The sequence below is a fragment of the Bufo bufo genome, chromosome 6 (assembly GCF_905171765.1).
Source record: "Bufo bufo chromosome 6, aBufBuf1.1, whole genome shotgun sequence".
NCBI lineage: Eukaryota > Metazoa > Chordata > Amphibia > Anura > Bufonidae > Bufo > Bufo bufo.
Window position 1 is genome coordinate 118045422 of NC_053394.1, and position 72089 is coordinate 118117510.

A 72089-nucleotide genomic window follows, 5' to 3' on the forward strand; every position below is an offset into this window, starting at 1 on the left:
CAAAAATGCAGTTTCTGAGGCAAAACCAAGAAATAGAGAAGGACTGTGGAATGTAGTCCAATCATCCTGGGCTGGAATACCTGTTCACAGGGGCCAGAAGTTGGTTGACTCCATGCAACACAGATGTACAGCAGTTCTCAGAAACAGCGGTTATACAACTAAATATTAGTTAAGTGATTCAAAGGAAGCAAAATCTTCAAACATTTTTCAGTTTATATAGTGAACTAGCAGAAGGACCCGGCTTCGCTCGGGTATATTTAATCTATTTTATTTAATGTTTGTGTGTGTCGTTAAAAGATATCAACACTATCCACTATAACAGTGACCTCCACAGCCCCCCACCCCTTAACACTGACCCCCCCCCCACACAGTGCCCCGTCCCTTAAAATTGGACCTCCACAGCAGCCCACCCCCAACTTGACCTTTACAGCAGCCTTCCCCTTTAACAGAGACTTTCACAGCATACCACCCCCTTGACAGTGGCCTCCACAGGGGCCCGCCCCCTTAACAGTGGCCTTTACTGGATCGGGGGCGTGTCCTTTTGAACAGCTCACTCTAAGACAGCAGCACTGTACTGTCTGAGTGTGAGCTGCAGGGAGAAAGTCACCCTCCCTCCCACCTCTGCAGCTGAAAGAAGTAAATTTTTACCTTCATTTTTTTCAGCCTAACCAGATCAGGGGCGTGGCTTAGCGCAACCTAGAAGTTGATTTTTAACTTCATTTTTTTCAATCTCAGTCGGCTGAGGAGTGGGAGGGGGTGTGGCCTAACCGGATCAGGGGCATGTCCTTTTGAACAGCTCCTCTGGGCACCTTACTGGCTCATTTGCATACCAAATAAACTGGATTTTCAGAGGATCACAGATTTCCTTAAAGCTCTCCTACAGCAGTGAAAATAAATGGCTGGGTTGTTATGGAAACCTGGAGTAAAACTGTGTATGTGGAGGCTGGAAGACCTGTGAGCTTCTATTGGCTGATAAGGGTCATGTGACCAAGCTTCTATTGGCTAATGCATTTTTTTGGGAATATCTCAGGAACGGTACGTCCTAGGTCTAAAACCTTCCCGGACACCTGATGTACCTGTGTGCCAAATTCCGTGATTGTAAATGCGACGGTGCGGATTCCTTTAGCGGACATACACACACACACATTAGAAAGATGTTTGAGTTTGTAAAGAAGAATACAAACACTGCTATTTTGTAATATTCACTTTTCTAGAATTTGTTTACAGGAACAACACACATTTGATATATTTTTCTTCCTGTTTTGATTTGGAATAGAATGTGTAGTGTTCCCAATGCATTTGTGTGTATGGAAATAGAAGCTATTAGAAGGATTTTGAGCTTTATTCACTTTTTAAACACACTGCTATTATTTTGAACACAACTGTACATATAAGTGGAGCAAGTCAATTTTGTCTGCACGCCACGGTTTCAGTATCATTTATTATACAGCGGTTGGATACATAAAGCTCAGCTTTCACTTCTACATTCCCACCACAGACTTGCTCATGCATGTGATGATGTGACTGGCGCACAGCCCTGGGACTTTCCATGCAGGCTCTTTGTGACGAAGAATGCCTGTGTGCAATGTACACCTCAGATCTGTGCAGTCACCGCCTGCCCCCTCCCCCCACTTATTCAGAAGATGCTACCTCTTTAAGGCTTCAAAAAAAAAAAATTGCCAGTGAGTCATGAATAGGGGAAGTGCCTCCAGTGATTGTACACCGTCCCTTCCTGCCTATCACATGAGAGATTTCTGTTCTCCACCATGTACAGACACAGCCTGCTCCTCGCCATCCTCTCCTGGGTTCATGGGGGGCTTTACTTTCAGGAGGGTCAGCACTGCTACAAACCAGTAACCAGGGGCAACTTCGGAGTGAGGTAGGTCCTGCTGCCAGGTCAGTGACAATGGTATTTGTCCACTAGATGGTTGGATAGAAAGACTTCTCTGAAAAGTTACAGCTGCTGCAGAACTACAAATCCCAGCCTCAGACTTCGCCAACCACAAATGAAGGACCTCCACTGTCCGACTGATCGCAAAGTTTCCTATGGGAGAATATAGGCTGCAACTAAAACCCATGGATTCTCCAGTTCTGATCCCCTTTGTCTGGACTTTTAGCCTCGCTTGACTTTCTCAGTCCCACCATCAGGCTACATAGGGTTGCCACCCGGGCAGTTGTCACTCGCTGCTGACTGGAAGCTCAGGACCAGGACGTCATCACGGTGGAGCGCAGATCCTGTCCTGAGCTTCCAGTCACAGCGGCGCCATCAATGGATGAGGTGAGAAAGGGACATTATTAATTTTGGGGGGCACTAATTGGGGCATTAATATTACTGAGGGGAACTAATGGACGCATTACTATTATTGGGGGCACTATTAATTCTGGGGGGCGCTAATGGGGGCATTACTATTACTGAGGGGCACTTATAGGGGCATTATTAAATCTGGGGGATACTAATGGACGCATTATTAACTCAGTGGGTTCACTAATTGCAACATTAATATTACTGGGGGGCACTAATGGAGGCATTACTGTTACTGTGGGCACTAATGGGGGCATTATTAATTCTGGGGGGGCTATACTTACCACCCTACATTCATTTCTATGGGAGCACCGAAAATAGTCAAGGAGCGCACTTAGCTAGAAGTCCCAATGAAATGAATGGGGAGTACAGGAATAGCCGAGCCAGCGCTCGGCTATTTTCGGCGCTCCCGTAGGAATAAATGGAGGGCGGTCACGCATGCGCGGTGCGCCCTCCTGTACTTTGTGGCCTCCGTTTTAAAGGGGTTGTCTCATGACAGACAATGGGGGCATATCCTAGGCCGCAATATGCCCGGCCGTGGTCGTATTGCGGCCCGCAAACAGCGGGTCCAGAATATGCAGGCACCGGCCGTGTGCTCTCCACATCACGGATGCGGACCCATTCACTTGAATAGGTCCCCAATCCGGAGCTGCGGTGCGGAATGGAGGCACGGGACCCCACGGAAGCAATACAAAGTACTTCCGTGGTGTCTCTGTCCGTGCCTCCGCATCGCAAAAAAAAAATAGAACATGTTCTATTTTTTTACGGTGCGGAAGGATCATGGAGCGATTCAAGTTGAATGGGTCCCGATCCTTCCTGGCCGTCTCACAGATGTTGCCTGTGCATTGGAGACCGCAAATTGCTAATTCTTCCATGCAGAAATTGACCTGTTGTGTGGATTTAATCTGCAGCATGTCACTTTGTCACTTGTTTGTGCGATTCCACACTTTCTGTGGTTTTCCCCATAGATGGGGTTGATGACATAAACAACAAATCCGCAGTAAAAAAATATCATAAATAGTGCACCGTAACCTCTCCTGACTTGTTTACTTGCATTTACCATGTAATAACAATTCTGGAACATCTATTCTTCTGACTTTATGATATGCCATTCCTTTCTTATTCCTGCTAGAAGTTATGAATGTATGTCTAGCAGTTTGCCATGAAGGTCCAGATGGGTGTTACCAGTTGAAGGGTGTCTCCCTGAACAGTCTGACACTGGCAGCACTGATTGGATAGTGTCAGACTGTGGGATTAATAAAGGAATGGCACAACACACAGTCATAAGAATAGATGTTCCAGAACAGGAGAAGTAACAGGTCCTCTATAAGATCTACTGGATGGTACAGTTGTGCCCAGTCAGGTCATGTGACAACTCTCGTTGCTGCAGACTGATTTACAGAAGGGAAGGAGAAGCTATTTCCAGCCTTTTGAGGGCCTCAAGGTCAATGCTGTTACCTTATGGTGAGGACATGGCCCCTGGGCAGGTTCACCCCCCCAAACAAATAGCGAATGGAAGCACCTCACTCCACTTTATTTTCCAGAAAGGGTTAAGGTGGCCAGACACAGTCAGTTTGATTGGTTTTTAAGCAGATTCCATGGAAATCGGTGGGATCTGTAGACCTGGCGGTATGAGGAGTGCTGATGTGTACAGAAATAAATTAAGCTCAACCATCTATAGCTGTTTCCGTCACAAATCTCAAGATTAGATTGTGAAATAAATCAGGGCGTCTCCTTGAGCAATCCCTGTGCGGAGTCAGAGGCTCTTGTAATAAGAGGTTCTTTAAAGCGCTTCAAGCTCCAGAGACTTGGATATCAAAAATTCCCAAAACAAACCTGAGTAGTCACTTCCTGATGCAGATACCAATTATAGGTGCCGGTTAATATGATTCATTATGATAGGACGGAGAAGGCTGCAGAACTTCCATACTACAAACCTCAGCTGCTGCAGAACCTCATACTACAAACCTCAGCTGCTGCAGAACCTCCTAATAAACACCTCAGCTGCTGCAGAATCTCCTAATAAACACCTCAGCTGCTGCAGAACTTCCATAATACACACCTCAGCTGCTGCTGAACCTCATAATACACACCTCAGCTGCTGCAGAACCTCATAATACACACCTCAGCTGCTGCCGAACTTCCATAATACACACCTCAGCTGCTGCAGAACCTCATACTACAAACCTCAGCTGCTGCAGAACCCCCTAATAAATGCCTCATCTGCTGCAGAACCTCATAATACACACCTCAGCTGCTGCTGAACCTCATAAAACACACCTCAGCTGTGGCAGAACCTCATATTACAAACCTCAGCTGCTGCAGAACCTCCTAATAAACACCTCAGCTGCTGCAAAACCTCCTAATAAACACCTCAGCTGCTGCAGAACTTCATACTACGCACCTCAGCTGCTGCAGAACCTCCTAATAAACACCTCAGCTGCTGCAGAACCTCATAATACACACCTCAGCTGCTGCTGAACTTCATAAAACACACCTCAGCTGTGGCAGAACCTCATATTACAAACCTCAGCTGCTGCAGAGCCTCCTAATACACACCTCAGCTGCTGCAGAACCTCCTAATAAACACCTCAGCAGCTGCAGAATCTCATAATACACACCACATCTGCTGCAGAACCTCGTAATATACACCTCAGCTGCTTCAGACACTCCTAATAAACACCTCATCTGCTGCAGAACCTCATAATAAACACCTCAGCTGCTGCAGAACCTCATAATACACACCTCAGCTGCTGCAGAACCTCACAATACACACCTTAGCTGCTGCAGAATCTCATAATACACACCTCATCTGCTGCAGAATCCTATGATACACATTTTACCAGCTGCAGAACCCCATAATACACACCTCAACTGCTGCAGAACCTCCTAATACACACCTCATCTGCTGCAGAATCCTATGATACACATTTTACCAGCTGCAGAACCCCATAATACACACCTCAGCTGCTGCAGAACCTCCTAATAAACACCTTATCTGCTGCAAAACCTCATAATACACACCTCTGCTGCTTCAGAACCTCTTAATAAACACCTCATCTGCTGCAAAACCTCATAATACACACCTCAGCTGCTTCAGAACCCCTTAATAAACACCTCATCTGCTGCAAAACCTCATAATACACACCTCAGCTGCTGCAGAACCTCATAAAACACACCTCAGCTGCTGCAGAACCTCATAAAACACACCTCAGCTGCTGCAGAACCTCCTAATACACACCTCAGCTGCTGCAGAATCGCATAATACACACCTGGTGATGTACAGTCATATAATTTACAGCAAGGTGTCCATGATTCCTTGTATAATACAGTGGGCTACAGGTAAAGATTCATATCTATTGACTATTCTAATTATCTCACCTTTCCACAGGACCTACGCACGTCCTCATGAATACATCCCAATAACAAGTCTGCCAAAGGTCTGGGACTGGCGTAATATAAATGGGACCAACTATGTCAGCTCTACACGAAACCAGCACATCCCACAGTACTGTGGATCATGCTGGGCTCACGGGAGCACCAGCGCCATGGCAGGTGAGTCCAACTGTGCCCAGTGCCTCCTGCCAGAAGAACGGGGTTACAAATTCACACTGCATGGGTTGTCCAGGCTCTAGTAAATAAAGTTTGGCTTGTATGAATGGAGGTCTTTCCAGTACTTTGGGTCCTGTATGTACTGTGCTACACACACCTGTCAACATTGGTGACCAGTTTTCCCTCGCACAGGACGGTAGTATAACATTGAGCTGCTCAGCACTGTAACATTAGGAGCAACATAGGATTTTAGCAACAGCGCTTTTCACATGAACACATCAGTCTCCTCAATTTAGTTTAAAATATACTGTCTTACTGCCATATGTCTTGCCATTCTCTTGAAGCCCAGAACCACCCCACTGCAAATTATTCACTCCTTTCATCTCTGACGTCATTGTTCTGGTGCGCCGTAATATTGCGCATGCGCCCTGGATCCGCTCGTCAGCGCCCTTGCAGTGTCCTGGCAGCAGCCTCAGCGAACGAAGCGCGCATGCGCCAGCTGCCAGCGTGCCTCCACTCCTGCACCTCGGTCCTCCACCTGTCAGGGATCTCGCGCCACTCCGCTCTTCCTTTCCGGGTCGAGCGAAGTGCGCAGACAGCTGGCGCATGCGCGCTTCGTTTGCTGACGCTGCTGCCAGGACATCCTGCACGGGCGCTGACGAGCGGATCCAGGGCGCATGAGCGAGATTATGGCGCACCAGAACAATGACGTCAGCGATGAAAGTAGTGAATAGTTTGCAGTGGGGCGTCGCTGGGCTCCAACGGCCAGAGGGAGGTAATTTGCATATGAATAAAAGCTTCTTTTTTTTTACAAAAATGACAAGACATGGCAATAAGACTAGTATATTTTAAACTAAATCAAGGAGACTGATGTGTTAGGCCCCTTTCACACGAGCGAGTTTTCCGCGCGGGTGCAATGCGTGACGTGAACTGAATCCGGACCCATTCATTTCTATGGGGCTGTGCACACGAGCGGTGATTTTCACGCATCACTTGTGCGTTGCGTGAAAATCGCAGCATGCTCCTCTTTGTGCGTTTATCACGCAACGCAGGCCCCATAGAAGTTAATGGTGTTGCGTGAAAATCGCAAGCATCCGCAAACAAGTGCGGATGCGGTGCGATTTTCACGCACGGTTGCTAGGAGACGATCGGGATGGAGACCCGATCATTATTATTTTCCCTTATAACATGGTTATAAGGGAAAATAATAGCATTCTTAATACAGAATGCATAGTACAATAGGGCTGGAGGGGTTAAAAAAAATAATATAACTCACGTTAATCCACTTGATCACGCAGCCGGCATCCCTTCTGTCTTCATCTTTGCTGTGCACAGGAAAAAAAACTTTGATGACGTCACTGCGTTCATCCCATGGTCCGTCACATGATACATCACCATGGTAAAAGATCATGTGATGAGTGTAGTGACATCATCAAAGGTCCTATTCCTCAAAAAAGAAGACAGAAGAGAAGCCGGCTGCGCGATCAAGTGGATTAAGATGAGTTAAATTATTTTGTATTTTTTTTTAACCCCTCCAGCCCTATTTTACTAAGCATTCTGTATTCAGAATGCTATTCTTTTCCCTTATAACCATGTTATAAGGGGAAATAATAAAATCTACACAACACCTAACCCAAACCCGAACTTCTGTTAAGAAGTCCGGGTTTGGGTCTGGGTACCAAACATGCCGATTTTTCTCACGCGCGTGCAAAACGCATTACAATGTTTTGCACCCGCGCAGAAAAAACGCAAACATGGAACGCAATCGCAGTGAAAACTGACTTGTTTTAGTGTCATAATCGCACCATTTCCCCTGAATGCATCCGGCCCCAATCCGCAACGCCCGTGTGAAAGGGGCCTTAATGTGAAATCCTGATGACAGAATCCCTTTAATATATTTTATGGATGTTAAAGGGCATTAGTCAGCAGATTAGTACCCATGAAACTGGTTGACCTGTTGACAGCTGAAGAATTTTGTGTTGGTCCCATGTTCATATGCGCCCGCATTGCTGAGAAAAATAATGTTTTACTATATGCAAATGAGCCTCTAAGAGCAACAGGGGCGTTACCATTACACCTAGAGGCTTTGCCCTCTCTGCAACCGCTGCACCCTCTCCACTTTGAGGCTGGGATCAGACCTGAGCGTATTTGATATGCGCGTTTAACGTGCGTTTTTGTCCATAGTCAACGCGCGTATTACGCGCGTTTGTGTGATTGACAGCAGTGTCCTATGGCCGCAAACGCGCGACAAAACGCCCCAAAGAAGCTCAAGAACTTTTTTGAGCGTAGGGCGTTTTTCAGCGCGTTCAAACGCGCTGTAAAACGCTCAAGTGAGAACCAGGGCCATAGGGAAGCATTGGTTTTCATGTGTTGAGCGTTTTACAGCGCGTTTGAACGCGCTGTAAAACGCTCAAGTGTGAACCCAGCCTGAGAGACTTCAGGAGGTCAGGACCAGGTGTGATCACATTTACACTGTCGGGCCCTGTCAATCAAAGTGCAGCAGTTGCAAAGAGAGCATACGCTCTAGGTGTAATGGTAACGCCCCTGTTGCTCTTAGAGGCTCATTTGCATATATTAAAACATAACTTTACTCAGCAATGCGGTCACATATGAACATGGGGCCAACACGGATGCCCTCAGCTGCCAAGCGCACATGTAACAGGTTTCATAGGTACAAATCTGCTGACAGAGGCCCTTTAAACTCCTGCAGAAAACCCCTTTCCTGTTCCACAAATGTGATCATCACAGTAAAAAGAAATCATATTGACTACATATGTGCTAATCCACCTGCATCCATAGGTAGATATTGCTCGGAACTGCTGCGCTCTCCCCCATGCTTTACACTGCAATTCTGCTTGCTCAGGTAGTAAATAAACATAAGTTTATCAGGAGGTCAGAACATGAATAGTTTATTTGCATTACATCAAAGATAGAATGATGAGTGCATAAATCATGTAATCATCTTAATGAGATGTAAGATGATTACCGCCATAGAAACGCCATCATTTTCCACACTTTAGAATTGAAAACGATATGGTTTCCTTACAGATCGGATTAATATTAAGAGGAAAGGCGTGTGGCCATCAGCATACCTGTCTGTGCAGAACGTGATTGACTGTGGAGAGTCAGGAACCTGCAATGGTGGTGATCACGGAGGAGTGTGGGACTACGCTCACCAACATGGAATCCCGGATGAAACCTGCAACAACTACCAGGCCAAGGACCAGGGTAGGAGCCTCTCACTAGTATCAGATAGGTCACCCTTTGTTCATGGCAGGTAACTTTATAGGCCATTGTCATCCCTCATTTTTATCACATATAATTCATTTGTCTTTTTGTTATTTTCTTTCTTTATATTCAGGGATATACACAGGGGTTTGTCACACATATGAGTGAACCTCTGGCTGCCTATATTTAAAGGGGTTCTTCAGGATAATGCCTCCTTCACACGAACGTGTACGCCCCGCGGTCGTGCTGCGGGCCGCAATGCACGAACACCGTCCGTGGGGCAGCCGCAGCAGATCGCGGACCCTTTCACATTAATGGGTCCGCGATCCGTCCTTTCCGCAAAAAGATAGGACATATTTTATCTTTTTGCGGAACGGAAGTACGGGACGAGACCCCACGGAAGCACTCCGTAGTGCTCCCGTAGGGTTCCGTTCCGTGCTTCCGCATCTCCGGATTTGCGGACCCATTCAAGGGCGGACCCATTGCGGTCCGCAATACGGCAACCGGGCGCACGCGTTTGTGTACAGGAGGCCTAAGGGAACCATGGTGCCCTACAAGTGCTGTGTGCCCTTTACTGCAGCTTTCAAGTAAATGGGAAAAGCAGCAGCTCCTTCCTTGTGCTTGACAATAGGCTTCCGAAAGTCAGATCCCCCCCCCCCCACACACACACACACACCTTCCGCAAATGATCAAACATTTAAGGCCTATTCTTTGTTAAGGTTATTAAAGTTAGTATCTTGGACAGTCCCTACAACAGAGATGTCAAACTCGTGGCCCTCCAACTATTGCAAAACTACAACTTCCATCATGTCCAGACAGTCTACTGCTATCAGGACATGCTGGGACTTGTAGTTTTGCAACAGCTGGAGGGACACAAGTTTGATATCCCTGTCCCTCCATAACATTGATAGCCATTACCAGTTGTCAATGTACTCCCATAAAGGTGTTAATTCAGTGCCCCTAAAACCCCCCAGCTATAGTGCTCCCCTAAAATGAATAATGAATGTAGAAATTACACAAAATTGTTACTATTTTATCTTATAGTGGAATTAAAACAGTGAGAAATATATAAAGAATTGTATATGTGTTCCAGAAGATCAGACGCCCCCACCTCCCTACAAATCTGTGTCAGGCTGCAGCAGCCCCCCATTAGCTGAGCACCATCCCCTCACCCGTCTGTGAGCAGCAGTTATGGCCCCTAGAACTCCCAACCTTGCGCACTCCTGCGACCTTGTATCGCAAGACAGAATTCTGGTACAAAATACAGCTTCATGAAAGCTCTGCTCGATTATTTCTAAACATACAGCAAAGGATAAAAATGATACAGAAAGGCAAAGGAATAAAAGGAATGCATAATAATGTGCACAAAGCAATCGGTCAAAGTTGCCTGAGGGTGTGGATCTCATTTGCAATGTTATTCCTTATGGTTTAGAGTGCAACAACTTCAACCAATGCGGTACCTGCTCCACATTCAACAAATGCTTCTACCTCTCCAATTACACCCTGTGGAAAGTCGGTGACTACGGCGCGGTCAGCGGGAGGGAGAAGATGATGGCTGAGATCTACAAGAATGGACCCATAAGGTGAGAAAAGAAACGGCTCATTTCATTACAGCAATGGAGGCAATAGACTAGGGACTAACTGAGGCAGTATCACTGAAAGATGGCTACTTCTGCTGTTAGAAAAGAGGTACCCTAAGGACTCATGCATACAAACGTGCACCGGCTGGGCCCGTGCCGCGGACAATGCAGGGGCACTGACCGTGTGCCCACCGTCTGTGGTTGCAGACCCATTCACTTGGGGTAGACGTCAGCATCCGACTGCACTGCTTTTTTGCACGGACAGAAAACCCACGGAAGTACTCTGTAGTGCTTCCGATCTGTGCCTCCGTTCCGCAACGCACCGTATCATCGGGACTGCAGACCCATTCAAGTGATATGGTGCGCACGTGGCCCGTGCCCATATATTGCGGCCCCGCTGCTACCTCCCAATGCGACTATTTTAACTAAATTGGCGCATGGCCCAACACAATGCAGATGAACAGAACTGCGCCACCCTGTCGCATGCAGATCTATTAAATTCCACGGCCCTGCAAAAAAATCGAACATGTCCTATTCTTGTCTCTTTTATGAACAAGGATAGAACTGTTCTATTAGGGGCCGGCCATTCAGTTCCCTAAAATGTGGAATGCACATGGCCGGTATCCGTGTTTTGCGGATACACAATTTGCGGGGTTCTGTGCCTCCGTTCCGCACCGACCTTCCAGATTGCGGACCCATTCAAGCTGTTTGTGGGCCTCAATATGGGCACTGCCAGGCAACGGCCGTGTGCATGAGCCCTTAAGCTGTGAACCTCGGCCTCCAGGTAGATAAGGGATCTACAGTAAAGTGGTTACATCTGCTCCGTGGGTGGATGATATGGTGTAGGATATGCAAATGATCGAGGAGGAACATCAGAGAACGATGAGCCATAGCGATGAGCAAATTTCTTGAAATTACAGCTTTGGAGAACCCCTTTAAAGTGACAGCCACATGTATGGCTGTGGGTAAACGCACGGTTGTGGGGGGTAACAAACAGCCTATAGAAATAAACTGCACTGTAGGATTTTGTTTTAAAAAAATGGCCCGAAAAATCTTTGTTATTTGGTGGAAATGTCCACCGTTGAGTATACCCACAACGCCTGGGGTCTGGTGATCCTCCTTCATTTTCCTTTGTTCAGATCTGAAAACTGGCTTATGCCATTTTGGATTTCACACAAATTTTTGGAAAATTTAGGTCAAATTAGATTAGTTTAGAACTGATTTGCTCAGCTTTAATGAGGATCAAGTCTTCCTTTCTACACACAGATTACTACCCACCATTTGTGGGAATGAGGTGGACAGCTGGAGGAAATAACTTGGGCCATGGAAACCAGTCTGAGGACGCCTTCACTCGAGCACATTGGGGGAGATTTATCAAAACTGGTGCAAGACTGACTTTGAGGCCCATAGCAACCAATCAGATTCCACCTTTCATTTTCTCAGAGATCCTTTGAAGAATGAAAGAATCAATCTGATTGGCTTTTGATAAATCTCCCTTATTATGTCAGAATTTTTTCAATGAAACTCTGTTCGATTGTGACCAAACACATGAATGGATGCAAAACGGCCACTAAAAGAGGATACATGGCCAGAAAATGGATGCACCACACTCATGCACAATGGCCATGAAAAACTGAGAGCGTGTCTGTTTTTAAAGGGGGTTACCCAGTAATATATAATGAGGACCTATCCTACAGGTCATCATTATCAGAACGGCGGGGGTCCGAGTCGTGCTGTGACCCCATTTAGTGGCTGCGCTGGTAGACAGAGATATTTAGCGATGTGACAAGTGTTGTGGCCAAGATTACAGTCGTAGGCGTCATGCACATGATCGTGTCCATTCTGCGGTAGGCAAACCGCAGATCCAGTCTGTGGTCAGAGAGAGCTGCAGCAGAAAGGGCACGCCCCGTGAGCTGCCAGGCTGAAGAGAATGTAGCAATAAATGTGGAGATCTCTAGATCCATGGGAGGTACAGGGCTGGTTCTAGATTTGTTAGAAAGATATTGTCATGTGCTCTATGATGTCTGATTTTCATTTTTCACATCAATCATGGCATAACCCTTTAACCGTCAGTACACGTGGTTAGTAAACCCCAAAATTAACCCTTTTATTGTTGTGTTCTTCAGCTGTGGAATAATGGCTACAGAAAAGCTTGATGCCTATACTGGGGGTCTGTATGCAGAGTACCAGCCAAATCCGATGGTGAATCACATTGTCTCAGTGGCTGGATGGGGCGTGGATGAAAATGGAGTGGAGTACTGGGTGGTTCGCAACTCCTGGGGAGAACCTTGGGTAAGCAATTGGTCCGGATCAACGCTTGTTGTAGAACGCATAGATAGTAGTTGTGACTACTAGGCTCTGTTCACACGTGGCAGATGTGTTGTAGAAACTTCTCTAACTGAAAATCTATTCCGCCCATATGCATGGTGTTGTTACTGCAGTATGTGCACGGGTTTCTGCAATACCCAATCAGATGAATGGGATAGGCCAATTTCAAATACTGCCGATGATTTCTGCAACCAGTGCAACTTACAGTACAGCGCACAAGGATGAATTCTGAAAACCCCATCTACCTGCAGCAAAAAAACTCAGCACTGAAATCACAGCATATTGTAGACTTCCTATCCATAGTTTGCTTATCCTTGTGTGAAATTCTGTCCGATTTAGGCCTCATGCACACAACCGTTGTTTGGGTCCGCATCTGAGCCGCCGTTTTTGCTGCTCGGATGCGGACCCATTCACTTCAATAGGGCTGCAAAAGATGCAGACAGCACTCCGTGTGCTGTCCGCCTCCGTTGCTCCGTTCCGTGGGCCCGCAAAAAAAATATAGCATGTCCTATTCTTGTCTGTTTTGTGGACAAGAATAGGCATTTCTACAATGGGTCGCCCGTTCAGTTCCGCAAATTGCGGAACGCACACTGGCGGCTTACGTTTTTTGCGGATCCGCGGTTTGTGGACCGCAAAAAAAACGGCGCGGTCGTGTGCATAAGGCTTTAGGCTATATGCACAGAACAATGAAAAACAGCAATATGATGGACGTTTTTACAACCAATTAAAGTCTATGGGGCTATTCACATGGCCGTCAAAAAATAGGACAGACGTACCCCATTGAAATCAATGGGATAGTTTTTAACGTCTGTTTAGATAGGATGCACCCGTCTAACAGTGGTTAAAAACGGGTGCACTGTTAAAAAAAGGGCCTTTCAGTGGTTAAAATAATAATAAAATAAAAAAAATCATCCACTTGTAAAGGCTGGAGCACTTGCTCCTCACTTGAGGCAGCAGGACCTGCTCTCCTTCCCAGCAGCGTGATGTCACATGATCACGCTGGTGCGGGTCCTACTGCCTCTAGTGAGGAGCAAGTGCTCCAGTGCCTGCAAGTGAATGAGGTACTAAGCACTAAGGCCCCTTGCAGACGAGCGTGTCCGGATTAGGTCTGGATGCGTTGCGAATGCGTTCAGTGAAAAATGCGCGATTTCGCAGTCAAAGTCATTCAATTTTGCCTGCGATCACGTTCAGTTTTTCCCACCCCGGTGAAATGCGTTTTGCACGCGCGTGATAAAAAACTGAATGTTTACAAACAACATCTCTTAGCAACCATCCGTGAAAAACTTGCTTGTGCATGTGATGTGATTTTCACGCAGCCCTGTTCACATCTAAGGGGCCAGCGTTGTGTGAAAATCGCAGAATATAGAACATGCTGCGATTTTCACGCAACGCACAAGTGATGCATGAAAACCAACGCACATGTACACAGCCCCATTGAAATGAATGGGTCCGGATTCCATGCGCGGAATACTCGCTCGTGTGAAAGGGGCCTAACAAGGACATTCAATATACTGAGGGACAATATATATATTGGGGGCTACTAAAGGGGGCATTTGATGTTCAGGCAGCATTAGGTTTACTGAGGTCACTGCAGGGGTTGGGTTTGTTAAAAAACAAAACAAAAACAAAACACAACATCCGTTTTGAATGGATGCAAAACGGCCACTGAAAGAGGATACATGGCCAGAAAATGGATGCACACACTCATGCACAATGGCCATGAAAAACTGACAGCATGTCAGTTTTTTTTAAAGGGGTTACCCGGTAATATATAATGAGGACCTATCCTACAGGTCATCATTATCAGAACGGCGGGGGTCCAAGTCTCTGCACCCCCGCCGATCAGCTATTTCAGGGAGCCGCCTCGTTCCCCTGGGGCTCTGGGGAGAGCAGCCGCCTCCAGACATCTCTCCGAAACACAGCGCTGTACATTGTATAGTGGCTATGCTTGGTATTGCAGCTCAGCTGCAATCACTTCAATGGAGCTGAGCTGCAACTAGGCCATGTGACTGATGTACGGTGACGTCACATGGCCTAGGAAGGGGCCGCGGCGGAACCCCCGCCAATCTGATATTTATTACCGGATAACCCCTTTTATGGCTTTCTTTTTCCACTGTCTTGTGCATGTAGCCTTACACCAAGGATTATAGCCCTTGCAATGCATAGGGTGGAGTTTACAGCAAAATTTGCATTTAACATGTCTCCATTTGTTTGTAGGGTGAAATGGGATGGCTGCGAATAGTGACAAGCACGTACAAAGGAGGTCAGGGAGCGGACTATAACCTGGCCATTGAAGAGGACTGTGTTTATGGAGATGTAATAGTCCCATGATGATGCAGTGGTCTGACAGCACAGACGCTGCATTTCCCCCCCTTGCCAACAATGACAATCTCAGGCCAGAAGCTGCATACAGCCCCAGAGAATCCCAGCACCATCTAGGTTCTGTTGCTTTGACAGTGACTGGAGCGCAATGCCAACAAGACGTCTTTCCTTCTCTTAATATCTAGGACTATGAAAAAACTCCATTGTATAGATTAGGATTTTTATCTTGCTCTATTTTAAGAATACCCTGTATCATGTGCAATCTGACCACCCGTCATACAAAAAAACAGGCGAGAGGCACCGCGATCCTCAACAACGCCGAAGCCCAAGTGGTACTGGTTATTACCATTATACCTACTGATGGGAATTTGCAGCAACAGACAGATGAAGATACTGACAGCGCTGTCTATGTATTATGCATCCATGATTTAAAGGGAACCTGGCTGAACTTTATGCTGCTTTTTGTTCTCTTAACCCCTTCAAGACCAAGCTAGCATTTACCTTCAGGACCAGGCCATTTTTAGCAAATCTGACCAGTGTCACTTTATGTGGTGATAACTTTAAAAACGCTTTGACTTATCCAGGCCATTCTGAGACTGATTTCTCGTCACATATTGTACTTCATGACAGTGGTAAAATGGAGTCAAAAAATTTCACTTGTATTTCTAAAAAATAAATAAATACCAAATTTACCAAAAATGTTGAAAAATTAGCAAATTTACATTTTTTTTATTTCTCTACTTTTATAATAGACAGTAATACCTCCAAAAATAGTTATTACTTTACATTCCCCATATGTCTACTTCATGTTTGGATCATTTTGTGAATGACATTTTATTTTTTGGGGACGTTAGAAGGCTTAGAAGTTTAGAAGCAAATCTTGACATTTTTCAGAAAATTTCCAAAACCCACTTTTTAAGGACCAGTTCAGGTCTGAAGTCACTTTGTGAGGCTTACATAATAGAAACCATCAAAAATGACCTCATTTTAAAAACTACACCCCTCAAGGTATTTAAAATTGATTTTACAAACTTTGTTAACCCTTTAGGTGTTCCACAAGAATTAAAAGGAAAATGGAGATGACATTTCTGAATTTCACTTTTTTGGCAGATTTTCCATTTTAATAAATTTTTTCCAGTATCAAAGCAAAGGTTTACAGCCAAACAAAACTCAATATTTATGGCCCTGATTCTGTAGTTCACAGAAACACCCCGTTTGTGATCGTAAACTGTTGTACGGGCACACGGCAGGGCGCAGAAGCAAAGGAATGCCATATGGTTTTCTGTATTGCACTGAATTGAACTGTCAGCGTCTCACACAGTTGCCTAGGAAACCAGGCGCTCAGGCTGGATCTCCTGGGCTTCCGTAGGCTAGGTCCTATGTGCAAAAGTCTGAACCTCCACAGTACAAGCCTGTAGGCTAGGTCCTATGTGCAAATGTCTGAACCTCCATAGTTACAAGCCTGTAGGCTAGATCTTAGTTGCAAAAGTCTGAACCTCCATAGTTACAAGCCTGTAGGCTAGGTCCTATGTGCAAAAGTCTGAACCTCCATAGTACAAGCCTATAGGCTAGGTCCTATGTGCAAAAGTCTGAACCTCCATAGTACAAGCCTGTAGGCTAGGTCCTATGTGCAAAAGTCTGAACCTCCATAGTACAAGGAGTAGACGTGTACTGCTCTGTACATGCCTCCCATAGGACGAATTCTAGGGAAGCCAAATCTACTTCATCCACATGGTCAGAACCCCTTAAAATAATGTCCCTCAAGAAGAAATTTGACACACGGCAAAGAAAAGCAATGCTGGCTTCTCACACACCGCTCCCCGCTTAAAAAGATGGACAAATCAAATTTGTAAAATAATATTTTATATTTCATAAAAATAATCCCAAAACTTCTTAAAATGTAGGGGGGTGCTATATATACAAATTAGGGGAAAAACAAAACTAAAACAAAACAGAGAGAAGTTGCCCCTCACTCCACGTCCAGGACTGGGTTCTCTCCAGCTGGTTAGTTTATCATGATGAATTTGGATTTGCAGTGAGCTGAAATAGCAAAACAGAGCGACATGAATATTAGAAGTTTTCCACACTTTATGATATATTTACATAAAAAAGGACCCCTAGTTAGTGATGAGCGAAGCAATCTTCAGATGCTTTATCCAAAGTCGCTTCCTTCAAAACTTCGGAATAATACTGCACACAGATCCATCTCCGAACAGTATTGGAATGTATGGGCTCCGATGAGCTGAAGTTAGCTATTCACAAAGTCGGCTTCGGTTCCGACGCAGAGTTCAGTTTCAAGCTTTAAGGATCTTTTCAGCTTTTAAAAATCAATTACCAAAATTATTCAACAAAGTCACGCGCGACTTTGCGAATAATTAACTTTGGCTCATCGGAGCCTATACATTCTAATACTGTACGGAGACGGATTTCCATACAGTATTATTCAGAAGTTTTGAACGAAGCGACTTCGGATGAAGCATCAACATTACCCCTAGTGACAAGGTATACTGCGCCTTCTAGTGCCCACAATTATAACTGCAGGTAACGGGTAAACAGATGACTAGTGCCACCTGCTGGCCAAGATATGTATTTTTGCAGTAGGGGACATTGGCACACTGATATTACAGGTCAGTGAACCGTAGACAATACTGAGGAGGACAATTCTATTCTTAATTCAACCTCCTAGCTTTCTTCTGAATGTTTCCCTTACCTATGAACTCTGTCACAGGATCATGTTCTCCCTCTGTTTTAATGGTGCCAGCTATACTTTCGTTCTCTAGGATGGGAAGGAAAAGCTGCACAAAGTCTGAGGTATATGGAGGCGCAATGACATCCAGGACCTAGGAGGAAAAATTATAATGTATAAAAGGTGGGGAAAGGTTGATCTACTTTACAGGTAATGGAACCGTGGGGACACATGAACGTGACCTACCTCTGTCACAAAGTATCGGATTAGAGAGATATCGGTGTCTAGTTTCTCGAGACATCTGCGGATGTAAGTGACAACCGGCAGCACATACCCTCGACTCAACAGGTGAACCATTCGGTCCAACAGGGTCTTCTTCAGCTCCAGCTAAATTAAGATATGCATATGAAGAAGATGAATTAAACACTATATTATAGACAGAATTCTGCAGGCTTCAGAGCGGAAATCCCTCAATATCCCTTGAAGGCTCAATGTCTGCACGCGGCTTGTTCTGGGAAACGTCTGACTTTACATGTGAAACTGTACGGTAATTCAAAAGCAAATTATTTGATTGTATTTTAAGAGCTCGGCAGAAGCGGTTAGAGGGGTGTCTAGCACCAAACTTGTTGACCGTTTCCAATAGGCTATAGGGAATGACCCAGGCTCATGAATATGGCAGACCTGCCATTTTTTCTTTTAAATTGGACACTAATGGGGTCATTAGATCAAACTGGTGTAAAGTAGAACTGGCTTAGTTGCCCACAGCAACCAATCAGATGCCACCTTTCATTTTCCAAAGGAGCTGTCCAAAATGAAAGGTGCAATCTGATTGGTTGCTGTGGGCATCTAAGCCAGTGCTACTTTACACCAGTTTGATAGATGACCCCATATATTCTCATAGCAGGGCTAACTCGTGAAGATAACCCTTTCCGTGTAACCTATGGATATAGGCCCCCTGCTCAGGGTTCACCTCCTTATGAGCCAAAATGGAGGGCCACCATGTAATACTAGGATTCCCCAGCTGTGGTTCTCTTCTAAATGACACAATACTAAAATCTGCGCCCATCCTGCTGTTTACACTATACCAAAGGAAAGAAATAAGATTAGAGGAAAGAAAGGAGAAAAAAAAAAAAAAAAAAAAAGACAAGAGGAATGTGATCAATCAGTACGATAACTGGATTGCCCGTTTCCTAATCTTGGTCTAACTTTCCCCCCTCACCTGTGTCATCCTAATGACAAAAACATGGGTGTCTGTGGGGACGGACAGTGATCCAGGCAACACAGAATCCAATCCTCTCGTGTGGTGTGGACGAGGAGTATCACACACAGCACAACACTCGCCCATCTGGGTTCTGGGTCCCGCAGGCTCTGCAGGTCCCTCTCCCAGGACCGATATAGGGTGGCAGACCTACTGTTTCCTTTCGGTTTAACATTCACAACCCGACGTTCTCTGTCTCTCTACACATTTGCCTCTCGCAGGAAGACTTCTGTCTGTTCTGGCAGCGGCCTCTTTGCTTCAAGTCAAGGTAACCGCGCCCCCTTCCCTGCCCCTTCGCCTGTGACTGACGCCAGCTGTCGGGCATAAGCGCGGTCAGTCACAGCGAAGGGGCAAGGAAGGGGGCACGGTTACCTTGACTTGAAGCAAAGAGGCCGCTGCCCCCCTTGACTTCAAGCCTGCCTGGAAAATAGCGCGGACGGAGGATAAAAGAACGTTTTTCATTCTTCTGCCTCATTAGAAACTCACTGCCGGCTACTTGAAGGTACTGCTGGCGGTTTGGGATGGCTTTTGCAGCTCACAATTTCTGCCAGATAAAACCTTGTTTTATTTTCTGATTGTAGATTTTATTTTATTTTATTTACTGACATGATTCTGGGGGCGGCCATCTTGACTGAGCTGTTCATAACAGCATCTAAAAAGCATTAAGAAAATTACTTTACATTGGCCACATACAGTCCACAGACACAATGGTCTGGAGGGGACCTCATTGACTTATATGGGCGAGACCTTTGCAGAGGTCATTCTATACAAGGAAAGACAGGTGCACCCTGTCTTATCTGTCATTCTAATCCTGCCTGTAATGGTATCACCTCTGTGTATAGATAAGCAGGTAATTGTGCCCATTATTAGGCATAGTGGCCAGTGGGAAAACTGCAGGATTTTATGGTTTTTGGTTAAATATAGACGTTGACATGGAAAATTAAAAATATCATAAAAATTCTTTACAAATATATGTTAAACATAAAAATGTGATTAAAGGGAGTCTGTCGCCTCCCTATGGCCATATACAGTGCTTACATTGCCCTATAGCACACCTAGACATGAATGTTATGGTACCTTTGTCTTTACACTTGCAGAAGCTGGAAAAACGAACTTTAATTCGTATGCAAATGAGCACTCGCAAGTGCCCAGGGGCGGCGTTCACTGTGTTGGAGCCCAGGCTGCCCTGCCTTTTTTCATTGTTTCCCCGCCCCAGCCTCTGCCTATGCCTGCCCTATTCCCTTGCGTCATCCTTCGGTCCGGTCGAGATCCCGCGCCTGCGCACAGCGGCAATGTGGCGTTTGCCGGCGCATGTGCATTGGTAAAGCGATGCCGTGCCCACAATGGGCATCGCAGTGCGCATGCTCCGTCCCGGCGAGGCAGTGCACAGGAGCGGGATCTCGGCCGGACCGAAGGATGACGCAAGGGAATAGGAGGGCGGGCATAGGCAGAGGCTGGGGAACAATGAAAAAAGGCAGGGCAGCCTGGGCACCAACACAGTGAACGCCGCCCCTGGGCACTTGCGAGTGCTCATTTGCATACGAATCAAAGTTAGTTTTTCCAGCTTCTGCAAGTGTAAAGACAAAGGTACCATAACATTCATGTCTAGGTGTGCTATAGGGCAATGTAAGCACTGTATATGGCCATAGGGAGGTGACAGACTCCCTTTAAAAAAAATAGGTCATTTTCTGGTGGCACATTTCCGTTAATTACCACCTATCTGTAAGATCTGATAACAACGGGCACATTCAGTACAGCGAGTTCTGAGAAGGGGGTAATATTTTTTAGAGCAAAATTGTGGAGACAAGAAGTTGCATTTGATGAGACAAGCACTTTATTCACTGCAGCCACTTACCTGCTCCATGACATCCAGCTGCGAGTGCTCCGTCTCAAACAGCTTAATAAGCAGCTGCAGGACTTGCGGGTGGAGGAGCTGGTGACAAGTGCTGATCTGCCAAGTCAGTGAAAGGACACAGTATTGGAAACACTATTTCTTGCTGTACATTTTGAATGAAAATCATTGTCTTTTCTGTCACATGTGGGTCAGACAGGGGAAGCACCGAGAGTCCTCAAATCATGTCGCCAAGAATAGATAAAACAAATGGGATCAAAAAGGACATTCCTTGGAACAGACACCCTATGTAAGGCCTCTTTCAGATGAACGACTAGAAACTCGTGATTGGGTCTTGTAGGAAAAACAGACCAAGATAGAACATGCAGCAATTTGTTCAGCACAGACTGAAGGTCCGTGCAATAAATCCTTCATGTGAAGATACCCATTTAGTTAAATCTGGGTACGGTCCATTGCAGCAGCGACACGGCCTGCATTAGCATGGCTGCCCAGGCAATCGGGCCCAGGCATCGTCCGCCAGTACACATGGTAATAATTACTGTGCGAGTACTGGCTGTAATGGACGACAGTCACAGCAGCCCGATTCAGGTATCTTAGTCGAATCTGGCTGATGCGTCTGTCATCCGTTACAGTCCGGGCATCATTCCCTGGTCTACGTTTTCCATAGCAGCAAGTGCAATGCGGTCGTCACGCCTGCTGGGCTGATGAGGGAAGGCCGAGCATCATCCTCCTGCTTGTGTGCTCTCCTGCTCAGCATCGCCTGCTCCTAGTGAGAGTGGGACATGCTTAGTGGAAGGAGAAGGGGGGGGGGGGGGGGGGATCCCCCATGTGTCATACACCGCCCTCTCAGTCCTCAAATAGGCCTAATGCAGTGTTAGATTTTTCCTGAGTGTTTCTTTAAGTTGCATTCACCTCCATTCCGATAATACATTTATATAAAAGGAGTAGTATATAATGACACGTCTGTGTACAATATTATAGGAAGCTTATTATTTATCAGTCTAATACTATAGAAAGGACCCGTTTTAATTCACGTCCCTGGTGAATAGCAGGCGGCATATGCTCACTGTCTCCTGCAGACCGGTCAGAAAACACTCTCATGGCTAAAATTGCCTAAATACAATATATTTCTACAAACCTTGCCACACTCACCTCGTCCAGCAGGGCCAGGTGTACAGGAGTATGATCTGTCTGTAACTGGAAATAACGAGGTTCTGATACCGTCCAGTCGACCCACTTCAGAACACCCATTGCCACCACTGGGTACCTGGTGCACAAAAAAAAAAAAAAAAAAAAAAAATCCAGCTTTGTTACCCGATTCCAAGTACCTCTCCGCAGTGACGCCCACCATTCTTAGGGTACTTTCACACTTGCGGCAGAGGATTCCAGCAGGCAGTTCCGTCGCCGGATCCGTCAAAACGTATGCAAACTGATGGCATTTGTCAGACGGATCAGGATCCTGATCCGTCTGACAAATGCATTGAAATGCCGGATCTGTCTCTGCGGTGTGATCCGGAAAAACGGATCCGGCATTTATTTTTTTTTCTATTTTTTTGCGGTCTGAGCATGCGGATCCGTTTTGCCGGAACACTCGGGGCCAGATCCGGCATTAATGCATTTCAATGGGAAAAAATGTCGGATCATTCCGGCAAGTGTTTTGGAATTTTGGACGGAGATAAACCGCAGCATGCCGCGGTATTATCTCCGTCCTGAAAAGGCAAAAAGACTGAACTGAAGACATCCTGAACGGATTGCTCTCCATTCAGAATGCATTAGGATAAAACGGATCAGTTCTTTTCCGGTATTGAGCCCCTAGGATGGAACTCAATGCTGGAAAAGAATAACGCTAGTGTGAAAGTGCCCTTAAGTAGCAATGCCACTGACCACCCTGCATCTTCACCACCTACCTGATACACTGATACAATGTGCCAAGCTCGGCTACAAGCTCAGATGCGCCCTTGTTCTCGTTGCAGCACAGATTATGGACAGTCTCTATCGCTTTAGATGTGGGCTTCAGTTCATCCTTATTAATATTCACTCGCTTATTCTGCGGCAAACAAGACAAGCATTAGAAGGCCACCAATGAAAACTGCCCATCCTCATAAAACATGCGACAGAAAAATGGTTTTTGGACACCGCAACAAATTATTTAAAAAAAAATAAAATAAAAATTATCGTACAAAATACCATATAAATTTGGTATCTCTACAACCATAATGGCCCATGATTTATTGTGCCCTGCTGCCTAAAACAGCTGATCTGTAAGGGGGTCATGTGTCAGCCCCCCACCATTTGGATATTGATATCCTGAGGAGAAGTTATCAATATCTATAGCTTAGACAACCCCTTTAAGTACAAAAGCATGCCATATCCATATGGGGTTACTCTCCAAGGTGGCACATCAATGCCATGATCAGGTTCTCCTCTTAAATAGCACACAGCATACCTTTTTCCACGTCTCCACCACGCTGGCAGCATAAGCCAATATATGAATGTATTTATGTTTGTGGTCTTGGTTTATCTTAGCACCAGGTTTGAAGAGTGACTGCATGAAAAGATCCAGGAAGGCAGGAACACGGATCTAAGAGAGAAGGAAGCATACGTATGGAACACGTACAAGTTACGGGATCAACAAGGCAAGATGCAGGAAAGGATGTTATAAAGCATACATAGAGGTACTAATCTTATGTATTCCAATGTTACACAGTCATCACGTGACCAATCAACGTGTCAAGACTGGCCTAGACTGAGAGTGCTCTGCAAACAGCTGATCGGTGGCGGTCCCGAGAGTCAGATCCCCGCCAATCAGATACTGATGACCTATCCCGAGGATAGGTCATTAGTTGTAAAGTCTCGGGAAAACCCCTTTAACATGCATTGCAATCACTGCGGAGGGCCTAGAGGATTACACATGGAATAATATACATTATGACAATACATATAGAGAAGAAAATTGACAGTCCTGGTCATCAAAAGGTGCACACTGGGAATGACAGCCACCGCCACATACTCACCAACTCTACAGGGGGGGAGTCCATGCTGGTAAACATCTTGTACAGGACAGTAATGTCGGCTGGGTTCAATGCTCCTTTGGATAGCATAGCACCGAGTGCCTGACAAGCCCGAGGGTAAGATGCCGCAGTTCCCAATGCAAGAGTTATCTGACTGGCATCATGGCCTCTGGAGAAAAGAAAAAAGTGGTGTTTTGGGTGCGATTATACATATCTGAATTATAATTTTTTGTGTTCCCAAAAGCTCTGAGCTTCGTGTACTGAGTACCAGGTAAAATAGGACAAAAAAGTACCACCATAAAGGCATATTGTTCAACTCAAAACATAAGCTGCTCCTCCTCCCCTGGCCCAGGCTGAGGCACAGTGACTGCAGCTGCATCCCCCTCCTCCCTGTCTTTTATTTACCTCTCCACACTAGACATATTTTTAGGGTTATTAAGGAATTTCGTGAACATTTACAAGGCATAGGGAAAATACAGGAGGCTAGAATGTGAGGAAGACGACACTTTGTCCTTATAAGATATATTAGGTTTCAAATGTTCACGTTCTGTAATGGATTATTGCTAAATATATATATATACACATACATACATATATACAGTACTTAAAGTGGCACAGTACTTTCAGTAAACTTTTTATATGTCATAAGGACAGATCGGCGGGTTGCGAGTGCCGAGACCCTCCAATTTCTATCATGAGGGGAGAAAAGCCCTTGCTTAGCATGTTCTCTCTCAGGAAGGAAGCGAGGCGGACTAACGGAAAGTCTATGGTCCTGTCTTGCGCAGCAATGAGACATAGCATGCAAAGCGAGCGCTTCTCTCCCCTCGTTCTAGAGATCGTGGGGGTCTCAGCGCTCAGACCCCCACCAATCTAAATGTTTGATAGGTTCCTAACACATATCAAATGTTTACTGAAAGTATAGCGCCCCGCTAATAAAAAAATCTCTTACTTTTCGTGAGCAAATCTTTGCACCTCCTGTGCAATCCTGCGCATGGCAGATCCTCCCTGCTCCTCCTGTGCCAATATAGACATGATTGCTTGTGCAAACAGATAGGTGTGCTCTCCATGGCAAACCATTTTCTACAAGAAGGAGAGACAAGAGTGTAAGCAAGCTTAGTGGAGGCGAACAGGCTGCGGATGACCAGTCCCAGCAAGCCAAGACTGAGAAAAACACATACAGCAAACTCAGGGAGGTTTTTCTCAAGGTTCTCCTCTCCTCCATCAAGGATGGTGGCTAGTGATGTACGAAGCACTCTGGAGAAGACCTCCAGCTGCTGGCAAGCTGTGGAGACACTGGTGATTTCCGCCTGATACCCAGCATCCGAGATGAGCTAGAAGACACAAAGGAATGATGATTTATAGTAATCTGCATCTTATCTGGTCACACCAGGCAGAAGAATGTATTGTTATCAAGTGTCCCTCACCTTCACAGTAAAGTTCAGCATCAGACAGTCTGGATGCGCCTCAGCAAGCTTGTAAAACAGGTCCCTCCATGTGGTGTGGGCAATCATTTGCTCCAGCCATGCGGGAGTCTGCAATCAAAGTTGGGACAAGACACTGAGACTTTTCCATACGCATGTCAATTGGACATTTACCAAGGACTGACAAAAGGACAGCGTGACATAGTCCTGTACTGGGCGAATTCCATTGTATGCCCAGAAAGCTTACACATTTTTTATATATTTTGAGGTTCACCTCTTCACCAAGATCTCTGCCTGCTGTCAGTGAATAGGATCGTTCTTATTCACATCCAGAGGCTGAGAACCAGTACAGACCCAATAGGTCTCACAGCGGAGGGTTTGCTACAAACCCAGTCTAACCTAAATCTATCCCTCCTGTCCTGATCATTTGCTACAATGTATCTGAATGGGCAAAATGTATGAGCCTGGAGTCCAGACTATTTAGATGACAGGCGACTGCCTAGATAAGACTGACTGCAACTGTAGCAAACCCTGACGGTTTTGCTACCAGAGAAATTACCAGTGATGTGCTGCTTGGGAGACATGTCACCGCTGCAGCCAGTCATTGGCTGCAGCAGCACACGTGACCCAAGGCCACTCTGGAAGTGGACAAGCAGGGACCAGAGCACTGAGACAGAAGAATTGACCGGAAAAAGCCTGAATCCAGTGGTGGGGAGTCGGTAGGTATGTTTCCCTTTGCAGCTCCAACGAGGTGGGGGTGGGGGGGCAACCAGAAAAACGGCCAAGCTGGACAACCCCTTTAAGTAAGATTACTAGTAATTACCTCTCCTTCCTCTGTAAATATGGAATCTGCTTTTCTCGGTTCAAAATGTTTAATTAACAAACTTTTCAAGTGGTTTTCCACTGTCTCCTGGACTTGTATGGGCTCCACTCCTGAAATAACATGAAATGATATTCAATGCTAGGCACAAAGAAATCTCTGACTGATTATATGGTTATTTTATGTATTCTGACTTCTAAACATTCCCAGTTGTATGATCTTTTCTTTAGCCGACTTTGTATAAATGTTAGAACTCCTTGCTTTGCCATGGCTGACGCTCTGCTATCAAGTCCCACATGTGGATAGTCCCCGCTGCACCATCATATTCCGTGGCTGCATACCTGCTGCTCTGGAAACCCGTCTCGCAGCTAGATAATCGCCCCCACTGTTAATATGTTCCACGACTGGATTGTCCCCCACTATGCCATCACAGCTATACAGTCCCGGCTAAGGCTACTTTCACATCTGAGCTTTCCCTTTCCACTATGGAGATCCGTCATCGGCTCTCAATACCGGAGGACAACTCTTCAGTTTTGTCCCCATTCATTGTCAATAGGGACAAAACTGAACCGAAGGGAACGGAGCGCACCAGAATGCATTCCGTTCTGTTTCACTGCATTCCCATGACGCACAAAAAAGTGCTGTAAGCAGCGTTTTTGAGGGCAACCTGGGATGCGGAGCAAGACGGATCTGTCATAACTCCCAATGTAAGTCAATGGAGACGGATCCGTTTTCTGACACAAAAGAAAACGGATCCGTCCCCTATTGACTTACAATGGTTTTAGTGTCGGATCCATCATGGCTATTTTAGAGATAATACAACCGGATCCGTTCATAAAGGATGCAGATGGTTGTATTATCATGACTGAAGCATTTTTTGCTGATCTTTGTGAAAGTAGCCTAAGCCACAATGTCCGATGGCTGGATAGTCTCCACTCCGCCATCACTCCAATCTGTGTCCCAAGTAGAATGATCTCTATTCTGCTGAATATCGGCCCAATATACTCTCATCTTCCAACAAGACTCAACACCACAAACCACTAGTCGTCAACCCCCGGGAAGCCCCACGTACCTGAATGGATGAGCCATTCCGCCAACAGGTTCACAGTCTGGGCTACCGCAGTGTAGTTTTCGGACAGGAGCTGAATGACGTTCTCTGGAGATCCACCTGCCTGGAAATACCTGCACACAAGAGGAGAGTCACAATTCACATTTCGGTGGGTCTTCTGTGCAACATTAGTCACCTGCAAGCTTCAGGAAAATCATGGCATACCTTAGTATTAGCCTAGGAGAGAAAGTCACAGACGTTCTCATTTGTACACCAGTTTATTGGCCTCAAGAAGTCACAGATTTTGGAGCAAGCCCCACTTGTGTAAAAATGGGAGACCTTTTGAAGGGTTTTGTGCCGCACGAGACACAGGGTAGGGACCGGTCTGAATGCATCACATGACCGGGTGGGGTGGCCGGGGCCTGTACTTCTGAACAGCACACACAGGGGCAGCTCCCACCTCTTTAAGGTGTTAAATATAGCCGGCTCCATGATGTAGTCGCGGCTGGATAGTTTCGCCAGACATTCCTGTTGCACCTCGGCATCGTCCTCCGCTTCGGCATATTCTTCATCCTGCCAGAAAACAAAGTGCGGCCGGTAACGAAGCGATCAATGCTAGAAAGGTTTATGCCGGTTACTCCTGGAAACAGCCACTTGGGTTCCCAGGGCAGCGGAGTCCTTCACAAGCACATGACAGGGTCACTGCAATACAAATCCATTCATCTGGCTGCTAGCGACACCCCAGGGGCCACAGCACCATGCATTTTCACATGGGTTTCCACCAGGATCAGTCACAGCCCAATTTCCCGACCTCACAGACACAGGGGACTATTACATAAAAACGCTACACAGATGTCTGACTTGGGCTTAAAGGGACACTCCATTTCCCACTAGGACCATTAATGAGGGAGTCTACCTACATCTGCGTTTTACCCGCTGGTGATGGCGCTCTGACAGGGCAGACTAACCACTTGAACAGGGGGGCGGATGCCATGTTGGCTGCATACAGATGGTCAGGTGTGGGAAATCATGTATCAACGGAAGTGCAAACACTGAGGTTGCCAGTAGCAACCAATCACACGGCTTGGCACAGAACTGTATGAAAACCTCCGATTGGTTGCTATGGAATTCAGCAGCTAGAAGTCCTGGGTCATCTCATCTCGTTCTGCGGACACTCACCGCTCCTCGGTCCTCCCAGTCTCCAATAATGGTCCCAGAGTGGACCCCTCCGCCACTGCCGCTGCCGCTCCCTATGAAATAGTCGGGCTCCATCTTTCAAAGGTTGGGGGGAGGGGGATCTCCCCTGCCTCTATGGTAGATGCTAGAATGTAGTTGTTAGAAGGAGGTTTGCGACGTCACTGGTCACATGATCCTTCATGGTCACGTGACCAAATTTGGGCGGTTGCTGGCAAATACGGGCTGCAGGAGCTGGGGGGGGGGGACTGTTGTGGTGCAGAGTACACAGAGCTTCATGGGGAGCTGGTGAGGGGCAGCACATGGAGCTTATATATGAGGGAGGAGGGCACGTGGAGCACTCAGGGGCAGTGGGGTTCATGGAGGGCGTGGAGTCTGGTGCGATTACAGGGGTTTACAGTACAGATCTGGGGGACATGAGGGGTGTAAATTTATGGGGAGAGGGGCATGTGTATTCTGGGTACATGAGGGTGCAGATCTGTGTGTGGGGGGGGGGGGTTCTGGGGTGTAAATCTGTGAGGGGGGGCATGTGGTGTATTCTGGGTACATGAGGGTGCAGATCTGTGGGGTAGGGGGCTTTTTCGGGAGGGGGGCATGTGGTGTATTCTGGGTACATGAGGGTGCAGATCTGTGGGGTAGGGGGCTTTTTCGGGAGGGGGGCATGTGGTGTATTCTGGGTACTAGAGGGTGCAAATCTATGGGGGGGGGGGGGGGGGGGTTCTGGGGTGTAAATCTGTGAGGGGGGCATGTGGTGTATTCTAACGAAAAAACCCACAATATATTAAGTGGAATACAGAGTACAAAAGAGCACTACTGAGGACTTAGGCTAGGGCTACACTACGACATGTGTCGCTCTACACATAGGGCACAACTACACTGCTACATGTGTCGCTCTACACATAGGGCACAACTACACTACGACATGTGTCGCTCTACACATAGGGCACAACTACACTGCTACATGTGTCGCTCTACACATAGGGCACAACTACTCTGCTACATGTGTCGCTCTACACATAGGGCACAACTACACTACGACATGTGTCGCTCTACACATAGGGCACAACTACTCTGCTACATGTGTCGCTCTACACATAGGGCACAACTACTCTGCTACATGTGTCGCTCTACACATAGGGCACAACTACACTATGACATGTGTCGCTCTACACATAGGGCACAACTACACTACGACATGTGTCGCTCTACACATAGGGCACAACTACTCTGCTACATGTGTCGCTCTACACATAGGGCACAACTACTCTGCTACATGTGTCGCTCTACACATAGGGCACAACTACACTACGACATGTGTCGCTCTACACATAGGGCACAACTACACTACGACATGTGTCGCTCTACACATAGGGCACAACTACACTGCTACATGTGTCGCTCTACACATAGGGCACAACTACACTACGACATGTGTCGCTCTACATATAGGGCACAACTACACTGCTACATGTGTCGCTCTACATATAGGGCACAACTACACTGCTACATGTGTCGCTCTACACATAGGGCACAACTACACTGCTACATGTGTCGCACAACATTTTGTATGGATTTTTTGCCACTGTCGCAGCATGTGGCAGTGCGACACCCTAGACCAGGGATCAGCAACCTTCGGCACTCCAGCTGTGGTGAAAACTACGACTCCCAGCATGCACACTTGCTTAGCTATTTTGAGAACTCCCATAGAAGTGAATGGAGCATGCTGGGAGTTGTAGTTTCAACACATCTGGAGTGCCGAAGGTTGCTGACCGCTGCCCTAGACTATCATTATAAAAATTGTCGCCGACATTGGTGCGAATAAATATCTCACGACACATATCGTCGTGTAGCCCTAGCCTTAAGGTGGTGGGGTGCTGTAGGGGTCACTGTTATGGGGGGGATACTGTCGTTTAACAGCACACACAAACATTAAATGAAATATACTTTTGCAAATCCAGGTCCTTCTCTAGTGTGTCTGTGTATATATAAATATATAAATTGTGGTGTATCTGGTACCAAAGATTTATGCCAGAATATTAAATGCCAGTCTTACTGAATGCCCCCAAAATTTTATCAAATGCTTGCTGTGGTGATCACAAAGAACCTCGCTGTCCATGGAGACTCCCTCCTGGAGCTGGTAAAGCTTTCATGGATAATACCTGGCTCCCTCCTCCACATGCCCTGCCCTCTTTTAGGCTAAGGCTACATGGCGACATGTGTCTAGCGCTAAGAATTGTACAACTACACTGCGACATGTCGCGCTGCATTTTCTTCTAATGGCAGTCAATGGTGTTGCACTGCAACATGCTGCGACGCGACAGTCGCACAAAAATCCAACTTGGACGGATTTTACGACTATTGTGTCGCAGTCGCCACATGTCGCAGTGCGACACCATTGACTGCCATTATGTCGCACATGCCGCCGTGTAGCCCCAGCAGTAACAATAGTACAGATTGTGGCAGAGAAGGTGCAAAAAGCTGCAAATGTTTCCTCAAAATTAGATTTGCGCAAAAATTAGGCAATACTATTCTGGCACAGGGGTTATGATAACTCTCCCCCATGGACTCTATACTGAGCAACGCCATAAAGGTGCTTTCAGATATACTGGAATTTTACGGCACAGACAAAATTGATGGCAAAATCTGCATGGCAAAGGTGGAATCCACATTACGTTTCACTAAAACCTGCAGGACACAGTAGACTTAGGCTACTTTCACACTTGCGTTTGGGGTTCCGCTTGCGAGATCCGTTTGAGGGCTCTCACAAGCGGCCCCGAACTGATCCGTTCATCCCCAATGCATTCTGAATGGATAAGGATCCGTTCAGAATGCATCAGTTTGGCTCCGTTCCGCCTCCATTCCGCTCTGTAAGCGGACACCAAAACGCAGATTGCAGCGTTTTGGTGTCTGCCTGGCCGTGCGGAGCAAGTCAATGGGGACGGATCCGTTTGACGTTGACACAATATGGTGCAATTGCAAATGGATCCGTCTGACTAACAATTAGACTTAGACTTTTTTTTTTTTACATAGAATGCAGACGGATCCGTTCTGAACGGATACCATCGTTTGCATTATAGGAGCGGATCCGTCTGTGCAGACGTCCGATGGATCCGCACCGAACGCAAGTGTGAAAGTAGCCTTATATGGATTTGTTTGTAAGATAAAATTGGAAGGGGCCATTAAGCTCATTGCATAATACCTGACTGCTGTTTGCCTGGGGGTGAGGACACATTTCAGGCATATGCACAAAGGCCATATACAGAAAATGAAGTATTTCTCACAGAAAAGTATTGCAGTAACACATGTTTTGCTATACACATGTTCATTCCCTTTGTGTGTATTGGAACAAAACCAAAAAAGGGAGGAAAAAAAGCTAATTGGACATAATGTCACACCAGACTCCAAAAATGGGCTGGACAAAATTATTGGCACCCTTAACTTAAAGGGCTTCTGTCACCCCACTAAACTTTTTTTTGGGTACTTATAATCCCTATACTGCGATTTATCCATACATAATGTAATTAATCATTTTGGTTCAGTAGATACTGCAAAAAACGTACTTTTATAATATTCAAATTACCTGTCTACCAGCAAGTAGGGCGGCTACTTGCTGGTAGCAGCCGCATCCTCCTCTCATAAAGACGCCCCCTCCTCATGTTGATTGACAAGGCCAGCGGACGCGCTCGTCCTCTGACTGGCCCTGTCTGCGTTCAAAATCTGGCGCCGGCGCCGTACCTGTCTTGAGTCGGCGCAGGCGTATTGAGGGGAGGACGCTCGCTCGGCCGCTCCATCCTCAATGCGCTGGTGACGTCACATCTACACCCGGCGCAGGCGCACTGAGAAAGGAGCGGCCGAGCGATCGTCCTCCCCTCAGTGCGCCGACTGAAGACAGGTACGGCACCAGATTTTGAATGCAAACAGGGCCAGCAGAGAACGAGCGCGTCCGCTGGCCCTGTCAATCAACATGAGGAGGGGGCGTCTTTATGAGAGGAGGATGCGGCTGCTACCAACAAGTAGCCGCCCTACTTGCTGGTAGACAGGTAATTTGCATATTATAAAAGTACGTTTTTTGCAGTATCTACTGAACCAAAATGATTAATTACATTATGTATGGATAAATCGCAGTATAGGGATTATAAGTACCCAAAAAAAAAAAAATATAGAGTTTAGTGGGGTGACAGAAGCCCTTTAAAATTTGGTTGCACACCCTTTGGAAAAAATAACGGAAATCAGTTGCTTCCTATAACCATCAATAAGCTTCTGACACCTCTCACCCGGAATTTTGGACCACTCTTCTTAGAAAACTGCTCCAGGTCTCTGTTATTGGAAGGGCGCCTTTTCCCAACAGCAATTTTAAGATCTCTCCACAGGTGTTCAATGGGATTTAGATCTAGACTCATTGCTGGCCACTTCAGAACTCTCCAGCGCTTTGTTGCCATCCATTTCTGGGTGCTTTTTGACGTATGTTTGGGGTCATTGTCCTGCTGGAAGACCCAAGATCTCTGACGAAAACCCAGCTTTCTGACACTGGGCTCTACAGTGCGACCCAAAATCCGTTGGTAATCCTCAGATTTCATGATGCCTTGCACACATTCAAGGCACCCGGTGCCAGAGGCAGCAAAACAACCCCAAAACATCAATGAACCTCCACCATATTTCACTGTAGGTACTGTGTTCTTTTCTTTGTAGGCCTCATTCTGTTTTCGGTAAACAGTAGAATGATGTGCTTTACCAAAAAGCTCTATCTTGGTCTCATCTGTCCACAAGACGTTTTCCCAGAAGAATTTTGGCTTACTCAAGTTCATTTTTGCAAAATGTAGTCTTGCTTTTTTATGTCTCTGTGTCAGCAGTGGGGTCCTCCTGGGTCTCCTGCCATAGCGTTTCATTTCATTTAAATGTTGACGGATAGTTCGCGCTGACACTGATGCTCCCTGAGCCTGCAGGACAGCTGGAATATCTTTGGAACTTGTTTGGGGCTGCCTATCCACCATCCGGACTATCCTGCGTTGACATCTTTCATAAATTTTTTTCTACCGTCCACTCCCCTGGGAGATTAGCTACAGAGCCATGGGTTGCAAACTTCTTGATAATGTTGGACAAAGGCAAATCTAGATCTCTGGAGATGGACTTGTAACCTTGAGCTTGTTGATATTTTTCTACAATTTTGGTTCTCAAGTCCTCAGACAGTTCTCTTCTCCTCTTTCTGTTGTGGCGCACACAAACACACAATGCAAAGACTAAGTGAACTTCTCTCCTTTTTATCTGCTTTCAGGTGTGATTTTTATATTGTCCACACCTGTTACTTGCCCCAGGTGAGTTTAAAGGAGCATCACATGCTTGAAACAATCTTATTTATCCCCAATTTTGAAAGGGTGCCAATAATTTTGTCCAGCCAATTTTTGGAGTTTGAATGGAAAGGACTGAATCCCTCTGCAGGCAGCCATTCTATTTGGTGACTGCGTGCAGAGAGATTCTGTGCTGCTTGTTGTCGTGCTGGGACTTGTGGTGCACCATCACAGTGATCAGTTTTTCCTGTGAAAAGAACATCCTTTTTTTTTTTCTTTATATATAAATAACAATTTCAGTTAGTGTCAGTTTAGAATTTCGCACGCACCATTTGTGTGCGCGCATTTTGCGACCACTGAGCACTGATGAGTAGCATTCATTACTGATCAATTTTTTTTCTCCTAAATTGTATTTCCAATTTATTACAAGCCCATTCACGTGAGAAATTACAACATACACATCCCTCACAATGAATAAAGGTTTACACATTTCAGACGTCACACCCCAATAAAATAAAAATAACTCGTCCATCCCAAAAAGTGGACTTCGCTGAAGAGGCATACGCCATCCTTGCCTCTGATACTGAGTCTGCCAATGAGGCAGAAGAGGATGCCACATTCCTCTACTCCTCTACCCTCTCATCATCATCCGGTGATGAGGGACCCTCCAGAACAGCTGAGGCAGCCCACCAGAGTGTGCCCGTATGGACCCCTACGCCAAAAGAATATCAGCCCCAAATTCCTGAGTTTGTGGGCAGCTCAGGAATTCAGATATATTGTGCAGGCTTCACAGAAATTATTATTTTTTATTTTATTTTTTTTCTCTGAAGATTTTATAAATTTGATGGTAACCCAAACTAATTTATATGCAAGATATATTCAAAAATGGTAAGGCTCACCAGATACTAACATTCCGGGGCTTGGCCTGCCCTCTACCAAAAGGCCTCACAATAAACACTAGAAGATACAGTACAGACCAAAAGTTTGGACACACCTTCTCATTCAAAGAGTTTTCTTTATTTTCATGACTATGAAAACTGTAGATTCACACTGAAGGCATCAAAACTATAAATTAACATGTGGAATTATATACATAACAAACAAGTGTGAAACAACTGAAAATATGTCATATTCTAGGTTCTTCAAAGTAGCCACCTTTTGCTTTGATTACTGCTTTGCACACTCTTGGCATTCTCTTGATGAGCTTCAAGAGGTAGTCCCCTGAAATGGTTTTCACTTCACTGGTGTGCCCTGTCAGGTTTAATAAGTGGGATTTCTTGCCTTATAAATGGGGTTGGGACCATCAGTGGCGTTGAGGAGAAGTCAGGTGGATACACAGCTGATAGTCCTACTGAATAGACTGTTAGAATTTGTATTATGGCAAGAAAAAGCAGCTAAGTAAAGAAAACGAGTGGCCATCATTACTTTAGGAAATGAAGGTCAGTCAGTCAGCCGAAAAATTGGGAAAACTTTGAAAGTAATGGCTATTTGACCATGAAGGAGAGTGATGGGGTGCTGCGCCAGATGACCTGGCCTCCACAGTCACCGGACCTGAACCCAATCAAGATGGTTTGGGGTGAGCTGGACCGCAGAGTGAAGGCAAAAGGGCCAACAAGTGCTAAGCATCTCTGGGAACTCCTTCAAGACTGTTGGAAGACCATTTCAGGGGACTACCTCTTGAAGCTCATCAAGAGAATGCCAAGAGTGTGCAAAGCAGTAATCAAAGCAAAAGGTGGCTACTTTGAAGAACCTAGAATATGACATATTTTCAGTTGTTTCACACTTGTTTGTTATGTATATAATTCCACATGTGTTAATTCATAGTTTTGATGCCTTCATAGTCATGAAAATAAAGAAAACTCTTTGAATGAGGTGTGTCCAAACTTTTGGTCTGTACTGTATATACCGTATTTTTCGCCCCATAACACACATTTTGGGGTGGGGGGGAAATGCCCCTGTGTCTTATGGGGCGAATACTAATGAGCCGCTTCCATTATGGAAGTGCTCATTGGGACCGGGAAGCGGTGAAGGCTTTGTACTCACAGCTTCCTGGTCCTCGGCTGTGCAAGGCTGCGCACAGCGTTAGGCGCTCTGTGACGTCACACTGTGCGCAGCCTTTACAGCACAGCCGACAGCAGGAGGATGCAGATTGCGCTGGAGGAGAGGAGTGGCGGCGTCTAGGAGCAGGAGAGGTAAAAAAAAATTATATTTTATATTTATGAGGCTGATGGACACTTCTGGGGGCTAATGAGAAGCTACTGGGGGCTGCTATGAGGGTACTGGGGGCTGCTATGAGGCTAATGGGGGCTGCTATGAGGCTACTGGGGGCTGCTATGAGGCTACTGGGGCTGATGAGAGGTATGGGGCTCTTATCAGGTCTGATTGGGGGGTCATTCATATTGGGGTCTGAGCTGAGGTCTGATTGGGGGTCTAATCTGAGGTCTTATTAACATTGGCGATCTTATTGGGGCTGTTAGATGAGGTCTGATTAACATTGTGGGTCTGATTGGTGGTCTGACCTGAGGTATAATGAAAAATATTTTTTTTCTTATTGTCCCCCTCTAAAACCTAGGTGCGTCTTATAGGGCAAAAAATATGGTAAAACATTACATTTATTGTTTAAAAACATGTACCCCCATAATAAAATAAAAAACAATGCATTAAGATCTCATAGGAAATATACTCCCCAATGAAATATATAGTAAATACAGAAATTAATTAATCGGTTTTGGTCCCTTTTAATCCTTTCATGACCAAGGGTCATTGATGCCCCCATGACCACGTCTAATTTTGCAAATCTGACGTGTCACTTTATGTTGTAATAACTTTGGAATGCTTTTACTTAACCAAACCATTCTGAGATGGTTTTCTCGTGACACATTGTACTTCATGACAGTCATAAATTTGAGTCAATATATTTCACCTTTACATATGAAAAAATCTAAATTTACCAAAAATTTTGAAAAATTAGCAATTTTCAAAATTTTTCTTTCTTTGTTTTTAAACAGAAAGTGATACCTCATAAATATTTATTACTTAACAATCCCCATAAGTCTACTTTATGTTGGCATCATTTTGTAAATATCATTTAATTTTTTTAGGACGTTAGAAGGCTTTGAAGTTTAGAAGCAATTCTTAAAATTTCCAAAACCCACTTTTTAAGGACCAGTTCAGTTCAGAAGTCACTTTGTGGAGCTTACATAGTGGAAACCCCCCATAAAAGACCCCATTTAAGAAACTACACCTCTTAAGTTACTCAAAACTGATTTTACAAACTTGTTAACCCTTCAGGTGTTCCACAAGAATTAAAGGAAAATGCAGATGAAATTTCAAAATTTCACTTTTTTGGCAGATTTTTCATTTTAATCCTTTTTTTTTTTTTTCCTTTAACACATCTAGGGTTAACAGCCAAACAAAACTCATTTTCTCGTACTTTATTCCATTGGGGGACACAGACCATGGGTATAGCTTAGAGGTATTAGTAGGAGGGACACTATGCAAATACAAAAGAGCTCCTCCTCCTCGGGCTATACCCCCTGACTCCACCAGGAGGAACTCAGTCTTTGCTTAGTGTCCGGTGAAGGAGGTTGACACGATCACTATCTCTACTCCTTTTTGTTATTTTCTTTCTAGATGGGGACACAGGTCAGCATAGCACTTTCCTGGTCCCCCGTGGAGTGCCCATCGCCATCTTTGGGACGCTGCCTCCATTGCCCCCAAAGAAGACAAGTGGATCCGGGCTCGACCTGCAGCTCCGGTATCCCACCAGCCACTCGGTCACCTGCTGCCACCCTCCACCAGAGCACTGCACTCCTGGGCAAGGAGTCAGAAGTCTGAAGAGGTGCATCCCTGCTGGTCCTGGAGTCGAGGGAGAAGTCTGCAAGAGCAGATAAGTATTGCCTGCATCCCTCCCCCTCCTTCCTCCCTCTCTCCATCCTCATTACTCCTGAGGCTGCCTGGGTGAGCTGCAGAGATAGGAGTCCTTCTGGGGGCACGTGAGGCTATTTATTAGGGGCATATATTGCCTGCCTTTAAGGCAGGCTCAAAGGCATCTGGCATGCTATGCGCGGCACTTGCCGGCATCACTTGCAGGGGACGCACCACAGAGTTCGGCGGTAGTACTCACCGCGGCAGCGTTTTCCTCCCCACTCCCCAGGTACATTAGCCCCCGATACGCCTTGCGGATCGGGCCCTGGTGGCGTCGGGGTCCATTTTTTCATACGGCGCGCATGCTCTTTTCGCCCCATTGTGACGCGGCCGGGGGCGGAGCTTCCGTTCCGCTCTGGCGCTTCAGTCCTCCCTCTACATGACGGGGTGTTCGGAGATCCCTCCTCGCTGTGTACAGCCGTGCAGTTTACGAACTCTAGGTGACTTCCCCTGCTCCTCTCCACCGGAGGTCCTCTCTTCTGTTGCCTGAGTGGTGGGACATTTCAGACAACTGGTAGGAGATTTTCTAATCATTATTTGTCAGCCATTATGCCTAATCACTCCTGGCCTGTGACAGATACCTGTCAGGTGTGCCTTCAGCCTTCTTGCCTGTGTCTTGTGCCCTGCCCCTGGATAGGATCTCCTCCTTCTCTTGCTCAGCCCAGTCCTCCCTCTGCATGACGCAATCGTGCCTCTCTGCGGAGACAGCGGTACCCATATGGGCTTCCGCCATGTCCAGGGCGGCCGCGGATCTGGCCTTAGTAGCCAAGGCGACCACGTCCTTTATGGATGGTAGGGCGGCTACCAATTCTGTGGCGCCCCCCACTCCATCTCCTCTCAGTGATTCTCACCGAGTATGTCTATCCACTAAGAGGCAACATGGGCGGCAGCATTCCTCCTCGGATGACTCCGCTCCCCCCCCCCCGGCCTAGGGCGCGTCCGGACGACTCTCCCTCTCTCTGGGAGTACAGGTCTAGAGGGGAATTGTCCGGCTCGGACTAAGTTATGGAGCGGGACACCCCGCCTTAGCCTTCCACCACGATATCTAACTTGGTGGCGGCTGTCCGTGACACCTTTAATGCCTGAGACGGTCCTTTTGCCTGTCCATGGGGACTTTTCCATTGTCATTGCTAAGGCCTGGAACCGCCCTCATCAAAGTTCCCTGCCACCGAACGCATGGCTGTGCTTTCTCCTTTTCCTGAGGATTATGTGGAGAAGTGGTCTTCTCCCCCTAAGGTGGATTGCCCTGGTGGTCAGTTTAGCCAAAAATACGGCTCTTCCTGTCCTAGGGGGTTCCTCTTTGTAGGATGCAGTGGACAGGGGTCTGGATTCCCTGGCCAAATCCATTTTTCTCTGGCAGGCACGTCCCTGCGACCTGCCTTTGCCTCAGCATGGGTGGCCAGAGCTCTCTCGGTGTGGTTGCAGCGCCATCACCAAGACCTAGCGGAACAAGATGTGTCTGCTGACACACTGGATTTGGTCCTCCAGATATCTCTGGCTTCCAAATTCCTATGCGAGGCTTCCATGGACATTGGTTCCATCTTTGTCCGCTTTTCAGCCCTCTCGGTCATTCAGTGCAGGGAGGTCTGATTGAAGGTATGGGACGCCGACGCTTCCCCCAAGCGTTTTCCCTTGCTAACCTCCCCTTTGAGGGTTCCAGACCTTTTGGGGCTCAACTGGATGAGTTCATCTCTGCCGCTACTGAGGGCAAGAGCACTCATCTTCCCCAGCCCAGGTCTAAGCGCCTTTTTCGGTACCAGTCCTTTCGCCGCTTCTCTTCTAACAGGACATCTCCTGCTTCCTCCACTGGGGGGGGGTCACATGGCGCCCGAGGGCACAGTCGGCCCGCCATGCGGCTTCCAAACAGTCTTCAGCATAAAGGGGTGCCCCCACCTCTCGTGGTGGGGGGCCGCCTGATCTCTTATCAGCAGTTTTTTGGAGGGCTCATGTTCAGGTCGCATGGGCTCTGGAGATTGTAATGTCTCGTTACAAGATAGAGTTCGCGTCCAGACCGCCGGAACGTTCTTTCCCTTATTGGTAGTTTTTTTCTTCCCTCCTGGAACGGGGGGTTGTTCCCCCCGTTCCCCCAGAGGAACAGGGCACAGGTTTCTATTCAAACCTGTTCGTGGTCCTAAAGAAGGAGGGGTCGGTGCGTCCGATCCTGGACCTAAAACTGCTCCACAAGTCTCTACGGGTGCGGAGGTTTCGAATGGAATCACTCCGCTCCGTTATTGTTTCTTTTCTTCCAGGGGAGTTCCTCACGTCCGTGGACATCTGGGACGCCTATCTGCATGTTCCGATCGCAGAATCTCACCAACGATCCCTGCGCTTCGCCATGGGTGGTCGACACTGTCAGTTTTGGGTTAGCGACCGCCCCTCGGGTCTTTACTAAGATCCTGGCACCGATCATGGCGCTTCTTCGTGACAGGGGCATTCCTTTACTGCCCTATCTGGACGTTACCCGGATAAAGGCCCCCTCGCTTCCGCAGGCCGAGGACGGCGTCCGGATCACTGTTCAGACTCTGGAACAGTTCGGCTGGATAATCAATTTTCCAAGTCATCTCTCCTCCCGTCCCAGAAGCTCCCCTTCCTGGGGATGATTTTGGACACCTCGACCGCCAATGTCTTCCTGCCAGTCTCCCAGTCCTCCCAGATCCAGGGGGCAGTGTCGCATCTGCTGCGCTCCCCGTTCCTCTCCTTACGGGAATACATGCGGGTCCTGGGTCTTATGGTGGCCAGTTTCACACTCGCTTGTTGCAACAGGAGATCCTTTCCCTCTGGGATAAGACCTCTCGGGGTCTGGACAATCGCATCCGCTGGTCTCAGCGGGTTCGGGCAGCTCTCCCTTGGTGGCTGTCCCCGATGAACCTGAGGTTGGGGAGATCCTTTCTCCCGTTCTCCTGGACGTTCGTCACCACCGATGCCAGCCTCCTGGGTTGGGGCGGCGTTCTCCAGTCTCACACGGTTCAAGGGGTTTGGTCGGCGGCAGAGTCTCGCCTTCCGATCAAGATTCTGGAGCTGAGTGCGATTTTCCACTCTCTCTTTCCCATTGGACTCCTCTCCTTGCGGGCCTCCCGGTGAGGATTCAATCCGACAATGCCACGGCTGTGGCCTACATCAACCTTCAGGGCAGGACCCACAGCCGGATGGTGATGCAGGAGGTGACGAGAATTCTGACGTGGGCGGAGTCGCACGTTCCAGGTGTTGTCAGCAGTTTACATTCCAGGAGTGGACAACTGGACAGCAGACTTTTTTGTGAGCACTCGGGGTTCCCTCCCCTTCATCGTTCCATCCCGATGGTGCTGTCTTTTCTTCAGTCCGGGCTTGGGATGGGACTGTCCCTGAGGGGTCAGTTTTTTGCGTTGGCAGTCTCTTTTCAGAGGTCCCTTGCTCTTATGGGTCCTGTGAAGACTCTTCTGCAGGGGGAGGTACGTTCGGTTCCTCTGTATGTTTCCCTTTTGCGTCCTTGGGTTCTCAATTGGGTCCTGCGCGTTCTGCAGTCGGCCCTCTTCGAGCCTCTGAGAGAGGTCTCCCTGACTTTTCTCACCTGGAAAGTGGCCTTCCTTGTGGCCATAACTTCCATCAGACGGGTGTCGGTGCTGGCTGCTCTTTCCTGTCGGGAGCTTTTTTTCAGTTTTTTCACCAGGATAGGGTTGTGCTCCGTCCAGTTCCCTCCTTTTTGCCCAAGGTGGTCTCTCCCTTCCACCTTAATGAGGATCTGTTCCTGCCCTCCTTTTGCCCTTCTCCGGCAAACCCCAAGGAACGCGCTCTGCATTCCCTGGATGTCGTACGGGCCCTGAAGGTGTATCTCGCGGCTACCGCTTCCGTCCGCCGTTTAGATTCCCTCTTTGTGATTCCTGACGGACCTCGTAAGGGTCTGGCAGCCTCCAAGGTCACTGTGGCGCGATGGTTCCGCTCGGCTATTTCCGCGGCTTATCGCGTTCGTGGTAGGGTTCCCCCGGCTCGGATTACCGCTCACTCCACTAGGGCTGGGGGGTTTCCTGGGCAAGGCGCTATCGTGCCTCTGCGTCTCAGCTATGTAAGGCGGCCACCTGGTCGTCCTTACATACCTTTACGAAGTTTTATCGATTGCATTCTCTGGCTTTGGCTGATGCTGTCTTTGGCCGCAGGGTTTTACAGGCTGTGGTTCCTGTTTGACTGTTGGACGTTCCTCCTGGCGGTGCTGATATTTTTTTTCCACCCCATGGACTGCTTTAGGACGTCCCATGGTCTGTGTCCCCCAATGGAATAAAGTAGGAGAAAAGGAGATTTTTTCTGAAACTCACCTGTAAAATCTTTTTCTCGTCTTTTCCATTGGGGGACACAGCTCCCACCCATTCTGCCTGTTGCAGGAGGGGTTTTCAGTTCAGTTTCTGTTTTGTGGTTGGACCTTACGGCTTGGTCCGATGGCTTCCATTATTTTTTAAAGTCTCCTTCTCCTACTGCTTTTGCAACGCCTGAGTTCCTCCTGATGGAGTCGGGGGGTATAGCCCGAGGAGGAGGCTCTCTTTTGTATTTGCATAGTGTCCCTCCTACTAATACCTCTAAGCTATACCCATGGTCTGTGTCCCTCAATGGAAAAGACGAGAAAAAGATTTTACAGGTGAGTTTCACAAAAAATTACCCTGATTCTGCAGTTTACAGAAACACCCCACATGTGGTGGTAAACTCATCTAAGGGCACACGGCAGGGCGCAGAAGGAGAGGAGCGCCATATGGTTTTTGGAAGGCAGATTTTGCTGGACTGGTTTTTAGACACCACGTCCCATTTAAAGCCCCCTGATGCACCCTTACAGTAGAAACTCCCAAAAAGTGACCCCATTTTGGATACTAGGGCATAAGGTACTATTTTGGGATACATATGATTTTTAATTGCTCTATATTACGTTTTTTGTGAGGCAAGGTTACCAAAAAATTGCTCTTTTGGCACTGTTTTTATTTTTTACAACATATATCTGACAGGGTAGATCATGTGCTATTTTTATAGACCAAGTAGTTACGGACACAATGATATCAAATATGTCTACTTTGTTTCAGTTTTACATAATAAAGCATTTTTTTTATTTTTATATGTTTTTGTCTCTCCATTTTCTGAACTCCTTATTTTTTTTATTTTTCTGTCGACCGTCTTGTAGTAGGGCTCGTTTTTTTTCAGGAAGAGTTGACGTTTTTATTGATACCATTTTTGGTTACATATGATTTTTTGATCATTAATTATTACACTTTATGGGGCAAGGTGACCAAAAAATGTGTTGTTTTGGAACAGTTTTTATTTAGTTATTTTTAGAGTGTTCACCTGAGGGGTTAGGTCATGTGACATTTTTATAGAGCAGATCGTTACGGACGTGGCAATACCTAATATGTATACTTTTTCTTATTTATTTACAGTGCTGCCCATAATTATTCATACCCCTGGCAAATTTTGACTTAAAGTTACTTTTATTCAACCAGCAAGTAATTTTTTGACGGGAAATGACATAGGTGTCTCCCAAAAGATAATAAGACGATGTACAAGAGGCATTATTGTGGGGGGGGGAAAAATTCTCTGCTTTTATTTACATTTGAGTCTAAAGTGTCTAGTCTAAAATTATTTATACCCTTCTCAATAATCAATAGAAAAGCCTTTATTGGCTATTACAGCAATCAAACGCTTCCTATAATTGCAGACCAGCTTTTTGCATGTCTCCACATGTATTTTTGCCCATTCATCTTTAGTAATGAGCTCTAAATCTTTCAGGTTGGAGGGTCTTCTTGCCATCACCCTGATCTTTAGCTCCCTCCACAGATTCTCAATTGGATTCAAGTCTGGACTCTGGCTGGGCCACTCCAAATCGTTAATGTTGTTGTCTGCTAACCATTTCTTCACCACTTTTGCTGTGTGTTTTGGGTCATTGTCATGCTGAAATGTCCACTGGTGCCCAAGGCCAAGTTTCTCTGCAGACTGCCTGATGTTGTCGTTGAGAATCCTCATGTATTGCTCTTTTTTCATGGTGCCGTTTACTGTGATTAGGTTCCCTAGTCCATTGGCTGAAAATACTCCCAAAGCATTAGGTTCCCACCACCATGTTTGACGGTGGGGAGGGTGTTCTTTGGGTTAAAGGCTTCTTTTTTACGCCAAATGAAGGAAAATCATTGTGACCAAACAATTACATTTTTAGTTTCACCTGACTAGAACACAGAAGACCAGAAGTCTTCTTCTTTGTCCAGATGAGCTTTTGCAAAGGCCAAGCGAGCTTTTGTGTGCCTGGTCTGCATCCGTGGAACCCAGCAGTGTGCAGTGTCTGTTGGATTGTCTGCCTTGAGACATTGCCACAAGCAGAGCCCAGATTCACCAGGATGACCTTGGTGGTGATCCTTGGATTCTTTTTCACCTCTCTAACTATCCTTCTGGCCAGCACAGGTGTCACTTTTGGCTTCCGACCACGTCTTTTAAGATTTTCCACAGTGCGGAACATCTTGTATTTTTTTGCTCAAATGTAAATAAAAGCTGAGAAATGTTTTTTTTTCCCAACAATAATGTCTCTTGTACATCGTCTTATTATCTTTTGGGAGACACCTATGTCCTTTTGCGTCAAAAAATTACTTGCTAGTTGAATAAAAGTAACTTTAAGTGAAAATTTGCCAGGGGTATGAATAATTATGGGCAGCACTGTAAGTTTAACACAATAATAGGATTTTTGAAACTACACCCCATGTTACCAGTGGGGTACCTCAGGGATCTGTTCTGGGACCCATATTGTTTAATATCTTTATCAGCGAAATTGCAGAAGGCCTCGATGGTAAGGTGTGTCTTTTTGCTGATGACACAAAGATTTGTAACAGGGTTGATGTTCCTAGAGGGATACACCAAATGGAAAAGGATTTAGGAAAACTAGAGGAATGGTCAAAAATCTGGCAACTAAAATTTTATGTTAATAAGTGCAAGATAATGCACCTGGGGTGTAAAAACCCAAGAGCAGAATATAAAATCAGTGATACAGTCCTAACCTCAGTATCTGGGGAAAGGGATTTGGGGGTCATTATTTCAGAAGACTTAAAGGTAGGCAGACAATGTCATAGAGCAGCAGGAAATGCTAGCAGAATGCTTGGGTGTATAGGGAGAGGCATTACCAGTAGACAGAGGGAGGTGCTCATGCCGCTCTACAGAGCACTAGTGAGACCTAATTTGGAGTATTGTGCACAGTACTGGAGACCATATCTCCAGAAGGATATTGATACTTTGGAGAGAGTTCAGAGAAGAGCTACTAAACTGGTACATGGATTACAGGATAAAACTTACCAGGAAAGATGAAAGGACCTTAACCTGTATAGCTTGGAAAAAAGACGAGACAGAGGAGATATGATAGAAACTTTTAAATACATAAAGGGAATCAACAAGGTAAAAGAGGAGAGAATATTTAAAAGAAGAAAAACTGCTACAAAAGGACATAGTTTTAAATTAGAGGGGCAAAGGTTTAAAAGTAATATCAGGAAGTATTACTTTACTGAGAGAGTAGTGGATGTTTCTCTGTGTTTCTGTGCCTTCTGTTGCTCCCTGCTGTTCTTTCCTGTTGCTGTTCTCTCCCTTCATGTGTGGTTTATGATCACAAACTTATCAGTTAGACACACCTTCCTAACTTGGAGTTTTCCAATCATTGTCGGTTAGGCGTGTACATATGATAATTATTGTGATGTCACTGTATCACCCAGAATGCATTTCCGCTGTTGGTGCAATGTTACCTATTCATACCTAGGTGGCACTATTGCATAAGCTACTAGCATCATCACTATTAAGGGTTAACTGTCCAGGTCTGATTTCTCTTACATTCTATACATATAATATATGGAATCCTAAATCAGAGTTAAGGGATTATTTTTGACGCCTAAACCCATTAAGGTATAGACTTTGTGGTACCATTTAGACTTTTCCCATACTCTCAGATTTATGTACCGATAAGAATATAATGGACCTTGTACTATTACAGATGTGTGTGTCTCCTCGGTTACTCCAACGGATGATTGATTGTTAGTTAAAATAACAGCATCTTTCCTGAACGAGGATTCCTTAACACAGTCTACATATTAAATTCATGCTTTAGGAGTGTATGCTTTCCTAGTGAGAAATATATAATATAATAATATAATATAGAAGATAACAATATATGTCCTATTGATTATCTTATACTAAAACTTAATGTTCATTATATGTATACATACATCACAGATTTTCTGCTTCATCAATAGACATTAAGCCGTAGGGGTAATTAGCACCAGAGAGTCTAGAGAATATCCTTATCTCAGTAATAAATCCATAAGGAGACAAGAATGACTCTTCTCAGATTAGCACATCTTATAGAAAAGAAATCTTATGAACCGTGTCCTTTCCATGAACCTCTTTCAACCTACTCTAAAATACATACACAATGGTGAATATAACACACATAGAAACATAGAATGTGTCGGCAGATAAGAACCATTTGGCCCATCTAGTCTGCCCAATATACTGAATACTATGGATAGCCCCCGGCCCTTATCTTATATGAAGGATGGCCTTATGCCTATCCCATGCATGCTTAAACCCCTTCACTGTATTTGCAGCTACCACTTCTGCAGGAAGGCTATTCCATGCATCCACTACTCTCTCAGTAAAGTAATACTTCCTTATATTACTTTTAAACCTTTGCCCCTCTAATTTAAAACTGTGTCCTCTTGTGGTAGTTTTTCTTCTTTTAAATATGCTCTCCTCCTTTACCGAGTTGATTCCCTTTATGTATTTAAAAGTTTCTATCATATCCCCTCTGTCTCTTCTTTCTTCCAAGCTATACATATTAAGGTCCTTTAACCTTTCCTGGTAAGTTTTATCCTGCAATCCATGTACTAGTTTAGTAGCTCTTCTCTGAACTCTCTCTAGAGTATCTATATCCTTCTGGAGATATGGCCTCCAGTACTGCGCACAATACTCCAAGTGAGGTCTCACCAGTGTTCTGTACAGCGGCATAAGCACTTCACTCTTTCTACTGCTTATACCTCTCCCTATACATCCAAGCATTCTGCTGGCATTTCGTGCTGCTCTATTACATTGTCTTCCCACCTTTAAGTCTTCTGAAATAATTACTCCTAAATCCCTTTCCTCAGATACTGAGGTCAGGACTGTGTCAAATATTCTATATTCTGCCCACTATATATATCTCAAATCCACTATAATTAGGATATTTTGATATAAATGTTATACCTATGAAACTGCGAGCTCCAAGCTCTTTCCATTTAAGAACCGTTCCTAAGAACTTTTGAGGACAAATAAGTTTTCAAACTAGATCCCGGTTTTTACCTAAAGTGGTCACCACCTTTCATAGGTACCAGGACATCATAATACCATCTTTTTGTGCCAATCCTACTAATGAACAGGAGGCTACATACCATAATTTAGATGTCATATGTTCAGTCTTGCAGTACCTGGAAGTAACAAGATGCTGGAGATTAGATAGGAACTTGTTTGTTCAATTCTGCCATTACTGAAGCATACAAGGCGGTAGCAAAGGAGGCACCCCTTTCCCTTAGAGCTCACTCTACTAGGGCTGTTTCAGATTCTTGGGCAGAAAGATCTTCAGCCTCCTTAGAGCAGATTTGTAAGGCCGCTACCTGGAAGAGGGCCCATACTTTCACTAAACACTACAAATTAGATGTGTTTGCCAATGAGAATATGACCCTTGGACGCAAAGTCCTTTGCGCTGTAGTTTCTCCCTAAAAAAACATTTCTTTGTTAACTCTCAGGATGTGCTGTCATGGAGACAACTGAGGAAATTAGTATTACACTCACTGGTAATCCGGTTTCCTGGAAGTCTCCATGACAGCCCATATTTCCCACCCTATTTTTTTATAATTTTTTTATTTCTTTATCCTGGTGTCGTTGAAAATACACTGGTGGTGGTGGGAAGGGGAGGGGATTCTCTGTGTTTTTTCCTGTCCTATCAAAGGAAAGTCAGTCTAAGGATGTGCTGTCATGGAGACTTAAAAAAAAACGGGATTACCAGTGAGTGTAATACTCATTTTCACAGCCATGTGCTTTTAAATCCTTTGACAAGTGTTTCTGCCCTTGTAAAATGCCTGTTTAGTCAAAGGTGCTCTTTCCACCCACATTCCAAAATGGGATCACTTCTTAGGGTTTTTCATTTCTGGTGACCTCAGGAATTTTTTACATGCAACATGGCATCTAAAATTCATGTCTGCCAATTCAGGCCTGCCTGCAAAATCCATTTGAGGTTTGCCTGCTGTGCACCCATACAGCAGGCTACAAGCACATATGGGGTGTTGCCATAATGGGGATAAAATGGGTAACACATACTGGGTTGTTAGGAGGAGGTCCTCTGTCTGCAGCCATTAATATAGTGGAATGGAGATGTTAGGAGGAGGTCCTCTGTCTGCAGCCATTAATATAGTGGAATGGAGATGTTAGGAGGAGGTCCTCCACCTGGAGGCAGTAATCTAGCCTGTTCACTATAGAATCAGCTAGAATGGAGTTGGTAGGAGGTCCTCCTGTATAGTCAAAGTGCTGCACTTGCAAATAATATATAACAGCTATAAATATATATAAATAAAGACCATACAACATTAAAGACACCCACAGTCCTACATCTTTTACATCCCATCGCATATTAGGATGGACCGTTAAAGGGGTTGGCCACCATACGCAAAAAAAAAAAGAAAATGTCCCCAGATAATAACTAAAGCCAAGAGGTATTAGTATAATGAAAGATATACTGTGTATGTATAATTTTTCTAATGTGTTCAGCATAGTATGCTCCCATAGATGACAGGCTGTGTGGGTGGAGCAGCAGCAAAGTGAAAGTAAAAATCCCAGCATGCATCACAGCAAGCATCTTCAGAGGAGTGGTCACATGACATCCCAGCAGGCTGAGCTAAATACAAACAGAAGCGCTCCTACTTCCCCTCCAGCAGTGCTGAATCCTGTCAAAGAAGGAAATATATACTAAATATATATACAAAAAGTTAGGCTACTTTCACACTAGCGTTATTCTTTTCCGGCATTGAGTTCCGTCGTCAGGGCTCTATGCTGGAAAAAAACTGATTAGTCACATCCCCATGCATTCTGAATGGAGAGAAATCAGTTCAGTATGCATCAAGATGTCTTCAGTTCAGTCTTGTTGACTGATCAGGATGGAGAGAATACCGCAGCATGCTGCGGTATTATCTCCGTCCTAAATTCCGGAAGACATGCAGGAATGCCAGATCCGGCATTAATTCCTATTGACTTGCATTAGTGCCGGATCCGGCATTAAAAATACCACAACGACGGATCCTTCATTTCGGTCTGCGCATGCTCTGACCGCAAAAAACTCCGGATCTGTTTTTTCCGGATGACACCTGAGTAACGGATCCGGAATTTCAATGCATTTGTCATACGGATCAGGATCCTGATCCGTCTGACAAATGACAACAGTTTGCATGCGTTTTGACAGATCCGGCAGGCAGTTCCGGCGACGAATAAATTACTTATTTTAGGAAGGAAGTGATGTGGATTCTCTTGGATTTTTATATATACACTCACCTAAAGAATTATTAGGAACACCTGTTCTATTTCTCATTAATGCAATTATCTAGTCAACCAATCACATGGCAGTTGCTTCAATGCATTTAGGGGTGTGGTCCTGGTCAAGACAATCTCCTGAACTCCAAACTGAATGTCAGAATGGGAAAGAAAGGTGATTTAAGCAATTTTGAGTGTGGCATGGTTGTTGGTGCCAGACTGGCCGTTCTGAGTATTTCACAATCTGCTCAGTTACTGGGATTTTCACACACAACCATTTCTAGGGTTTACAAAGTATGGTGTGAAAAGGGAAAAACATCCAGTATGCGGCAGTCCTGTGGGCAAAAATGCCTTGTGGATGCTAGAGGTCAGAGGAGAATGGGTCGACTGATTCAAGCTGATAGAAGAGCAACATTGACTGAAATAACCACTCGTTACAACCGAGGTATGCAGCAAAGCATTTGTGAAACCACAACACGCACAACCTTGAGGCGGATGGGCTACAACAGCAGAAGACCCCACCGGGTACCACTCATCTCCACTACAAATAGGAAAAAGAGGCTACAATTTGCACGAGCTCACCAAAATTGGACTGTTGAAGACTGGAAAAATGTTGCCAGGTCTGATGAGTCTCGATTTCTGTTGAGACATTCAAATGGTAGAGTCCAAATTTGGCGTAAACAGAATGAGAACATGTATCCATCCTCTGATGGCTACTTCCAGCAGGATAATGCACCATGTCACAAAGCTCGAATCATTTCAAATTGGTTTCTTGAACATGACAATGAGTTCACTGTACTAAAATGGCCCCCACAGTCACCAGATCTCAACCCAATAGAGCATCTTTGGGATGTGGTGGAACGGGAGCTTCGTGCCCTGGATGTGCATCCCTAAAATCTCCATCAACTGCAAGATGCTATCCTATCAATATGGGCCAACATTTCTAAAGAATGCTATCAGCACCTTGTTGAATCAATGCCACGTAGAATTAAGGCAGTTCTGAAGGCAAAAGGGGGTCCAACACCGTATTAGTATGGTGTTCCTAATAATTCTTTAGGTGAGTGTATATACATATATACATCTCCTCAAACATGACGGGTACATAGTTCTCCAGGGCTTTCCTGGGGAAGGCTTGTACGATGACCTTCTTCATGTGCTGGCTGTCATGCAGATTGGAGAGACAGTCGGCTCTGATTCCGGACTGTGCACGGACACCAGCTTGTGCTCCTTCAGAAGGATCTGCCGCACATTTTCAATGCCCATGATGCGTACGGTCGGGGGTTCCAAACAGATGCGTCTTGTATATGTGTCCGTACTTTCAGCGCTTCTGTTGCAGGAATTTATGTCTCTGTAGCACCATGGTATGGAGGGGAGCCACTGTCACTTAGACACTACCATGGAGCAGTACACCCTGGTCCCCAGTGCCCTGTGCACCCTGGCGCTGCCAGTCCTGCTGCTGCTCATTGCAGTAAAGCTGTGGGAGCGGTACTGTTACAGCTGCAGAGACCCTGGCTGCCAGTGCCCGCTGCCCCCTGGCACTATGGGGCTGCCTTTCATTGGAGAAACCTTGCAGATTGTGCTACAGAGACGTAAATTCCTGCAACTGAAGCTCAGAGTATGGACAGATGTACAAGACGCATATGTTTGGAACCCCGACCATGTGCATCATGGGCACTGAAAACGTGCGGCAGATCCTCCTGGGGGAGCACAAGCTGGTGTCCGTGCACTGGCCGGAATCAGTCTGTACCATCCTGGGGGCCGACTGCCTCTCCAATCTGCATGACAGCCAGCACAAGCACATGAAGAAACACATATACACATGCAGAATCAATATGATTAAATAAACCAGAACAGGACTGCAGATATCGTGAACCAAAAACAGAAGCATAAATACAAAACCCTTGCAACCAATTAATAAAAGCATATGGGGTTTTGAGCATCTTTCTGCCTTTTACGACCACGTTATTTTGACTGTACATGCATGCCTGGTGGTGTGGCAACTCCGGGTTTGAATGTGCCTTGATTTTGATTTAATGGTAACATTCAGGTGCACCTGTGTGGCCTGCGTGATAGGTGGGACTCACAGCCTCCTCCCTCCTCCCATCGTATGTGTGATTTCACGCTGGAGGCAACTGGGGGTTGTTTGCTGTGTGTCGGACTCTATGCGCCTATCCGTAATTGCTCATATGGCATAAATAGGTTAGCGTTAGGTCCCGTGCCACTTTCAGAGACCTTGACGGGGTGCGCGGGATGCGGTATGTTCTTGATATAAGTATATATTGGCGAAAGTCTCATTTTAATATCAGTGTGAGGGTTTAGCCATATATTGTCAATTGCATTTTCCATTGTAGTGCACCATTTTCTCTTTGTAAATGCATAATTACTCTCAGCAGCCCTTCTTTCAGCCCAAAAGACAAAAGAATGACCCAGAATACAAACAATCAATTGCTTTGAACCTAGAAGAAATAATTTAAATTATAATACTAAATTAGACCAAACATAAGATTTGTATCTACTAGATTCCCAACGACCAATTTTTTTAATTATTGCCTCATTCAATACCAAATTGGCAGCAACCGTGGCTGCACCAATGCGAAAAGAATGAGACGAATACTTCTCAGTACTTAAAGGGACACTGACAGGCCAAATCAGCATATATAGTTAGATATATGACATTACAGGTCTTATAGAGTCTTTTAAAAGCATATAAGTATCCCCCCTGTCCACCTTATAAAGAGCGAAATATAACGTTTTATAACCTGCTTGTCCGGTCAGCAATCTGCCCAAGGGGCGGCGTTTCATGTGAAAATGCGCCCAGCTAGCCGCTCCCAACTGCCGTTCTTAAGCCCCGCCCAGCTCATCATTATTCACTTCGCTGGGCGGCGGCTAGAACTCTCCCCAGTCCCGATCCTGCGCATGGGCAATTCAATCCTCTGGGACGCACTATTAACCCCTTTGACGATGTGAGTGAGCAGCGCTCTGAAGCGCTGCTCAGAACAGTGCATGGCTGAGGCTGCAGCTGCCTCCAAGACGCAGGCAGGCTGTGTGTGTACGCATGCGCGATCTAACCACGGCGGGGCGCAGGCGCAGAAGATTGGGCATGAACGATGCCCAGAGGATTGAATTGCGCAGGCGCAGGATCGGGACTGGGGAGAGTTCTAGCCGCCGCCCAGCGAAGTGAATAATGATGAGCTGGGCGGGGCTTAAGAACGGCAGTTGGGAAGGCTGGCTGGGCGCATTTTCACATGAAACGCCGCCCCTTGGGCAGATTGCTGACCGGACAAGCAGGTTATAAAACTTTATATTTCGCTCTTTATAAGGTGGACAGGGGGGATACTTATATGCTTTTAAAAGACTCTATAAGACCTGTAATGTCATATATCTAACTATATATGCTGATTTGGCCTGTCAGTGTCCCTTTAAATTCAAAGTAAACATTTCTTAAAAATTGCATTATATTTATAATCTGACACCCCTGTTCCATCTTCATGCATCAAAAAAGAACCATCCTTGTGAGGTCTAACTTCCAGAAATTCCTTCACTGTCTTAGGCTACTTTCACACTTGCGGTAGAGTGATCCGGCAAGCAGTTCTGTCGCCGGAACTGCCTGCCGGATCCGACAAATCGTATGCCAACTGATGACATTAGTAAGGCTACTTTCACACTTGTGGCAGGACGGATCCGACAGGCTGTTCACCCTGTCGGATCCGTCCTTCCGCTATTTCGCCGTACCGCCGCTCCGTCCCCATTGACTATAATGGGGACGGGGGCGGAGCTCCGGCGCAGCACGGCAGTGCACCCCGGAGGGCCGCCGGACTAAAAGTCCTGCATGTCAGACTTTTTAGTCCGGCGGCCTCTCACCGCGAACTGCCGTACTGCGCCGGAGCTCCGCCCCGTCCCCATTATAGTCAATGGGGACGGAGCAGCGGTCCGGCGGCACGGCGAAATAGCGGAAGGACGGATCCGATAGGGTGAACAGCCCGTCGGATCTGTCCTGCCGCAAGTGTGAAAGTACCCTAAGACTGATCAGGATCCTGATCAGTCTTAAAAATGCCTGATTAGTCAGAAAAATGCATTGCCGGATACGTCTTTCCGGTGTCATCCGGCAAAGCAGATCCGGCATTAATTTTTTTCACCTTTTTGTCGGTCTGCGCACCGGAATACCGGCACTAATACATTCCTATGGGGAAAAAATGAGGGATCCGGCATTCAGGCAAGTTTTTAGTTTTTTTCACCGGAGATAAAACCGTAGCATGCTGCGGTTTTATCTTTTGCCTGATCAGTCAAAATGACTGAACAGAAGACATCCTGAACGGATTACTCTCCATTTAGAATGCATGGGGATATACATGATCAGTACTTTTCCGGCATTGAACTCTTTTGACGGAACTCAGTGCCGGAAAAGAAAAATGTTAGTGTGAAAGTACCCTTAAGTGGACATAACAGAGATTCTGCTAATGCAGCTAACTTAATCCACGACCCTCTTGCCAACTGATCTGTCTTAGATTTCCTAATATAAATTACTACCAAATTGCTGTACCATCTAACATCTTCCAATCTCAGAGGTGCCAATGAACGCTTGTTAGCCGCTACTAATTCCCCTATACGAGTAGCCCCAAAAAAGGCTAGAACAAACGCCGCTTTAAATAACACTGCCTTATAAGCCGAAAACGTACAACACTGTAGCACCAGGGCCATCTTTAATATTGATTGGACCCTGGGCAAGAATTTACTTGGGCCCCCTGGATCCCGCCTTTCCACACCCTAGCATGCAATCACCCCCTCCACCACAACACACCCACACAAAAAAAATCCACACTCCTGGTAGAGTACAGTGAATTACTGTAAATACTTACAGTTCTGAAGACTCCAGCGGCTCAGGATCAGTGCTTTGGGCAGCTGGGCTCAGGGCTGGAAGTGCTCACCGCTCTGCAGGAAGGAGACCGGGGCTCGGCTCACCCTAGCATTGCAGTGCACCCCAGCACCCCACAGTATGCAGTATAGCACCCTATAGTATACAGCACCCCACAGTATGCAGTATAGCACCCTATAGTATACAGCACCCCACAGTATGCAGTATAGCACCCTATGGTAAACAGCACCCCACAGTATGCAGTATAGCACCCTATAGTAAACGGCACCCCACAGTATGCAGTATAGCACCCTATAGTATACAATAAACCACAGTATGCAATATATAGTATAGCACCCCACAGTATACAACGCCCAACAGTATATAGTACCCCACAGTATGCAGTACATAGTATAACTCCCCACAGTATGCAGTATAGCACCTCATAGTATACAGTAGAGCAGTATAGCACCCCACACTATACAGCACCCCACACTATACAATATACAGCACCCCACACTATACAGCACTCCACAGCATACAGTATACAGCACCTCACACTATACAATATACAGCACTCCACAGTATACAGTAGAGCACTAAAGCACTCCACAATATACAGCACCCCATAGTATACAGTAGAGCAGCATAGCACCCCACACTATACAGTATACAGCACCCCACACTATACAGCACCCCACACTATACAATATACAGCATCCCACAGTATACAGCACCCTACACTATACAGTAGAGCAGTATAGCACTCCACAATATACAGCACCCACAGTATACAGTAGAGCAGTATAGCACCCCACAATATACAGCACCCCACAGTATACAGCACCCCATAGTATACAGTAGAGCAGTATAGTACCCCACACTATACAGCACCCCATAGTATACAGTAGAGCAGTATAGCACCCCACAATATACAGCACCCCACAATATACAGCAGAGCAGTACAGCACCCCACAGTATACAGTACCCCACACTATGCAGTAGCTTACAGTATATTATCATAACAGCCCCTGTCACCTTTTCCTGATGTAATCGTCCCAAAAAAAAGCTCCAAAATTATGGCTAAATTCTCCTGCAGCAACACACCTGGTAGAAAGAAAGGACCTTTGATTACCTCATAGCCATGTGACCTGTAATATTGCTATGTTACAGGTCACATGGTGATGATGTCATCTAAGGTCCTTTCTCCTAAGAGAATCACAGCTCTCACTCTCTCACAGTTCGCTGCCTGGAGTGCCTGCATGCAAGCAGGCATGGCAGCACCCCCCTGTGTAGCTGACAGCCTGACACCCGGGGCGAACCCCCCCCCCCCAGGCACGCCACTCGATTGAATTTGTGGGCAGTGACCAGCGGGGCTCAAGAGGCAGCTGCCTTGGGCCCCCGAGGAGCAACTGGGCCCAGGGCAGCTGCCCCTTTTGCCCTGTGTTAAAGACGGCCCTGTGTTGCACTGCCACTAAACTACCCAATAATTCGAATGTAGTTGGCCATCTAATATTTGCCCTGTTTAAAGATCTTCTAACACCTTTAAGAAACTGTTTAACTGGAAATTGATTAGAAAAATACTGACAACCTGCTAATTTAAAGAAAAGAGAAACACCTGCAACCACTTTATGCAAGGCTTAAAAACCCAACCCTTCCTCTAACAAAGAGCATAGGAACTGAAAAAATAACTTTAATTTAAAAATATAACAAGACACATTCCTAAAAACACAGAATTGATACCACCTCTTCCATGCTAGTGAATATCCATCCCACGTCCGAGTAGCTAAAGACTTCTCAATGAACATGATGATCATTCCCGGATAAGATTCCAAACCTGTTCCAGACAAGGAATTCCCACTTTCTCTGCTTGCGGTACTAGAGAAAAGAATCTTTCCCACTGTGCGTGGGAAAGCGAATCAGCTATATAATTGTCTTTGCTAGCAATATATTTAGCTTTGATCCAAAGATTTAACTCCAAACAATATACTTAATAACGCAGTAACCTAACAACAACCTCACTATGAGAAGACAAACAATTAATTGCAAAAAGAACACCTTTATTATTTGAAAAAAATCTAAACTCTCTTATTTCTAAAGACCTTACCACAAATAACTAGCGCAACAACAATAGGAAATAATTCTAAAAGAACCACATTTTTGTTCAAGCCTAGCTCTTTCCACCAGTCTGGCCATGGTTCAGCTGACCATTGACCCTCAAAAAAGGCTCCATAACCCCAAGCACCTGACGCATCTGTGAATAAACCCAAAGAACATGCCTCTTTAAACTCTTACTGCCACTCACTACGACTGTTAAAATGAATTGAAAATTCTTCCCAAACAGCTTTTGTAACTCTAATGTGCGCCTGAGGAGACTTTAACTCTTTCGTGGCCATGTATAACCTTCTAGAAAACACCCAACCCACCAGTATAATCCTTGATGCAAATGCCAGTAAACCCAACAAACTCGGTAACTCCCTCAACTGAGTTTTCTTTGCTGAACGCATTTTCCTAATCGCCAAAACTGACTTCTCCACTTTCTCAATAGGAAGCCTGAATTCCATGTTAATTGAGTCCATTACTATACCTAAAAACTCAATCTCTTGTCATGGCCAAACAGTTTTCACCTGAGCCAGCGGAACCAAAAAGCTGAAAAATTTTAATAAAACCTTCCAATAAATGTAAACACTCACTTAAAGAACCAACAAATAAGAAATCATCTAAGTAATGCAGAACACATTTTAACTCTAACTCTTGTGTAACTACCCAACGCAAAAAAGAAGAAAATGTCTCAAAATAAAAGCAAGACCATGAAAATCCCATCGGAAGATACTTCTCAAACAAAAATGTACAGTTAAAATGAAGACCCAAAGAATTAAATACTTCGGGATGCACTGGAAGCAATCACTGTCACTGTCAGTCACTGTCCTCACCGGAAGACCACTGTATTGTGTATAATTTTAAGAACCTGTGCACAGGAAAGTCATATCAGATCCTGAGTCGGGCAACTAAAGCAATGCATTGAATGGCTGGACTGCAGTATCCAGAAAGATTATTAAAATTAGGCCTCTTTAGATGAGCGACACGGGACTCCTCAGAGTTCGGTCAGTGATAGAGATAGAACATGCTGCAATTTTTCCTGAACAGACAGATGGTCTGTGGAAAACAATGCTAACCCATGGGAATGAGTCGGGATTCAGTCTGGATGCTATCCATTGTAAAAGCCAACAGCATCTGGATGGAAACATCACCAGTGTGAAATAAGCCTTAGGCCTCACAAACCACCGATCTGCAAAATAGAAATACTTTATGTCAAGGCCGGCGTCAGCACCCGGCATGGGTGTAGGAACCCCCAAAAATTTTTGCTCGCCGGGTATATTCTTATTCAGTAAACTGCGAGTTGTTTATATCGTTAAATTTTAAGTGTGTGTGTCTGTGTGAAAAATCTCACAACAAAAAAAAATATGCAAAAGGAACAGTTCTTTGTTTATCAGGTCACAGGAATTAACCAAACGTTTGGCATATATTTCAGTTATTCCACTTAAAAGTAGTGGTAATGATGCCTGACTGGTGATTCAGTGATCTCCTTTTGTTGACATGCTTCTGAGCTTGATGAGGATGTATTTGCTTTACTAGGCTTTGTAAAAAACTTGCGGATATCCATTCTGACTTTCTTCACTCAAACAGACTTTTAAGCATAAAGCTAAGGTTCCAGAAAAGACAAAATTTAAAGAAGAATGATAATACTGAATGATAACAAAAGATTTCGATTCCTGGGGGCAGTGGCGTGCCTAGGGTATTTGGCACCCGGGGCGGGTACTTTCTCTGGCGGGTACTCCCCCCCCCCCGCTGAAACAATAATCTCCCCTTATATATAATTTACTTACAGTTCTGAAGACTCAGGGGTGCTGGCTGGCTTGGCCTCAGGGTGCTGGCTGGCTTCGCCGGGCAGAAGGAGTGTGGGAGACTGTGAGGCCTTTTTCTCCAAGCTGCTCCAAATCAGTGCTCTGGGCAGCTGGGCTCCGGGCTGGAAGTGGGCACAATAGGAAAAAAATATTTTTCATTACACCTCGGGTCAGACCACCAATGTTAATAAGACCTCAGATCACACCTCAGCTCAGACCCCAATATGAATGATCCCCAATCAGACCTCAGATAAGAGCCCCATGCCTCATAGCAGCCCCCAGTGCCTCTCATGAGCCCCCCCAGCGCCTCTCATCAGCCAGTAATAACAGCCCACCCCAATCATGTGCCAGTAATAACAGGGCCCCCCCCCCATTATGTGCCAGCCTATCAGAGGAACAGGAAAGGGACACACCTCTCCCCTGCTCCTCCGCACAGCCTTCTGTTTGTATCGCTGTCCTGAGGACAGCGATACAAACAGATCACTATGGAGATGAGCGCTTCCACAATGGAAGCGCTCATCTCAGTGCCCCGCCGCCGCCGCACACATTGCCCCGCTGGGGGGGATTTCACCATACCTGTCCTTCCCCCGCATTATTTCCTGGGGGGGATCCATCCCCCCCGCTTCCTACGCCCATGGCACCCGGCCCCACTGCTCCTAGCTGAAGATCGGTGTACAGGGAATTCCCCCAGTGCTACTGAAGGACTCTGAAGATCCCCAGTGTTACTGAACAGTCAGGACTCTAGTTCCCAGCTTAGGAGTCCCTGCTCTGACTCCATATATGGCTATGTCCATATATGGAGTCAGTGATATGAACATGAAGGGGATATCCCCAAGAATTATCAGAATGCTTGAAGACATCCAGTGTATTTAAGTCTAATTTAGCCTCTATTTCTGAAATGTTTCTGCTGGGATTTGAACTCACAACCTTATTAGAGGCAAGAACCTTAACCACTGAGCTATGAAGCTCAATGCTAAACTGTGCTAGCAAAACCTCATAGTAGTTTCTCATCTATTAGGTATTCCTATACAGCAGAAGTATAATTTAATATTTTTCTTTTCAGTAATTGTAAAAAAATGTATGGCACAAAATAAATGTGTAATTACTAAATATATATATATATATATATATATATATATATACACTCACCTAAAGAATTATTAGGAACACCATACTAATACGGTGTTGGACCCCCTTTTGCCTTCAGAACTGCCTTAATTCTACGTGGCATTGATTCAACAAGGTGCTGATAGCATTCTTTAGAAATGTTGGCCCATATTGATAGGATAGCATCTTGCAGTTGATGGAGATTTTAGGGATGCACATCCAGGGCACGAAGCTCCCGTTCCACCACATCCCAAAGATGCTCTATTGGGTTGAGATCTGGTGACTGTGGGGGCCATTTTAGTACAGTGAACTCATTGTCATGTTCAAGAAACCAATTTGAAATGATTCGAGCTTTGTGACATGGTGCATTATCCTGCTGGAAGTAGCCATCAGAGGATGGATACATGTTCTCATTCTGTTTACGCCAAATTCGGACTCTACCATTTGAATGTCTCAACAGAAATCGAGACTCATCAGACCAGGCAACATTTTTCCAGTCTTCAACAGTCCAATTTTGGTGAGCTCGTGCAAATTGTAGCCTCTTTTTCCTATTTGTAGTGGAGATGAGTGGTACCCAGTGGGGTCTTCTGCTGTTGTAGCCCATCCGCCTCAAGGTTGTGGCTTCCCAAATGCTTTTCTGCATACCTCGGTTGTAACGAGTGGTTATTTCAGTCAACGTTGCTCTTCTATCAGCTTGAATCAGTCGGCCCATTCTCCTCTGCCCTCTAGCATCCACAAGGCATTTTTGCCCACAGGACTGCCGCATACTGGATGTTTTTCCCTTTTCACACCATTCTTTGTAAACCCTAGAAATGGTTGTGCGTGAAAATCCCAGTAACTGAGCAGATTGTGAAATACTCAGACCGGCCCGTCTGGCACCAACAACCATGCCACGCTCAAAATTGCTTAAATCACCTTTCTTTCCCATTCTGACATTCAGTTTGGAGTTCAGGAGATTGTCTTGACCAGGACGACCCCCCTAAATGCATTGAAGCAACTGCCATGTGATTGGTTGACTAGATAATTGCATTAACGAGAAATAGAACAGGTGTTCCTAATAATTATTTAGGTGAGTGTATATATATATATATATATATATATATATATATCCAGCAAACAAAAAAATAAAAAAAAATATATATGATCATACTTCTAATATATATGAATGCATATTATGTGGGAAACTACTACTGAGGTTTTTAGCCATAATATATGAATAGCAGGTTAACATTAAGCTCTATAGCCCAGTGGTTAAGGTTCTTGACTTTAATGTAGAAGGCTGTGAGCTTGAATCCCAACATAATCATTTCAAAAATAGAGGCTAAATAGACACACCAACCTTTTTAATTTATGTAACAATTTTTTTGTTGGGAAAGGTGGCAACCCTAACATAACCCCTGCTCCCCGGTGACCCCCATAACTTTTTTTTATAGTTATGTCTACAGAGATGTGTGGGGGCTCATTTGAGGGAAATCTGTCTTTTTTTACAATACCATTTTGGGGTGTGTATGACTTGATCACTTTTTATTAAATTTTCTTGGGAGATAAAGTGATGAAAAAACGGCAAATCAGGCTTTTTTTTTGTTACATCCTTCACCATATGAGCTAACTGTTTTTTATATTTTAATAGTATGTGTGTTTTTGCATGCGAGGATGCCCATAGTTTTATTCTTTTTTTTGTTCATTTTTGGGGAAAGTGGGGTGATTTTTGACATTTTAAGTTTTTTTAATATTTCCAAAACTTATTTTTTTACTTTTTTAAAATTACTTTTCATCAGATTGCAACTTATACAGAATAATGGAAATTGCTCCATTATCCTCTATAGAAATCACTATATCACAGTTTAGTGCTGCCACCTAGTGGCCTGAACTGGGATATACTAACAATGAGCCTGGAAGCCTAGTACAGGCTGCGGCTCATTTTTAGAACAGTGTGCTTTCCCTGATCTCCTCTGGGGGGAAGGCGCATCTGAGCAGGAAGCCCGCGCTTCCGTTTTTTAACACTCTCAGATGCCGTGGTGACATTTGACAAATGCCACAAAGGGGCCCACTGAGATTTATCTCCCAAGGGCCCACATGAACCTGGAGCCGGCCCTGCTTTATTCGTGCACTTAACATTTTTCTCACATCATGAGCTGTCCCTTTTTTTTCCACAGACCCATAAAAATTAATGGGTCGTTATGCTTTCAGCAAAAAATTTGGATTAAATGCAGTGAGACCCTGAGGAGAAGACAGAAATGGCTTATTACCGCTCCTGCCTTCTCCTTTCTTCTGTACATAGTGTTCAACGGGGGTCATTCATCAAACTGGTGTAAAGTGGAAATAGCAACCAATGAAATTTCACCTTTCATTTTGGACAGCTCCTTTAGAAAATGAAAGGAGGCATCTGATTGGTTGCTATCGGCAACTAAGACAGTTCTACTTTACATCAGTTTGATAAATGACCCTCTATGTGGTGAATAGAAGACGTGGCTGTTCAGCTTCCTCTGTTGGACCTGTTGATCTTGTGATTGCCGGGTGTCTCAGTTGCAGAGCATAGCTGCAGGATCTTAGCAGTCCCTGAAAGGATGGCAGGGAATGAGATGTCGTCCACTTAAGCCCCTATTACACTGCACAATAGTCCGCCAATTACTGAGAACCAGTATTCATAGGGATGCTCATTCCTGATAACTGGCCTGTATAATTGTGCCGCTGATCAGCCAATAAATCACTCATTTGGCAGCTGATTTGCATATTTTATCAGGATAAAGATGTGCGATCATCATCGGTACATATCTCTGTGTAATCAGGGACGTGCTGTTAATATTCATTAGGGGGAGTGTGGCAGGCGCAGCACTATGAAGTGCCTTTTGCGCTGTGGCATTAGAAGAATTTTGGTATCTCTGACTTTTAGTCTAACCAGACTGTCTATTAGTCTGTAATTCCTCTAGCACCGTTCTATGGAAACAGTAGGTTTAAAGAGCACACCAAATGCTTGAAATAACTTCTTTATTAACTTCAACTTTTCTTCATATAACACTGCCGCCTCCGCAGCAGATAGTCCATGTACATAACACGTGTTGAAAAGATATCACAAAATGGCGGTATGATTAAGATGGTGGTTCAACTGTACAATCTTGTCGTTTAACATAAAATGGTGGATATATTTCTCTCTTCAGTATCTGTACTGTCATAAGTTATTTTTTTTCGCCCTATAAGACATACCGGCCCATAAGACGCACCTAGGTTTTTGAGGAGGAAAATAAGAAAAAAAATATTTTGAACCAATAGGTGTGCTTTTGGTGGGTTTTGAACTAATTGTGGTCTGTGGATGGCGCACTGTTATGGGGGATCTGTGGATGGCGAACTGTTATGGGGGATCTGTGGGTGACGCACTGTTATGGGGGATCTGTGAGTGACGCACTGTTATGGGGGATCTGTGGGTGACACTTATGGGGGATCTGTGGGTGACACTTATGGGAGATCTGTGGGTGGCTCTTATTGGGGTCTCTGGATGGCACTGTTATGGGGATCTGTGTATGACAGTTATGGGGGGGATCTGTGGATGACACATATATAGCATCTTATGCTATGTGTCATCCACAGATCCCCTCCATAACAGTGTCCCTGTAGTAAATGACCCTCAATACAGGGGGTGGGGGTCGCATCTGCTTTTATAATGACAGCGGGGCCCGTGCAGTGACTGTATTCTACTACACGGGCCCCGCTCACTGTATAATCTTATCTGTAATAGTTAATTATGTATATACCGGTAATCGCATAATCAGCGCTACTTACAACTACAAGCGCTCGGTAGGTAGCAGAGAGGAGGGAGGACGCAGGCCGGGAGGACGGGCGCTGGCAGCGTGAGTCACTACGTCATGCTCCCACGCCGCCTGCTTCATTCATAAAGTGGGCGGTGCAGGCGCGTGACGTAGTGAGTGACGCACCGCCCGCCCGTCCTGCCTCCTCCCTCCTCTCTGCTACCTACCGAGCACTTGTAGTTGTAAGTAGCGCTGATTATGCGATTACCGGTATATACATAATTAACTATAGAGATACGATTATACAGTGAGCGGGGCCCGTGTAGTAGAATACAGTCACTGCATGGGCCCCTCTGTCATTATAAAAGCAGATGCCGGCCCCCAGCCCCTCCTCCCTCACAGCTGATACACCCGCCGCACGGCATCACGGCTGGTGTATCATTGAAAATACGGCAAAATCAGCAGTATTCACCCCATAAGACGCACTGCTATTTCCCCCCACTTTTGGGGGGGAAAAGTACGTCTTATAGGGCGAAAAATACGGTAAGCACTTTATGATCTCTCTGAGAGGTATATCTGAGGTCTAACTAATAGTTCACTTGCAGTATGCAGTTAGCAGTGACTATTTGCAGATTGGTTGAGTATGATCTGGTATGGTTGTATGCAATTTGGATTGCAATATGTAATCGGAATGCTTGCAATTTGTAGCTAGCAGTTTGAATTTGCAATTGTATTTGCAATTGTAGTTTGATTTGATGGAACTATTTTTGGCCTCTTGTTCCCATAAAACTCAGCTCCCAGTGGAGGGAATGTCTCTTCAGCTCCTGTCTCTGGTGAATAACGATTCCAGCAGCTCCTGCTAGGGGAATTCCCAGACAGGCTGTCTGTGAAGCTGGCTGTGATTGGTGAAAACTCTTGCTGTGTGAGAAGCTGGCTGTGATTGGTCTAGACTTCTGCCCAGCAACAACAGATTAACACTATGCTTTCTGTTGTTTCTGCTGTGTCACTGAACTTACCTTACATTAAAAAATGAATCTTAAAGGCATATTATCTTTTTCTGCCTCTGAGAACACAAAACATAACAGTTATATGACATCCAAAACATGATGTCACAGTAAATAACTCTGCTTTTGTCTTTAACACATAAACATAGGAACTATATTAAAGGGATTCTGTCACCAGGTTTGGGGCTATAGAGATACGGACATGCACGGCTAGATCGCCGCTAGCATGTCCGCAATATATGTGTCCTATAGGGCTGTGTGGTTTTAATTTCTTTAAAAAAGGATTTTATAGATATGTAAATGAGTGTTGAATGTGTCCAAGGGGCTGCACTAACCTTGCGGGTGTGGCTGGGCACGGCTGGGCACAAGTAAGGTTAGTGCAGCCCCTTGGACACATTCAACACTCATTTACATATCTATAAAATCCTTTTTTAAAGAAATTAAAACCACACAGCCTTATAGGACACATATATTGCGTACATGCTAGCGGCGATCTAGCCGTGCATGTCCGTATCTCTATAGCCCCAAACCTGGTGACAGAATCCCTTTAAGGTTATTAGCAGGTTTAGCTGTATACACATATAAGCTATACTAGCAACTTAGGACAGGTCTTAGCTGGTCAGCTACACTCCCACCAAAATTACTTATAATTCTATGTTCTTAGTGGTAGGACTTGAACATGAATTTGAGGAATTTTCCCTCAGGTTTTCAACTTCCAAGTGTCTTTTATCACTCTCAAGTAGAACAACTAACTTCTGTATAAGACGTTCCAACTTGAGTGGAGTAGTGAGACGTTTTCCCATTTTGTCAAGTTTTGAGTCTCCTATTTGTAACAACACTCTTCTTACTAGTTTGTCTTCATCCTATTGAACTTCTAGAACTTTGGCCAATTTCCATTGACTTCTAGGTAAATCTTCTTCTTTCACTAACACTATGTCACCAACTTGGACATTTCTTCTGGGTGTTTGCCATTTACTTCTTAGCATAAGACTGGCTAAGTACTCTTTCTTCCATCTATTCCAAAACTGTTCTGATAGATATTGAACTCTTCGCCATCTCCTTCTGGCATATAAATCATCTTTGGTGAACTTGCCAGGCGGCGGCTGTATGTAATCAGACTTAAGGTGAAGTAGATGGTTGGGAGTTAAAGGGTCCAAACTTGTTGGATCATTGATGTTATTAACTGTAAGTGGACAACGGTTAACAATAGACATTACTTCATAGAATAGGGTCCTAAGTGAAGCATCATCTATTCTTCCGGTGTTCTTTTTCAACACTGAACTTAACACATTTCTCACAGTTCTGATTTGTCTTTCCCAAACTCCTGCTGTATGGCTTGCATGTGGAGAATTCATGTAAAAATCACACTGTTTGGCTACATGCACACGACCGTATGTGTTTTGCGGTCCACAAATTGCGGATACGCAAAAAAATGGATGACGTTCCGTATGGCATCCGTTTTTTTTTTGCGGATCCATTGTAATAATGCCTATCCTTGTCCGCAAACTAGAAAAAAATAGGACCTGCACTATTTTTTGGGTGGGAACGGACATACTGATGCGGACAGCACACGGTCCGCATCCTATCCGCAAAGAAAACGGAACGGACACGGAGGCAAACATCGTTCGTGTGCATATAGCCTTTCTCTAACAAATACTCAGTTACTTTTTCTTTATCAATCTCTTTTAGAGTTTTCTTCAATTCATTCTTTGCTCTGACAAAATTTGATCCTTGGTCAGATCTAAGCTCTCTGACAGTACCTCTAATGGCTATAAAACATCTCAAGGTGTTGATGAATGTGTCAGTTGACATATCTTCTAACATTTCCAGGTGAATCGCTCTGGAACTCAGACATGTAAATATTAGTCCATATCTCTTGTACTCCTTGCGGTTCTGTTTGGTGATGAATGGGCCAAAACAAGCCATTCCGCTATAAAGAAATGGTGGTGATGGGTTTACACCATCTGCCGGTAAAATTGCCATTCTTTGTTCTTCTGTAGGTCTACGTGCCTTTCTGCAGACTACACATTTACTTATATACTTTGCTATAACTTTGCTTCCTTTCACAATCTAGTAACCACCTTCTCTCAAACAACTTTGGGTAAAGCTTCTTCCTTGATGCAAGGACATGTTGTGGTAGTGATCAATAATCAATCTTGTAAAGGTTGAGTTTTTGGGTAGAATTGCTGGATGCTTCACTCTGCTAGGTAACGATGCATTTTCCATTCTCCCTCCCACCTTCAGAATACCATCCTGCAGAACAAGATTAAGCTTGTACAATAGGTGGTTGTTTGGAAGCCCTTTAGGTTCTTGACTAAGTCTCTTCAACTCTTCACTGTAGAATCTCTGTTGAATAAGTCTTATGACTGTTTCTCCAGCTTTCATTCTTTCTTCTACATTCAACAATTCCTTCTTTCTGATTCCCTTGGCCAAATGTTGAATTCGAGCTACTACATTTAGGACTGTATTCCATTTTGAACATCTGGCTAGTCTTTCAAGTAACATAGTAACATAGTAACATAGTACATAAGGCCGAAAAAAGACATTTGTCCATCCAGTTCGGCCTGTTATCCTGCAAGTTGATCCAGAGGAAGGCAAAAAACCCTGTGAGGTAGAAGCCAATTTTCTCCACTTTAGGGGAAAAAAAATTTCCTTCCCGACTCCAATCATGCAATCAGAATAACTCCCTGGATCAACGACCCCTCTCTAGTAGCTATAGCCTGTAATATTATTAAGCTCCAGAAATACGTCCAGGCCCCTCTTGAATTCCTTTATTGTACTCACCATCACCACCTCCTCAGGCAGAGAGTTCCATAGTCTCACTGCTCTTACCGTAAAGAATCCTCTTCTATGTTTGTGTACAAACCTTCTTTCCTCCAGACGCAGAGGATGTCCCCTCGTCACAGTCACAGTCCTGGGGATAAATAGCTGATGGGATAGATCTCTGTACTGACCCCTGATATATTTATACATATTAATTAGATCTCCCCTCAGTCGTCTTTTTTCTAAAGTGAATAACCCTAATTTTGATAATCTTTCAGAGTACTGTAGTTGCCCCATTCCAGTTATTACTTTAGTTGCCCTCCTCTGAACCCTCTCCAGCTCTGCTATGTCTGCCTTGTTTACAGGAGCCCAGAACTGTACACAGTACTCCATGTGTGGTCTGACTAGCAATTTGTAAAGTGGTAGGACTATGTTCATATCACGGGAATCTATGCCCCTTCTGATGCAACCCATTATCTTGTTGGCCTTGGCAGCAGCTGCCTGACACTGGTTTTTGCTGCTTAGTTTGCTGTTTATTAAAATTCCTAGATCCTTTTCCATGTCAGTGTTACCGAGTGTTTTACCATTTAGTATGTACGGGTGACTTGCATTTTTCCTTCCCATGTGCATAACTTTACATTTATCAGTGATAAACCTCATCTGCCACTTATCTGCCCAAGCCTCCAATCTATCCAGATCCCTATGTAGTAGTATACTGTCCTCATCAGTGTAAATTACTTTACACAGTTTAGTGTCATCTGCGAAAATTGATACTTTACTATGCAAGCCTTCTACAAGATCATTAATAAATATATTGAAGAGAATAGGCCCCAATACTGACCCCTGAGGTACTCCACTAGTGACATTGACCCAATCTGAGTGTGTACCATTAATAACCACCCTCTGTTTTCTATCACTCAGCCAGTTACTTACCCACATACAGATGTTTTCTCCCAGTCCGAGCATTCTCATTTTATATACTAACCTTTTATGTGGTACAGTGTCAAATGCTTTGGAGAAGTCCAGATATACGACATCCATTGATTCGCCGCTGTCAAGTCTAGAACTTACCTCCTCATAGAAACTGATTAAATTAGTCTGACATGACCGATCCCTCACGAAGCCATGCTGATATGGCGTTATTTGCTTATTTCCGTTGAGATGCTCTAATATAGCATCTCAACGGAATGTATGTCAGTATGTCATCTTAACACTTGGCAGCAGTGCTCAATGTATGTACAACTTTTACTTCTGGATCACCCATAGACAATTCTGTGTAACCTTTACTGGGCGTGATTTCCTTTTCCCAAAGGAACTCTGGACTGGTGAACCAGTTTGAATTTTTCAATTCTGTTACATTCAGGCCTCTTGAAGCATGATCTGCTGGGTTATGCTTGTGTCAATGTAATGCCAATGTTCCGGATTTGTTATTTCCTGAATTTTCTCAACTCTGTTGGCGACAAAGATATGAAATCTTCACGCTTCGTTGTTTATGTATCCTAGGATAACTTGTGAGTCTGTCCAAAAATATTCTTCATCTATTTTCAATTCCAATTCTTCTCTCAGAAACTTGCTTACTGATGCTGAAACTACGGCTGCTGTCGGTTCAAGTCTTGGTATTGTCTGAATACTGGTAGGTGCAACTCTGGCCTTCCCCATAACCAGGGTACAGTGTATCTTTTCTTCTCCTATTACTCTGATGTAGGAGCACTGACCATAACCATAACTCCTGGCATCTGAAAAATGATGAAGTTCTATTTTCTTGTACTTTCCGAAATCATGAGGTACAAAACATCTGGGTATCCGAACTTTTCTCAAGTTTTGCAAGTCTCTTATCCAACTCTCCCACCTTGGCCTAAAATTTTCAGGTATGGGCTCATCCCATCCCAACTTCTGTCTGCATAATTCTTGCAGTATTTATTTTGCTCTGAGGATTACTGGGGCCAAGAATCCCAATGGATCAAATATAGAAACCACTGCGGAAAGAATGGTTCGTCTAGTTGCAACTTTCTCTTCAATAGATACTTCAAAGAAGAACTTGTCGTTCTCTACATTCCATCCCAATCCAAGTACGTTCTGAACTGGAAGATGATCATAATTGAGATCTACATTCTTCATTGTTGCTGCACGTTCAGAGTCACTGATGGATTCCAGTACCTCTCTGTTGTTTGAGATGAATTTGTGAAGGCGCAGGTTTTCTCTTGCGCATAACTCTTGGCTTTCTTTCACTAGTTTGATTGCAGATTCTGTGGACTCTAGACTTATAAGACCATCATCTCCATAAAAGTTTTTCTTCAGAAAATTTGCTGCTGATGGGAAATCCTTTTCATTCTGATTGGCCAGGTACTTCATACCATAATTGGCGCAACCTGGAGATGATGCTGCTCCAAACAAGTGTACTTTCATTCTGTATTCTGCTGGCCCTGTTTCTGTATCTCCGTTCTCCCACCATAGAAACCTCAGGAAGTCTCTATCTTCATTCTTCACATGAAACTCGTGGAACATCTTTTTAACGTCACACATGACCGCTACGGGATACTTTCTGAATCTACAGAGTACTCCAGGCAGAGTGTTTGTAAGATCTGGTCCTTTTAGTAGATGATCATTCAATGCAACACCATTGTACTTTTCTAAGCAATCAAATACTACTCTAATCTTATCTGGTTTCTATGAGTGGTAAACACCTTGATGTGGGATGTACCACACTTCTTCTGTAGGCTGATTATTGACTTTCTCTGCATGTCCTTCGAGGATGCCTTCCATGAATTTCAAATAATCCTGCTTGAATTTGGGATCTCTTCCCATCTTTTTCTTCAAATATTTAAATCTTGCTAGGGCAAGATTTCTGTTATTTGGCAGACGAGGTCATTCTCTAAAGGGTAAGGGCATTTCAAGATGACCTTGTTGATTCTGCTGAATACTTTCTTCTAGCGTGTGTACGAACTTTATGTCTTCTTGGGATACACTCTTTTCTTTAGAACTTATGTCTGCAAAGTCGGATTCAAGGATCTTGATTACTTTCGCTGGACTTACAGTTGGTCACTCTTGGACAGATATTCAATGATACAATCCTGTCACCTGTCTTAAATTTGCGATCTGCTGTTTTCCTCCAACAACACCCTATCAGTTTGAACACCCTTTCCTCCTGTGATTACCTTTCGTGGTACCAAGGCTTCAGGACAATCGTAACCTATCAATAGTCCAACAATAAACCCCTTCAGCGGGGACATTTCATGAGATATGACAGATAGGTGCTCCCATTCATTGGCTGTTTCACATGTAGGTATGCGATCTTGATCTTGATCTTTTTGTATAAGCTGGAGGTAGATCTAATGTGAAGTCCTCTAACTCTCAGTCCTTTGGCCCTTTGACTGTTCACTAATGTGTCTTGCACCATCATTGTGGTGAGTTTGAGCTTCACTGGTTCTGTAGCCACTTGTAATTTCTTGTAGATTTCTTGATCAATGAAGATGACATCACTCTGGCCATCCAGTAGTGCATAGGCGTATACCTTCTTGTTCCTCCTTTTAGGATTTAATATGAACACTGGTACAACCATTGATGTGCCATTGCTTTCTCCTTCCCTCACTCTGCAAGAGAATACAGATACTTTCTTTCCTTCCTCAGTATCTTTAGGTATTGAGGATTTACCTTTCTTTGGACTTTCTTCATGTAGTGGTGTAGGATGGCGTCCTTTGCAAACGCTGCATGTGGCCTTTTTCTTACACTCCTTAGTAACATGCCATTTTCTTAGGCATCCGAAACACAGTTGGTAATCCAGCACAAATTTTTTCTTTTCTTCTGGGGACGTCGCCTTCAATTGTTGGCACTTATGTATTGGAGTGGTTCTCTCCACAGAACATACATTTGAAGGTAGTCTGAAGATTTGTCGGTTCTGTCTCTCTACTGATCCCAGTAGTGACTTTGAACTTGCTCTCGTAGGTATCTGGACCTTTAGCTGCTGTGTTGGTTGCAAAGTTAGTTGCTCTTGCACGTCTTATCTCTCTTGCAGGCCTTTCTTCTAAGGATCTTGAGACGTAATATGATGTTACTGGATTCTATCATTTGACGTGTATTAATGATCACGGACCCGTTCAAGTCAATGGGTCCACACCGCAATACGGAATTTATACAGCTGGTGCCCATGCATTGCAACACAGAAAGGGTTAACAGAAAAATAAACCTTAATATGCTTTATCTGATTCTGCAGTTTACAGAAATACCCCGTATTTGGTAGTAAACTGCTGTCTGGGCACATGGCAGTGGTCAGAAGGAAAGGAGCGCCATAAGGTTTTTGGAAGCAGATTTTGCTAGAATGGTTTTTGGGCCCCATTTTGTATTAGAAGAGACCCTGATGTACCCCTACAATGGAAACCCTCAAAAAGTGACCCTATTTTGGAAACTACACCCCTCAAAGAATTTATTAATGGGTGTACTGAGCACTTTGAACCCATAAGCGTTTTATGGAATTTAGAAACACTTGGCTGTGAAAATGAAATATTTAAATGCTTACAATAAAATGTTGCTTTAGCCCCATATTTTTCATTTTCACAAGGAGTAACAGGAGAAAAAGCACCCCATAATTTGTTGTCCATTTTCTCCTGAATACAGCAACACCCCAAATGTGGTATATGGGGCACATGGCAAGACTCAGAAGGGAAGGAGCGCCATATGGCTTTTGTAGCGCAGATTTAATGGATTGGTTTACGTTCACCATTAGTTTTTAATTTTTGAGTGGTTCATTTTTTGCGGGATGAGGTGACGTTTTCATTGGTACCATTTTGGGGTACATATGACTTTTTGATCACTGAAGGTGAGGTGACAAAAAAAGGACTGTTCTGGCACAGTTTTATTTATTTACTTTACAGCGTTCACCTAACAGGGTAGGTCATGTGATATTTTTATAGAGCAGGTCGGTACAGTCGCAGCGATACCTAATATATAAATTTTTTATTTTTGTTAAGTTTTACCCAGTGAAAGCATTCTTGAAAAGAATAAAATCTTGTTTTTGTGTTGCCATTTTCTGAGAGACATTTTTTTTTTTAGCAATTGTCTTATCTAGGGGCTCATTTTTTTCGGGATAAGATGACGGATTGATTGCTACCATTTTGCGGTACATATGACTTTTTGATTGCTTAATATTACACTTTTTGTGAGACAAGGCGAACGATAATGGCTGTTTTGGCACTGTTTTTATTTTTATTACAGCATTCACCTGATCGGGTGGATCATGTGATATTTTTAAAGAGCCAGTTGATATGGTTGCGACGATACCTAAGATGTTTACTTTTCTTTCTACTTACTTTCCAATTTTATATAACTTAATTATGGTAAAAGGGCGTTTTCCTTTTCCTTTTTTTCTTTTTACTTGGAACTTT

General features: G+C 44.9%; 2 protein-coding genes across 2 annotated transcripts; one reads left to right on the forward strand and one right to left on the reverse strand.

Moving 5' to 3' along the window:
* The first annotated feature begins 1726 nt into the window (after window positions 1–1726).
* CTSZ (cathepsin Z) lies at window positions 1727–15891 on the forward strand. The gene is made up of 6 exons (XM_040436323.1): window positions 1727–1879; window positions 5694–5857; window positions 8903–9082; window positions 10515–10665; window positions 12789–12954; window positions 15208–15891. Exons 1-6 carry the CDS (start codon window positions 1767–1769, stop codon window positions 15319–15321), a joined length of 888 nt encoding a protein of 295 aa, XP_040292257.1. The 5' UTR covers window positions 1727–1766; the 3' UTR covers window positions 15322–15891.
* Window positions 15892–17162: 1271 nt separating this feature from the next.
* Window positions 17163–28752, reverse strand: NELFCD (negative elongation factor complex member C/D). The gene is made up of 15 exons (XM_040437373.1): window positions 28588–28752; window positions 27869–27981; window positions 27433–27542; window positions 26364–26473; window positions 25544–25651; window positions 25298–25450; window positions 25069–25199; window positions 24123–24288; window positions 23555–23689; window positions 23016–23155; window positions 22261–22375; window positions 21112–21207; window positions 18245–18385; window positions 18023–18152; window positions 17163–17352 (listed from the first exon to the last, which is right to left on the reverse strand). Exons 1-15 carry the CDS (start codon window positions 28678–28680, stop codon window positions 17318–17320), a joined length of 1776 nt encoding a protein of 591 aa, XP_040293307.1. The 5' UTR covers window positions 28681–28752; the 3' UTR covers window positions 17163–17317.
* Window positions 28753–72089: the final 43337 nt, after the last annotated feature.

Coding starts and splice junctions, on each gene's coding strand:
- CTSZ (XM_040436323.1), top strand. CDS start 1,767: ATGTACAGACACAGCCTGCTCCTCGCCATCCTCTCCTGGGTTCATGGG. Junction 5,858..8,902: donor GAGCACCAGCGCCATGGCAG/GTGAGTCCAACT, acceptor GTTTCCTTACAG/ATCGGATTAATATTAAGAGG. Junction 10,666..12,788: donor TACAAGAATGGACCCATAAG/GTGAGAAAAGAA, acceptor TGTGTTCTTCAG/CTGTGGAATAATGGCTACAG.
- NELFCD (XM_040437373.1), bottom strand. CDS start 28,680: ATGGAGCCCGACTATTTCATAGGGAGCGGCAGCGGCAGTGGCGGAGGG. Junction 26,474..27,432: donor GGAATGGCTCATCCATTCAG/GTACGTGGGGCT, acceptor ATGTTATTTCAG/GAGTGGAGCCCATACAAGTC. Junction 23,156..23,554: donor TGGTGGAGACGTGGAAAAAG/GTATGCTGTGTG, acceptor TGTTTGCCGCAG/AATAAGCGAGTGAATATTAA.